We start from the raw sequence: 52,317 nt of genomic DNA, 5'->3' as shown, positions 1-52,317 counted from the left end.
TATATAAATCTTCTAGGACAAAACATTTTACACTCGTGCCTCTTTACTTTACCTTTCAATCACTCACACTGATGGAGCAAAAACACATCAATGGCAATGTGAGGTTCTTGCTCAAGGACACTTAGACACAGACGTCAGGAGGCGAGGATCAAACCATCAACCCTGAAATAAACACTCAACTTCCCTGACTGTTTAAAATGCATGATGTTAGTGCAAATTAAATCTGCACTCAATCGGGGGTCTGAAATCTGTGAAATTTTAACAGCTTAAATCTACACCATCTGCCGACACCAAACAGTCTCTAAAATGAAAATTACCAGCACAAATATCATCTGCTGATGAGGGATAAAATCCACCAGAGCTGTCTCAGGAACACACACAGCAGGCAGTGAATGAAAGGGAGGCTGAAGCTGGTAGTGTTGATTGAACACTGCCATCTAGTGTCCACAGTCTTCTTTTATCTTGATTTCAGCAACATACAGGGGAAACCCTGGGGCTTCCCCTAAAGTATGTATTTACATATGGAGGAAGTGGACAGATGATTGTAGCTCGATGTTACTTTACAACACACAAAGTACTGTTTTTATATGAAGCACATCGGCAACAGTGTCTTACTGTGAAGAGCTAAAGATTCAGCTCGTGTCTGAAGGGTTAAAGAAAGACTCCCTCGACATCAAACTAATTATTTGGAGACACAAAGACAGTTATGATAAGTTCATTTGTTTGACCGAGCTGTGCAATTATTCTGCTGTACATCGCAGTTGCTTTTGGGAATTCAGCAAAGAAAAGCTTTTCTTAAATTGTTTTTTTTTTACAACCCTGTTTCCAAAAAAGTTGAGATGCTGTGTAAAATGTAAATGAAAACAGAATGTGATGATTTGCAAATCATGTAAGCCCATATTTAAGTAAAAATAGGCCAAAGACAATAAAGAAATTAAATTGTATAATAAATATAAATATAAAACAAAAACGGACATAAATCTGTCATGGAAATCACTGCATGGGCTCAGGAACACTTCAGGAAACCATTCTTTTGGGAATTCAGCAAAGAGAAGCTGCTCTTCAAGTTTATTTTTAGGAAAGTGTTGCTGACTTTTACACTGATTGTACGATCAAAGTAGAAAGACGATGAGGAAACGAAAGGTCATGAAACATTTTCTTTCTCTTTCTATACTTTTGGGACCTTTTAAAGAGGTTTAATATTCTTTACATAACTGTAAGATGCCTTATCAAAACCAGAAATACAGGCTGCAATATAAAAATGTTGGCCCTTCAAACTGTTATTGCTCTAATTGGATTAATGGACAACAGAATAGTTTTGTCATGCAGATACAGCAAACTGTTCATTTTGCAGCTCCACTTAACAGCGACCACAAACCAAAATCGCCTCAAAACAACAATACTGAACAAACCGGGGCCGATACGAGCACTTTTACTTTAATAATTTAACTACATTTTGCTGCTGATAATTCTGTATTTGTAATGCAGTATTTTTACATTACTGTATTTTATTTTTTTACTTAAGTAAAAGGTCAAAATACTTCAATACATAAATACAGACTGTGAAACGACATATTTAAGTAAATGTTGTGGATCATTGATCAGATTTCTGTTCTTTAAAAGGAAAATGTGAACTAACCTTTGCAGAATCACCTGGAGTACATGTACAGTATGTATGCAGCTACGGGTCATTAATGAGCCTCAATAAGAAGCCGTCGTCGCAGATTAAACCCGCTGGGGGGCGCTATAGCCGTCAGATATGACTGGATTTACCATCGACTCCATCTGCAGAGGAAAAGAAAGAATACAGCTCAGCTCCACCTCTTCCTCTCCAGTTAACTGGATCTTTACTTCCTCAATATCACAGCTGCAATCTGAGTTCCGCTGCAGGACCGAGGACACCTCGTCTGTCTGTCTGACTGTCTGAGTGTCCATCTGTCTGTCTGCTGCAGAAACAGCGCTCATTAAAAAGGTGAGTTTCCTAAATCCAGGTCGTGTCCGGGATAAACGCGGAAGGGTGGAGGCTGCAGCTGCCCTCCAAAACAACCAAACTCCTCAGGTGTTATTGAGGATCAGTGAAGCCCAGCGGGTTGTCACTCAGTAGTTCAGTTCATGTGTGTGTTTCACTGACACCAGCTGACCGGTGCAGGCATGTCTCAGCATGTCTCAGCTTGTCTCAGCTTGTCCAGGCATCAAACCAACGTGGGCAGTTTGTGTGCAGGGCTGTGCGTCAGGAACATGGCGCCAAAGAAACGAGCTGCTGCTGCGGGGAAGGCGGGAGGCAAGAAGGCGAAGAAGGAGAAGAAGGAGCCCGACACCCCGAAACCAAAGGACGCCTTCACCTCCGCTAAAGAGGCCCTTCTGGCTGCGGGGTCCCAGGAGAAGGGCCGGAGGAAGGTGGATGAACACTGCTCCCTGTCCTCCGGAGAGGTAGGACACCACACGTTACACTACATGGCATTTACAAAGGAATCAAACAGACTTAATAAATGTTGTGTTTGTCTCCTGCAGGTGCACGAGGACTACGACTGCATGCTCAATCAGACAAACATCGGACACAACAACAATAAGTTTTATGTCATCCAGATTATTAAAGAAAACAACAAATACTTTTCATGGAACAGATGGGGCAGAGTGGTAAGTTGGTCCTACAGTGGATTTCTATTATATAATCTTTGTTTTGATCATTTATCTTTTTAAAATCTTAAATATCAGCATCTCCAACATCTATTTAAGACATGTTTTCCTCCTTTTATTGTACGCACAGTATCAGTGGACTGCAACTCTGATGTTGAGCGGTGTTTCCAAAAGTTCAGCGTGCAGCCGTACAACCAGATAGTATTCAGTTTATTATCACGGAGGACTAAAACAGCCAGAAAATATTCATATTTAGAAAGCTGGAAATGTAGTTGAAGCATTTTTTTCATCAAAAAAAGACTCAAAAAATAGTTGCTGATTAATTTTCTGATCAACTAAGTTGCAGCTCTTATCTTTATCCTGTGCTTGATTCAAAGGGCTTAAAAAAACAACCTTAATTAATTCTTCAAATTCTTATTTGACCTCCAGACATTCGTCCCGCTCATGTTAGCAGGATCCTCTTTGATTGCCGCTGATTGCTTCATCTCTGATGTAAATTTAGGGCGAAGTGGGACAAAGCAAACTTAATCCGTTTGATAAACCCGAGAATGCCGTGAAGGACTTTGAGAAAAAGTTTAAGGACAAGACGAAGAACAACTGGAGCGACCGCACGGATTTTGTGTCTCATGCCGGGAAGTACACGTTGATCGAGGTGGACGGAGAGCAGGATGCGGAGGTCAAGGTGAATATGAAACCCTTCATCCCTTCATCCACGACACGCTACACATAGCTGAATGTGTTCCAGATGTTTTAGAGCGTTGATATTATGCGTGTTTGATTCTCTGCAGGTGGACAGTGTCGACGGGAGGACGGTCCAGATTACAAAGAACCTCCTGCCCTGCCACCTCGACGAAGCCACGCAGAAGCTCATCACGCTCATTTTCAGTAACGACATGTTCAAGGAGGCGATGGAATGCATGAACTTAGGTGGGTGTCTCTCAAGTCAACCACCACTTCAGACAAACAGGTTCATCTAGTTTCTAAAGGCTCAGTGAGCATAAAGCACCTGTTGTGTAACACGTCCAATGTGCTCGAGTCCCTGCTGAGACGAGGACAAAATTTGACTTATAAATGATTAACTTCTGCTGCTGCAAGCAAAGGGTGAAGTCTGCATTTGCTTATCTCAGACCTCTGGATCTATCTAATCAGTGTCATGGGCGTTGGTAAAACCCACTGTTTGCATCTTAAAATCTACAAAATACTCTGTTCAAGATGCCTTTTCTCAGCAAAAACGAAGAAAACATCCAATAATAGTCTGATTGTTTGTTGTTTTGTGTGTGTGGCTATTATACAGACATCAAAAAGATGCCTTTGGGCAAACTCAGTAAAGTGCAGATTGCAAAGGGCTTTGATGTTTTGGAGGAGATTGAAGCAGCTATGACCCAAAGAGGTGGAAGAAGACGCCTGGAAGAACTCTCCTCTAAGTTCTTCACCACCATCCCACACAACTTTGGCAGGACCAGACCGCCAACCATCGACGACACGGAGATAGTGATGAAGAAGAAAGAAATGCTCATGGTGAGGTGTTTTTTTTTTCTTTTACAACCCTGTTTGTAAAATAGCCGGGACGCTGTGTAAAATGTAAATAATAACAATGTGGCGATTTGTTCATCATCATAAACCCATATTTAATTTTAAATAGACCAAAGACAACATATCAAATGTTGAAACTGAGAAATTATATTGTTTTATTAACAATACGTGCTCATTTTGAATTTGATCGTCTCAAAAAATGGGCAACAAAAGACGGGAAAAGTTGTGCAACACTAACTGTGTAACTGCATTAAAAACAGACAGAACTCTGTAATGGAAATCACTGCATGGGCTCAGGAACACCTCAGAAATCCATTGTCTGTGAACACAGTTACATCCACAAATGCAGGCTAAAACTGTATATCAGACAAGAATGGGACCACATTTCACTTTCTAAACTCCAGAAACTGGTCTCTTCAGTTCCCAAACATTTACAGAGTGTTGTTAAAAGAAGAGGTGATGCAGCTCAGTGGTGAACATGTTGGAATGAGCTGCCTCTCTGTGACGTCGCCTCCCTTTCACATGCTTCATAAAGGTGCTGGCTGACATCGAGCTGGCTCAGACTCTGAAGTCAGAGACCGAGAAGGCTCAGGAAGAGATGATCGAGACGGTTCCTCACCCTCTGGACCAGGACTACACTTCTCTCAAGTGCATGCTCAATCTGATAGACAGGGACACGGACACATTCAAGGTGAATACGAAGGCCTCGTACCGTCAGGACTGTTCTGAGACTCTGTATGTCAATATTTGTTGTTCTGTTTGTTTATTTCTTGTTTGTTTTTTTGCTTTTGCAGATCATAGAAAAATACCTGAAAGAGACTTCAGGTGAATACAGTAAACCCAAAATTCTGAATGTTTGGGAGGTGGATCGAGAGTCAGAGGTAGGCAGTGCGCCCAGTTTTAATACAGAGGACCAAAGCTCTGTGATTTCACTCATAATGTATGTTCCATGTTTCAGGGGCCGCGCTTCAAGGAGAACGACAGCCTGGAGAACCGCCGCCTGCTGTGGCACGGCACAAACATCGCGGTGGTGGCGGCCATCCTGAAGAGCGGTCTGAGGATCATGCCTCACTCGGGAGGCCGCGTCGGTCGCGGTATCTATTTTGCATCTGAAAACAGCAAGTCTGCAGCTTACGGTGAGTCTGGAGGGACGAAAAAACATAATACTGACATTTATTTCAATCATAATTCTGTATTTGAATCACACGTTTCTGTCTTTCATTTTTAGTGCGCCCCTCTAAAACTACTGGCGTGATGTTTCTGACTGAGGTAGCTCTCGGTGAAGAGCATACGATCACCAAAGACAACCCGTCCTTGAGGAAGGCTCCTGCAGGTTATGATTGTGTGGTGGCGCGAGGCAACGTGGAACCAGGTACGACACTTCCTCCGTTTTATGCATCAGATCCTCCAGAGTTTTTCTGTGTTTGCTGTGATTAAAAATGTATGATTTTACAGCGGCTTTTCCTAAAAATTGTGATTTTATTTGCAGAGTTTTATGTGTTTTTTGCAGGAAAATTGCAGGAATTAGCAAAAATTGCAAGTCAAGGATAAAAAATTGCAGTTCTTTTAAGAAACCCGTGCACTTGCAAAGTGTTTGTAAACTGTTGTGTTTTCAGATCCCTCCCAGGACGTCTCCATCACCCTGGAGGGGAAGCAGGTTGCCGTGCCGCAGGGTCCGCCCATCGACCAGCCCCAGTTTAAGAACAGCCACTTCAGCAACAGTGAATATCTCATCTACAAGGAGAACCAGTGTCGCATCCGCTACCTGCTGGAGCTGAAGATGCGTTGATAAATCAAATCAAAGAATGAAGCATACAAAAAGCTCGTCATTGTTTCTATGTCATGGGCTTCCGTCAACACTCGGTATGCTGTTTTCTTATTTGTTGTGACGATCACGCTGACTGTCGGTGTTCCTACCAACAAATCCTTCTTTTCTGTGCCTTAAACCTGCGTTTTTCAATAGATTGCATTCCTGTTAATGCACATACTAACAAACTATAATCACTATTTCCTTAACCATGAAAAAGATGGTGACCTCTCACTATTATCCTCCGACTGGCATATTTTACTTTGAATGTTTAATGACCCAGATTCAGTCATCCAGAGCAGAAAAGCAACTAAAACATGTTGAAAAAATAATCATGAGGTAAAATTTGTACAAGATAAAAAATAGTTAAGTCAAACTATGCACCTGCATTTATTTAAAGCAATGGATATCAGAGTGTATGAATGTATGATAAGCTTGTTTGCAGCCCTTCTTCCACATTTCTTGCTCCTGCTGCTGCTGACTATAATGTTCAAAAGACTTGATGTTTGCACACTTTTCTTTTTGAACTACTTACTGCACTTTGTGTTGTATTTACTGTTTCAGTTCTAGTTTGACTTTACTTTTTAGATATTGCATTTTTTTTTTTTATTGAAGTGGTAATGAAAGGATTGCCCTGTCCTTCAGGAAGAAGATATGTTGGATATTTAGCAGGATTTGCCGCATGCCTTTACAGTTATCCTTAATGACAATAACACTAGAGTAGAGCAGGCACATTAATGGCACCTTATGCACATACATCTTTACAGAGATATAAAGTTGAATTTGTGGCTAAAACTGTTACAAATCTCGTGTTTTCTTGAGCTATTTACAAAAAGTCTTGACTTGCTTTTCCTTGCAGTGGTCCTCTAGCTGTGTCTACAGCCACCACTTGGTGTCAGTAATGAGCAACTCTGTTTCAGATGAAATTGCCTCAGCCTCTTTGCACTATGCCACTAGTTGAACCTGTGAGAAGGTAATAAACTGAAGTGCCCCTCCGACTGTTTGCAGCGTCTTTCCTTTTGCTCTTGAAGGCTTTTCATTTTTATGGTTGCTTTTAAGGTGTTTTCGAATAATACCGATCTTATTAAACCTTTTTCTAAAAGGTGGATACTTCACGCACACGTTGAACCCGACACACAGAAGATCGAAACAATCAGCACAGTTTCAAGGTGGACACACAAACTTAGTGTCACACATTCACACCGTTTACCAAGTATGACACCAGTTTAAAGACCAAATCAAACACCATCTGAAACCAGTTTATAACAAGTCCAAAATCTGTTCTAAACCAAGTCCAAAACCAGTTAGAAAACTAAAGTCCAAACAAAATCTAAAACCTGTTTAAAAAACGCATCTAAGACCAATTTATAACAAGTCCAAAACCAATTCTAAAATCAGACCAAAACCAGTTTAAAAACTAAAGAGAGCCGCCTGCATGAGGCTGATGTACATTTCTTCTTCAATCTGGAGGTCATTAGGACCCAGGGGAGACGTGCTGTGGAGGGGGACAGTGGACTGTCTATTTGAAAAGACAAAAAAAAAAAAGAAGCCTCCATCACTCACACAATCACACAATACAATGAGTGACAGTCACTGCCATACACAGGAGTGAGGCTGCTGCTGGAGGGATGAGGGCACAGCAGAACAATTTACCAGCTGAAAGCAACATGGAACCAGTGAGCAGCGCTTTTTTAATAAGGAATAAACATGTAAGATAACTTTGGAGCATCTTTCCAGAAGAACCAAACCTCAGACGTAGAGTTAACTCTTCTTAATAACTTAGATTTTTAAGTGAAGGAGTGAACAATTTACTTTCTGCGCGGGAATAAAAAGTATGCGTCACTTGAGGAGGAGCTGTGTGATGTCAGACTTCTGGTTGACCTGTTTGTTTTGAACTATACATCACAAACAGAGTGCATCATGGGTGAGTCAATTTTATGCATAATCTTCTTTTTTTATTAAATGCTGCATGTGTTTTTAATGAAAATTCAGATGAAATATTTACTTTTAATCAGCAGTCAATCAATATGTTTTGGCACGCAGATATGAAAGCAGATGCTTTCTAAAGTGCTCCACAGCATCCTGATCAATCAGTGGCAAGTATGCACATTTTTCAACAGAACTTTTTAATCTATCTTAGTTTTTCAAAATAAAATGATAAAATCTTTGTCTTGAAAATGCATAATTCGTGCAACAGGTGAATTCCTTCCTTCTAATAAAAAGGAAAGACTTACAGTTCCTCCATATTAATGGATTTATAATGTCAGTTTATTTTGAAAATAGGTTGAGAAAAAAACTCATATGCACATTAGCTTTTGTTTATTAATAAAAACTGTCTTTTGTTTGGATGTAATACGTCTATTTTCATGACAGTCTGTGTCACTCCTTTATCTGATTCTCAAATGAAGCAGAAGAGTCAGTAATGCATTCAGAGATGTTATGTAAAACAAATATTTTTCAAATGACTGCTTGTAAAATAAAAAAAATACAAAATCAAATATCGCTGGTAGCCGAGGGCTTCGACTACTGAAGGAGAAGATTGGTTATGACTCTCACAGCTCTTATCTTTACCAGCAGTGTAAAGTGGCTCTGAATGGAGGCCGGCACGGATTTCACACCAGGACTGTAACTTTACTGTGAACAGGAAATCTGCCCATAAATCATTCTGTTCACGCTTCAAAAAATGTGCTACGAGCAATATATTAATCAGTTCATTGACATAATGTTAGATCATGTTTCATAGGTAGATGAAGGCAGTTGAAATGTTTATGGCTGATTTATAATTATTTCTCCGTCCTCTCACCACAGGACGTCCACACACGAAGACCTTTGAGACACAAACGGAGGACTGTGTGAGCGAATAATGGCCGACAAGACGGGCCCCATGAGAGCCTCCGCGTCTCATGCTTCAGCGCCGAATCTCACCACGGCGCTGTGGGAGCCCGACCCCACGGTGCCCGCCGACGTGGGCGTGGTCACCAGCTCCCAGTCGCAGATCAAAGACCTCTTCGGGCTGTTCTGCATGGTGACCCTCAACCTCATCGCTCTGCTGGCCAACACCGGCGTGATGGTGGCCATCGCTCGGGCTCCCCACCTGAAGCGGTTCGCCTTCGTGTGCCACCTGTGCGCGGTGGACCTGCTGTGTGCCATCCTCCTCATGCCGCTGGGCATCATCTCCAGCTCGCCCTTCTTTGGCACCGTGGTGTTCACCGTGCTGGAGTGTCAGGTCTACATCTTTCTCAATGTTTTCCTCATCTGCCTGTCCATCCTCACCATCACCGCCATCAGCGTGGAGCGCTACTTCTACATCGTCCACCCGATGCGTTACGAGGTGAAGATGACCATCAACCTTGCGATCGGAGTCATGTTCCTGATCTGGGTCAAGTCTCTCCTCCTAGCCTTGGTCACGCTGTTCGGGTGGCCGGCTTACGGACACCACAGCTCCATCGCAGCCGCTCACTGCTCCCTCCACGCGAGCCACAGTCGCCTCCGAGGAGTGTTCGCCGTGCTCTTCAGCGTGGTTTGTTTTCTGGCTCCCGCAGTGGTTATATTCGCCGTTTACTGCGGCGTGTACAAGGTGGCTCGCTCTGCCGCCCTGCAGCAGGTCCCTGCCGTGCCAACGTGGGCGAACGCGAGCCCTGCCAAGGACCGCTCGGACTCCATCAACAGCCAGACCACCATGATCACCACCACCCGCTCCCTGCCCCTGAGGCTGTCTCCGGAGAGGGCCTTCAGCGGAGGCAAAGCGGCGCTCACGCTGGTGTTCATCGTGGGCCAGTTCCTGGTTTGTTGGTTGCCGTACTTCATCTTCCACCTGCAGATGTCTCTGACCGGCTCCATGCAGAGCCCGGGGGACCTGGAGGAGGCCGTCACCTGGCTGGCCTACTCCTCCTTCGCAGTGAACCCGTTCTTCTACGGGCTGCTGAACAGACAGATCCGTGAGGAGCTGGTGAAGTTCCGGCGCTGCTGCCTGACCCAGCCGGTGGAGTTCGGGGCTTCCAGCCAGGAGGGCTCGTTTCAGGAGAACTTCCTCCAGTTCATCCAGAGAACCACGAGCACGGCGGAAACTCGCTCCAGCGGCGCCAACTCCAGTCCCAGAAACACCACGGACCAGCGGACCAAGATCCCGGGACAGATACCGGCGGCACATGCTTAGACAGAGATGAGCTGTGGACTACAGGGTGAATATGCAGGTCACGCATACCGGCATCACAGCGAAGCATGTAAAACACCTGCTAGTCCACTGCAGGACACCGAGGCATCAAAAACCACACGGTTAAGTTTAGGAAATTAAGGTGGGGTTAAACGTGACAGGGTCATAATTTAGGCACCAAAACTACTCGGTTAAGATTGGAAAAACATCAAGCTTTGGGTTCAAATAAGTAATTTTACACAACCAAAGCCACATGAGTTAAATATGTTGAATAAGTAAAGTGAAAGTCCTCCACCAACCTCCGTTCTTCATGGACTTCATCACTCTTTGTACCCTGGAAATGAGAACATCCTGGTCTAACACGCGTGTTCACGTCAAGCGAGAGGAAGAACACACCCGTGACCCGGATCCCTCTAGTGGACTGAAGGGTGTACTACATACTTTAACCAGTCTTGTTATTTTTTTCTATTTTAATTTTTCTATTTATTTCTATTTTCGTGAAGCAGTAGGCCCAGATTTGGAGTATTTTCGACACTGGACATTACAATAATTCTTTGAATATAAATATGGACATTTTAATATCGTTTTAAGATAGACTTGAAAAGATGTCGTTCAAATACATTTTATTGTTTAATTATTTTTGGTCAAGGTGCTCTGATTGTACTGTAATATTGAAACAGTGACACGTTTTTTCTTGGGTATATTTTCCATTTATATTACAATTAGCATAATTTTAACGATGTTTTTTATATGTGTATATGAATATGTAAAAACTGCAATAACAAGGTCATGATGTGATGGATATTGTTAACTGTTGTTTACTGTATTTAATTATTCTTTATTTTATATATGAGTTGGTTCCACTGTCATTTTTATGTCAATAATAATACACTGTATATTTAAATGTTTTTGTGTTAACTTTTGTAAACTGATGAATATAAATGTTGCGATGCTCCGTTATATTTGACAAACAGCAGCGCGGTGCGATCACCTCGTATCAGCATCCATCATCCCTTCAAACAGCCTTCGGGCGAGACGCAGAGCGACATAAAACCCCAAAGTTCCTGCGTGCCACAGATATGCTGATAGATGGTGAATGTCATCTGCCCCCGTCGTCATGGAAATTGAGTGAGGCGATGACTCACATAGCAACGAGGCCCTTTTGGCTGGATGTACGCTGCGGCGTTGGACCCTGAGTGGAGTCTGCAGACAGATTACACAAGTTGAGCCTCATCAACATGTGGACAGAGGCTGAGAGGAAGTAACACAAGTTCCCGCCGAATATGGACCACGGTGATCCGACACGAATGGAGGTGGAGAAGGAGAATATTCAAAGGAAATCATTAGAGTGGTTTGATAAAGCTCAGAGCGGTGACAAAGTGCTGTTTTATGGTCGCTGCTGTTTGTATTAGTCGTTCACAAACAGCGGAAAAAGAGCGAGTAGAGTGGTTTCAGCAAATTACAGCAAACACCATTTTTCTGTATCACTCACTAGAGTATACATCACTCTTACATAACTCAGGTTGTGTGTTTAATACCTGAGTAAACGCTGCGTCAGCTGGATATTGATGCAAAAACACACCGAGGGACAGGTGAAACGTTTTCAACAGATATCAACAAATAATGAGATTATTTCTCTGCTATAAGGGATTTTTTTTTTTAGATTATTAATACAGATTTAAAGACATGACAGCCACTCAAATCTAATGTTTACAAATTTAAAAGATTTAAAGAAAGTAAATCGTTATGTCCATCCCATGATAAAACTGCAATAAAACATCTATTAGATCTACAGTAAAATTAATCAGTGAAGACTTCAGACTATGTTATCAATGCGAACATCTTCGAAAAGATGAATTTGTCTTTTACAGAAACATCTGGAAGACAAAGTGAAACAGCAAATCTGTAGGTGGCAAAAAACCCACCGTTATGTCTTTGGTGTTATTGTGTTTTTTGTGCATCATCAGACCTGTTTGAATGTCACTGGTTGTGATTCCAGATGTTTCCGACCTGACAGCAGTTTATGTGTGGAGGAAGACAGCAGCAGGGACGCTCGCTTACCGAGACAGAAGTTTCTTCTGGAGCGTCTCGTTAGTGTCCGACATCATCAGGCAAGTTGATGAAAGACAGACTTCTGCACACGTTGATGTCTTTTGCAGCTGGCTGGAAAATTAAAATCCAATAAGTAAGACAAGAGGATTCAGGAACAAAACATGAAAATGAGCAGAGGAGACTTTAACAGACAAAATGAATGCTCAGCTTGTTGATAATTTAATGAAAGTCCGCTTCATCTGGACTTCATCTGACCTACAGACTCTCAGGAAAAAACAACACTTTCTTCATGGATGTTTGAAATACTGCCAGCCACAAATCCTCCTCTTTGTTGTTGTGTTTTGGTTTTACTTTATACAGTATTGACAGTTTTATTTACCTATTTAAAACTTAACGAAAAAAATATGCAGGGGGACCAGTGCTTATAGATTCATGCACTCAGAGTTCACACACACACACACACACACACACACACACACACACACACACACACACACACACACACACACACACACACACACACACACACACACACACACACACACACACCATTAATCATCAACTAATCAGACCCGGCCGCCTCCACTGCAGAACCGCTGCATCTCCAGTATAACAGAAAATCAACCACATGTGAGAGGGAAAATGCAGTTGATTGAGCTGCTGGTTCCAGTAATGAGGATAGAAAAAGAGAAAAAGATGACAGTCGAATCGTGGCCAACAGAGAGCGCTGTGAACCAGTGGATTCACCTCCTCCTCTTAGATATACATCTCTGAAGGCTTCCAGGAATTTTCAGCCAACAGTCAGATGTGTGTTGTCAGTGATGATGATGAAGTCGGGTTGAAGTCTGTCTGAGGAATGTCTGATGGTCAGACGTGTGCCGGTTGTTGGTGTAAAGAGAGGTTCAGTAGATGACTTGGAAAGGAAGGATTGAAATCAGACGTAAATGACAGGTGAGTGTGTGACTGAATGGATTTGTGGTGGATTTGCAAGCAGTGTTTTTAGAGAAACACTCCCAGTAATAAAGAACAACTGCAGAAATTTGATGACATCATTTTTTTAGGTTAAAAACAAACCAGATATTCACAATATACAAGACAAAAGCTTGAAAAAAAAGAAAGAAAGTAATGCTTGATAAGAGATATTTACTTTGTACTGAGGAAATAAATGCATAAAGTAGCTTGATACTCTGTGGATCATTTGGTTCCTGAGGGATTTCACGGGTTTGAGCTTTTGCTGTAAATTCATACAAGTTTAAGGTCAAGTCTCTCTATAGTAAAAGTAGAGATGTACATTCAAATGAAGTGAAAATCAGCCCCCAAAACAGCAAGTATAAATGTGCATGTAAAGCAAGCCAGCAGGTAATAAACAATAAATAAATAATCAATCATCATTCAACAATGGTATTACTTAGGGCGTCTTTAATGTAAGACGATAACAGTAAAGTCTCCAGATAAAATATGTTCAAATATTTCAAGGTGTGGTGCAACTGTGGATCTAAAATTGTTGAGGAAGCTCGGTCTCGTACGGACAGTCAGGACGACAGCTCTAAATATAAAGCTGCTTTAGGGTTGAGCGGTCTGAATTTAATGGAGCCACACTGCCAAACACTCACCGTCCCAGTGATGAAAGGACTTTATAATGAGGACAGAGCCAAAGTGCTCCTACTCGTCATCATCATCATCATCATCACTCCTACAATATTAGAGAAGGAAATGAGGAGTGGCTTCATGCCATCAGGGATGGACATTTCTCACGCAGGTATAAATGAGACATGGAAACTGTCACTGAGGACCAAAAGCCCCTAAAAGCCAATAAAGGCATTCCTCAACAAATCTGTGCAGTCAGCGGTGCACTATGTACCACCTGGGTGTCAGCCACAAGCCGGCCGTCCTCCAGCTACAGCCTCCTCTTCCTCCATGTTTCACAGAGCAGACACGCGACTCAGCTTCGAGGAAATGGAGGACGAGAGATTAAAGGACATGAGACCGGCAGCAGGGGAGCTGGTGGAGGTGAAGGTGGATGTACGCTCTGAAGATCTGGACTCCACCAGCAGGAACACGAGGCCTCTGATTCACGACAGGGATCCCAGAAGAGTCAACAGCAGCCTGAAGGTAACTGATGTGCACGGTCGGGACACGAAACACTAACAGAGAACACGCAGTACAGGAGACGAGCCGGGAACAGTTTGTCTCCGCGGTCCGGAGGAACTGAGATCAGAGACACAAACCTGCTGCAGACGCTGCACAAACTAAACCTGTCTGCCTCTGTGGAACCAGGTTCATACAAACTGAGCACAGAAGTGTGGTTTTAGATTATTGACGATTGTGAATAGGAAGACCAGCAGCATTTTTATCTCGTGTCCCACATACAGAGACGATGTCCCACATTTTGATGGGCTCTATAATTTCTAAATGTCAGAACTGCAGGACAGATGTTTGTCTAAAATCTGGACATGCAGCTGCATCCATCAGTGATGTCATCAACCATCAGTGATGTCATCGTTGGTTTGTGAACATTATGAATCCTCCAGTTCAGATTCTGTCCGTCACCATCTTGTTAGTTCGGAGCGGTTTGGAGCAGGAAGTGACCATATTTGGACGAGCTGGGGGAGGAGCCAGCGGTGGATCTGACCGATCTGATTGGAAACCTGACGATACTACGTCCCGCCCACCGATAGCTGTAACCTGACTGCACCACAGGCCTGTCAATCAAACAGACACGCCCCCAAAAACAGGTCTTCTTGAATCTTCTTTTCTAATGAATGAGGGATTATTTTCAGATGGACCTCCAGAAAACTAATAAGAAGGAGTGACTTTAGCTAACAACACCGAGATAACTGATGGACACATTTTATTCACTTTGGATTTGATGAGAGAAGTTGAATGGGAGTCTATGGAGCCGGAGGCTTTTTGGAGCCGACCTCTAGTGGCACTCGCTGGTATTGCAGCTGAAGACACTTCTGGATCAGAACCATTTTACAGACCTGAAGCTACGAACACTTTTATATCCAGTCTGTGTTTTATATCCAGTCTGTGTTTTATATCCAGTCTGTGGCTGCAACAGAGACGTTCTCTGAAACCTAAAGATGATTCTCAGTCACACAGCTCAGCAGATGGTTGTGGTAATAACCTCATTTACTGTGAAACTGCAGCTACCTTTTATGTTTACTGCCTTTTCTAAGTGTGAGGGTTCAGAGAGTTGCATTCAAATAGAAGGTATTTGTTTAGTTTTTATGTTCTATGTTCATCTCCCCATTAATAATATGTCCCACAAAGTCCAACACAAACAAACTCGCTGCCCCACGTTTAGAATCCGTGAAGCAGTCGGCATTAAAGTTGATTTACTCTCCTGGTGATCGTTTTTCAGTTCATACAACATCATGTGGAATCACATGTTAAATAAGAATCTGCTGCACAATACTGACATCAAGTGGGCATCATCACACACACACACACACACACACACACACACACACACAACTCATACATCATTCTCCAGCTGCATGTCAACTGTTTGTAATTCATATCATCCCTGACAACGTTCATACTCACAGTGTTTCTGTGTGTGTGTGTGTGTGTGTGTGTGTGTGTGTGTGTGTGTGTGTGTGTGTGTGTGTGTGTGTGTGTGTGTGTGTGTGTGTGTGTGTGTGTGTGTGTATCTGCAGGTCCAGTTTGAGGATGTGATTGCGGAGCCTCCCTCGGTGCGGAGCTTTGATGGAGTGTGGCTGTGGAGCTCCACCCTGTTCGAGGTGTCCAGACTGTGGTGCTACCGCTTCATCTCCCTCCTGCTGGCGCTGCCTCTCTCTCTGGCAGCAGGGCTGCTGTTTGCTGTTCTCAGCTGCCTCCACATCTGGTAGGACTGTTACACAGGAAAAGTGGTACACTCACAGCCAAGAATAAACATAAATAATGGTAAATAGGGATCATTTGGTAGAAGTGGTGATATACCTGCCTTCATTTCAGGAGTGAAGAAGAAGCTTTACTTCACTAAACAAGCCTAACGTTGTGTCCTGGTCCTCGTGTCCCTGCAGGCTGATCGTGCCCTCTGTGCAGCTCCTTCTCATCCAGATGCACTGGGTCCAGACGGTGTGGGCCGGCATACTGGACATCTTTATCAGCCCCTTCTTTTTCAGTGTTGGAAAGTGCTGCGGTCAAATCACCATCCATCTGGCAAAAGATGAAAACAGATAGAAAGAAAAACTGTGAGTAAATAACTGTAAGTAAATGTTAGTTTACAAATGAAGCTACAGAGAAAAATCAAGTGGGAACAGATTTCATACCAATTTCTGAGAAGAAAATGATGATCTGTAATTATTTTGTAGTTTTGCTCAACTGTTATTATATTTTGCATACTGACATGTTCATAAAACAAGACACTATAGAAAGAAAAATATTTATGAAAAAATGTCCCTGCTCTGAATGTAGAGACGGATTTTTGGGCCTTTCGAGGAGACACTGAAAAGTTCTCTGGATCTATTGAAAAAGGCTAAATTAGTGCTGTAATGAATGTTGCTATTGAATAAACAACATTTCAAATATGTTAAATAAAACTATTAACCACTTTCAACACTTGTTTTTAATTGAGTGTGCAGAGGGGGCTTTTTAAAACTGAGACAACAATCTGTGATGACATTATAAGACTTTTATCAACTTGGACTTAAAAATGTATAACAGAAAGACGCCTACATTAACAGGGAGGCTCTGACATTTAGCTTCATACTGGCTGATTCAGGAAAGGACTCAGGAGCAGGAGAGGTGTTGGTGGACTCAGGAGAGACTCGGAGACATCAAACAACTCTGGTGTCCAGCGGACTCCATGCTCGGCTCAGTTTGGGAATTATAGGATGAATCAAGACTGAAAGCTCCTCCAGTGATTAACGGTGTCAGATATGAATCAAGCCATGGCTGGAACCGCCACAATAATCAGATGCCACGGCGCCGCTAAATTAAATAAGGAGCATATCGAGACTGTAAATCACCGTCCAAAGCTCTGGATCCATGTGGAGTTTCCTGTGTGCTTAGTCTATATGATGAAGACTCGTGGACCCAAACTCACACAACAGAGAGCAGGTTGAAGAACAAAAGGTGATCTTTACTTACGAAGATGATCCAACACAAATCAACAAGGTTACAAAACTGAAAGAGACTCCAAGAAAACAGGAAAATTAAAAGCAACTGACAGCAAAACAGAAACAACAAACTGACAAGAAGAGGAGCAGAACAGGAAGTGTACTCTTGAGTGGCAGTAAGAAGGAAGGAGGAGGCATTGAGGCTTTAGTGGGAGCTGGTGAGGTGGGTGTGGCAGGGAGAAGAAGAGGTGATGGAGGAGTGGGTGGAGAGGACAGTGAGAGACACGGGCGGAGAATGAGGACAGGAACTCAAACAAGACCTGATAGCTTCAAAATAAAACACAAAAACAACAAAAAGATGATTGAAGGGCAGAAAACCAGCCCCGTGACAGTCACACAAAGGCAGCAGCAGCCTGAGTTATTGATACCTGCTCTCCTCATATTATGCTCTATGACTCTAACTATAGCTCTGAGAGGACAGCAGATAGGAGACCCTGGAGACGGACGTATGCCCACAGCGACTCCAGCTATTCCTGTCCGTCATGCCTATCTGGCCTCTGCTCTCCCCACCACCACGCCAAGAATACTCCTCTAATTGGCTTGGCACCGGAGCACATGTGCTCTGATCTCGTTCCACCTCGCTGCTCGTCTCTGTTTCGGCCACCGACGAACCGGGAGGAGGAATTCCAGTCGGTGCTCCGCAGTCACGCTTCCCGTGCTAATCTTACAACCAACTGATTGAGATAAACAGCAACAGAGAGCGGAGGGTGTGATGAGCATGTGTGCCCCTCTTCATAGGGACTACCCCCCCTCCATTTTCCTCTCTGCTTTTCCACAGCAGCAGTGAGTGAGTTTGTTTATATAACCCGCTGATAAAGAAAGCTGTGATTGATAGCAACAACTGCACAGCATGAGGAAGACTGAAGCCGTGTTTTATTTTGGGGGACTATTGAGTTTTATGTATTCACTCGAGCTAAAATCAGAGTGGCTTTGTGAGAGCTCGCTCTGTTTTACAACACAGTGTGAAACATTTAAATGACTGAGTCACTTTATTGTTATGATTGACAATATAAAAGTCAACATAATGATCAGAACATGAAAACAAAATGACATGTTTTTATTTTTCTCTCTGAGTTCCAATGATAGAGCAGCAGGTTCCTCAGTGTCCCCACAGATATGCTATCTGTTCTGGGGTATTGCATTTGTAATGAAACATTGGCAGCTGCAATATTGGCAGAACTTTACCAACAAATTCTCGAAATGAGTCTAGGAAATGAAGGAGACTCAATTTTACAATAAATATGTTGTTAAATAAAACCCAGCCATCAGAAAACCAGAACTACTGCCTCGCGGTTGTTCGACTCCGGTCACCACTCAAGTTGTAGTTTACATGCAAATTTGTTCAAACTCATTCAGATGGTTCGTACCAGTAAATGTTTTTGCCAAGTTTAAAGAAATTCCCTCAAGGCGTTCTTGAGAAATGGTGTTTACAGGAGCGGGAGGGATGGATGAGAGGTAGGTGAGGTCTCAGTGACCTTCACCTTTGACCTTTGATTTCCAAAATCTTATCAGTTAATTGTTGGTACCAAGTGAATATTTTTGCCAAACTGAAGAATTACCCTCGAGACGTTCTTGAGATATCGCGTTCATGACAATGGGACGGACGGATGATAAGACGTGAGGTCACAGAGACCTTGAACTTTGACCTTTGGCCACCAAACTGTAATCAGTTCACAAATAAGGTCAAGTGAACGATTTTGTCACATTTTAAAAAAAAAATTCAAAGGCGTTTCTGAGATATAATGTTCACTTGTTTGTGTTGAATTAGGGTCAAAGCGACCTTGAGCTTTGATCTTTGATCCCCAAAATCCAAACAGTTCTTTCTTTGTCTCATACGAATGGTTTTGCCAATTCTGAAGAAATTTCCTGACTGGGTTCTTGAGATATCGCGTTCACAACACGGAGATGTACGGATGTAAAACCTGAAAACAGGATTCCTCTTGATACGACGATCGCCGGCGTTTTCTGTGTAACAGCAGAGTGAATGAACATCATACTGTCATCTGCGTATATTTGATTGTCTGTCTTGTTGTACACTTTACATGTAATCATATAAAAACATTCTTCTCAAATTAAGTTCAGTCTTCAGACGCCACCCAGAGTCGCAGTGTGTTTGTTCCCCTCCTCACTGAGGTGGAAGTTAGTGCCGCCGTGTAAACCCGGCCCAGTCAGCCCGACAGCCCGGTGTGAAATGTGACACAGCCCTGGGTTCTCCTTTAAGGCATTCCTGTTCCGTGTGTGTGCATCACATTGTGAGCATGTGTGTACACTCTCCCCTGTGTGTGTGTGTGTGTGTGTGTGTGTGGGGGGGGGGGGGGGGGGGGGGGCCTCCGTTTTTACCAGGACGTCTGCGGCAGCTGTCCTCTGGCATGTCAGTGGGAGCGTCACAGCTGTGATTCGGGTCAGAGGCGGACCGAGGCGGCTGCAGTCTGATCCAGGAAGGTTCTGTCCTCACTGTGTCCTGCCCGTCCAGGACCGTCGGCCCCACCATGGCGGATCAGTACCAGTACAACGCCAACGAGGAGAAGATCGTGAAGGACAGCCACACCAAGGAGATCGATCTCATTAACAGAGACCCCAAACAGATCAATGAGGACATAGTGAAGGTTTGTGCAGCATGAATACAACTTATAAAGTTGAAGAACGTAACACTCGTCTCTGCATGAGTGGAAACAAGAAGAAAATGCATCAAGTGGTTTCTGGGAACAAAGACAGGAAAACAGGTTGTTGTACGGTCCGAAAAATCCCTAAATAGACTGCGAGTTATTCCTGCTGCTGCTGCAGAGCACTGAGGTTATTTTGGGAAAGGGTGGAGGAGCTGGAAACTGATACTCTGTCTGTGTCTCATTTATGTTACTGTGATTGTTGCCATGTTATCATCAGAAAATATCTTGAATTTATAGGTTGTATTATTTGGGATTGAAAGGGGTCAATGTAAACATGGTCAAAGGTGGTAAATTATGGGTTATGAGTAAATCATACTGTATGTTGAGTGTGTGCATGGTTCACTTTGGAATAATTTATACATACTCTGAAAAGTATGCACTGATAACGATAAATAATTACACATGTTTAAACTGCAAGGTTAGTTAAACTTTCTCCTGAAAGTCTCGTCAATCTTTTTTGTCGACATGCCAATTTTATGTCTTTGCCTTTTCATATGTTTCAAAACACATCGCTAAAAGTCAGGGAATCTCATCTTTTGAGGAATCCAGTGGACATGAGTCTATTTATTCTGAAGATTACTGATTTATTTTGCAGAATTTGACTTTAACAATCTAAAAGAGGCCCAGTCAGTGCAGACAAACTATAAAACATGAGTACATGTTCATTTTTCACTCAGAGGACAATCCCTGCTGTGTCTACAGAAACCCACTTGCTATTTCTCACACCGATCCAGCAGTCTGGCAGCCAAGAAAAGGTTTTTTTTAGGTGTGCAGGGCGTCTGCCTGCTGTAATTACTGACAAGTTAATTGACATTTTATAGATGAGAATGCAACAACTGGGACCAGGTGGCACGCCCTGAAAACGAACAACAGATTGGACTGCCGTGAATTTAACATCAACCTCCTCCGGCCAGGACAAAATGTGCAGGAATAAAGCTCTTAGAAGGATTCAGATGCAGCTTTAAAAGCCTACAACTGTACAAGTTTCTCAGCATAGATTTGACCCGAACACTGCAGCTTCAAAAAACATTAAGTCTATATTTAACATTGTAAAGTGCACATTACTCTGAGCCCACTGAGGTCTGCTGCTGGGAGACAGAGAAAAGCACTGTGGCCTCAGGGATCTGTATTAATGAAAGGCTTCTTCAATCTCTTATCAGGTGGAGTTTGAGGATGTCATTGCAGAGCCGGATGGCACACACAGCCTGGACGGGGTGTGGAAGCTCAGCTACACCACCTTCACCGTGTCCAAATACTGGTGCTACCGCGTCCTGTCCGCGGTGTTCGGCATCCCCGTCGCTCTGCTCTGGGGCTTCCTGTTCGCCTGCATCTCCTTCTGCCACATCTGGGCTGTGGTGCCCTGCATCAAGAGCTGCCTGATCGAGTCGCAGTGCGTCAGCCGCATCTACTCCCTCTGCATCCAGACCTTCTGCGATCCCTTCTTCGAGGCCCTGGGCAAGATCTTCAGCAGCGTGCGCGTGGCGCTGCGCAAAGAGGTCTAAAAAAACCCTCAGACAGTTGTGTTTACAGTATGATTGGATGAAGTGTGCAATCTTTTTATACACCAGAAGATCAGTCCTGGCATCCTGCTCACTCCCTGATCCTCCTCCTCCTCCTCCTTCAGTAACACTCTGCTCCCCACCCTCCCGTTCCCGACATGCCCGGTGTGTCTTTTGCAAGCAGAAGTTGTGTGACAGCTGCAGCAGGCATCGTTGGTTCTGTGACAGCTCAGGTTCTCCCGGAGAGCTCGGTGCTCCTCGCTGACGGAGGAGAGGACCGCATGCCACGAGGAGGCTCCGCCCTCATTCATGAAACCACAGAAGGCTCAGACAGTGACTACCTGCTCACACTAAATGAACTCCCTCCACTGCTGCAGCTGTGGATGATGCTGCCTGTATGCATTACATTTGGCCTTTCTTTAAAGTTATATCGAAGCTGTGTCTGGTATTGTTTTACTCATCTTTAAATTTAATTTAATCATATTTTTAAACCCCGTACAGAATGAAAGAATTGAATTTATCACAGTTGTACAGCATCGTCTGATTTAGCTCCTCTAAAATATATTCTGATATATTTTCCCTCCTTCTTAATTATTTAATGACTTTACAGAAACTAACAGACTTTTTGGAAGACTTGCACATGTAGAAGTTTGGAACCAGTCATGCAAATAATCTTCTGTGTCCTTCTACCAACGTGTGATGAGTGGAATATTAAACATACTTGCTTGCATATTTCCATCAAGGTTGTGTAAACAAGTGTGGACCAAACTGCTGATGAGAAAAGTAAAAACTCTCCAGAAGACCTGTGTGTGTGCTACTTGGATAAAAACGTACTATATCTTTATTACTATTGAGTTCCTGCGCAGTAGAAATGATCTACGAGATGAGACAGTTTAAAACAGAAGTGCGTTTGGAGTGTGTGTTCTTTGTGAAAGCGCCAGTCATCCTGAAGCAGCGATCTGTGAACTGTGACCCACTAGAGGCTGCTGTTGTGTATCTTTTATGTCCTTTTCTTTTTGTGTCCAAGAGCTCTGATGGTTTCAGTCACCGCACCCTTCGTTGTTTACAACCTGCCCGTATCTCTTTCTTTTCCTCAACAAGAAAACACACAGTAGGAGTTTATAAGGTTAGGTCATAGAATTATTGTGATTAATGAACCGTAAACTGCAAAATTAGTGAGCAACAGTGATTCATTATTCATAAGAGCATATTGTGCACATTCAGCTGAATTTGAAGCTAAATTCTCGTCATATAATGAATATTGAAATAAATGAGACCTACAGTATGTGGTAAATTCACACAGTTCAACTCTGTAACTCCAAAGATATTTATGAATCTTAAATTCCAGGTTGAATCAGCTGAGGCAGTTTAAAAATCAGACATCAGCAGTAAACTAATTATGGTGTTATTGAATGAGCTGAGAGAAAAAACTAGAAATGATATATGAAAATGTTTAACTTAAGCAAAAATGAATCAAATTCTCCACAAATTAAAATCTCAAAATTTCTACCGTTTTCTTTTTAGCCTCCTGCAAATTATTAATAAAACAGATGTGTGCACATAAGCTGCCATACATATTCATCTTGTAAGAAGTGAAAATTACTTCTAAATGACCTGTTCTAATCACAAAATGTATGTTTAATGTAATCCCAGAAGGTTGGGCCTTTTAAAGATTTATATTTTAATGTATTCATCCAGATATGATACTTTTCATATGATTAAATAGATTCTCGTAAAAATACCAAATAAAGTACCAAATAAAAAATATAGCTGTTAACAGTATGACCCAGTTAAATATTCGCACAATAACTAACCTGTGTGGCGCTTATATGATCACTCATTACAGATTCAAGGCCATGTTTTGTGTACTTTGTTGCGGTATAATAATTTAAGCTGATAGAGATACTAAAGAAACTAAAGAGTTAAAAAAAATAACGTTTGAAAGTTGAGTCAACATCAGTCTCAGCGTCTTAACTACAAGAGAACAATCAGAGAGCAGAGAGAGAAAAGAGCAGCATGGAGAGACAACAGACCATAAACACTGGGCAGGTCGGAGGGACGACTGACAGCCAATCAGAAATACGGCCGTCCAGAGAAACCTGCAGGAAGGTGAAGGGAGAGGGAACAGAGAGGAAGAACAAACTACAGGAGATGTTAATGAAACATAAACACATGAAGAATGAAACAAACTGAAGTGAACAGTCTGAACGTCATAAATTTACTGCAGGGACATTGTGTTGGAGAGTTTTCTTCAGGTCCCTCCTCATTACTGACAATGATAATAAATGTGCTTTTATTAATATAACAAATGGTTCAGAGCCTAATATTCTTTCTTTAAAAGCAACTGAATAAACAACAACCTCATACTTCATATTAGCTTTGCAACAAACAATGCTGCGTCGTCAAAGTTTGAACGTTCTTGTTAAACCTCCAGATCCACTGCAGGTCACTGCTGCTGTCTGCATGATGCAGCTGCCAAAAGTCATCCACACCCGAGCGTTGGTTGGGTCTGTTCGGGAGGCACACGCAGCTCTACAGTTACAGAACAAACAACATGAATTTTACATGTGCAAAACCTTCACGTGACCAAACAAACACACACACACACACACACACACACACACACACACACACACACACACACACACACACACACACACATGCGTATGTGTTCCCAGGTAAAACGTGGTTTCCAATTTACATCCAACTGGCATATTGTTCCCACGTTGCCATCTGTTACTACATGTGGAAAACATGAATCATGCATGTGGTAAACATGCGTCATACATGTGGTAAACATGTATCATACAAGTGGTAAACATACGTCATACATGTGGTAAACATGCGTCATACATGTGGTAAACATACATCATACAAGTGGCAAACATGCATCATGCATGTGGTAAACATGCGTCATACAAGTGGCAAATATACGTCATACATGTGGTAAACATGCGTCATACATGTGGTAAACATGCATCATGCATGTGGTAAACATGCGTCATACATGTGGTAAACATGCATCATGCATGTGGTAAACATGCATCATACATGTGGTAAACATGCATCATACATGTGGTAAACATGCATCGTGCATGTGGTAAACATACATCGTACATGTGGTAAACATGCATCGTGCATGTGGTAAACATGCATCGTGCATGTGGTAAACATACATCGTACATGTGGTAAACATGCATCGTGCATGTGGTAAACATGCATCGTGCATGTGGTAAACATACATCGTACATGTGGTAAACATGCATCGTGCATGTGGTAAACATACATCATACATGTGGTAAACATGCATCATACAAGTGGTAAACATGCGTCATACAAGTGGTAAATATACATCATACATGTGGTAAACATGGGAAACTCGTGTTTTTTTTGTGGAAGGATAATTAGTGTAAATAAAAAGGTCATCAGTCCACTTTTTTTGTTGCTTTCCTTTTTTATTTGTTTTTGAATCTTTCGTTAAATCTCTACAGTGACAGTGGTGACGTCTCACATTGAACATGATCTCAAGTAACACGTTACACGTATGCAAACCGCTGCAGATGGAACAAAGTGAACAACATGGAACACGATATTTAGAACAGAAGAACAGTTTTTATCATAACACGGACCGATACGAGCCACGAGCGCCGATGGTGCAGGAGCTGAATCCACCGGGTGTTCGGCCGAATGCTTCCAAATCCTTCTCTGCTCCTTCTACACCGTGAACACATACTGTAAATACAGAATATTCTGCACATGTAACACAGGAGAGGTGTAAAAATAAAGCTACAAAAACATTGATCTCATTATCCAGCCTCGTCCATGATTATCTCTTCAGTCTGAATGATAAACATGTCGCCTCTTTAATAATAATCTGTCGAGCATTTCTCTCTTCCTGCTTCACGCTGAGATAAAAGAATGAAGACTTTTGCTGTTTTCTGCTTCTGGACTGGAGCAGCGAGCCGTGCAGGTATCCGGAGGAGCGGCGGGATATTTCACGGGCGACTGAAGGCTGAGAGGGCAGCAGCTCATGTGGTGGAAGTCTGTGTGATGCTCCTCTGACTGCTGGTGCTCTTCATGGCGAAGGTGGACGAGTTGCTCTTGTGACTGGAGTCAAAGTCTCGCTCGCAGCGGCACTGATGGGACGACTTGAGGTAGCTGGTGGAGCAGCACAGAAAGTTCTGCCTGAGGTCCTGGAAAAGATGTCCGGCGAAGCACATGTAGATCCAGGGGTTGCAGCAGCTGTTGAGGCTGGCCAGCAGCATGGAGATGATGAAGGGCATGGCTGCAGGGGAGGAGACAGAGACAGGAGTCACTATGGGGCGATGGAGGAAGGACAGATTTACACTTTAAACACCAGATTTAATTTTATAATTCAACAAATAATAGTGTTTGTGCCATTTTAGTCATTTTTAGTGAGAAAAAGTATCACAAACATTCTTGGTTCACGCACTCGCATCTTATTTTACTTGTTTGGACTCACATCTTCATCTCAAAAGACCTTTTTGGTGGCAGACATTTTGACTTTTCACAGTGGAGACAGCCCAGGAGGAATTAATGAGGCTCCATTGTGCCAGTGAGTCATGACTCAGCACGAACAAACGCAGAGCCTCCACTAAAGAAAAGTCGAAAATGCTTTTTTGAACAAAGTGTAGTGATGGCAGCAGAATAACTGAATAACTTTCACCTGACTTTTCATGCAGCACCACCATGAGGCTGATGTTTGGGGTTTTGAACATTTAAATAAATGTACGCCCATCAAAAGGATGAATTTGAACAACTTCAGTCGTGTCCAGATTTTCACCCAGAGAAATGTCCAGGTTTTTTAGACTTTTCAAAAGTTTGACTAGATATTTACAAAACCAAAGACAGTTGTAATAAGAGTTTAGAGCTATTTCCCAGTGATTGCACGCTACTATATGCTAACATGGTGATCAGGGTGAACATACAGCGTATTTTCTGTATCTACAATTACACAGATGTTCCTGACTGCCAACTGCAGTGCACACAACTCTTGTGAGAACAAACTGGTTTGAAAAGTGTAAAAAAAAAAAACGTTTTCAATGAGCAGCCATTTGTTTCCAGCTCAGTGAGAGTCTCTGCTGTGTTACTGTCCTCTGATCTCTGTGTGTCTCACTGTGGGCGGAGCTCCAGCTCTGCTGTGTTTGTGTCCTCTGATCTCTGTGTGTCTCACTGTGGGCGGAGCTCCAGCTCTGCTGTGTTTGTGTCCTCTGATCTCTGTGTGTCTCACTGTGGGCGGAGCTCCACCTCTGCTGTGTTTGTGTCCTCTGATCTCTGTGTCTCACTGTGGGCGGAGCTCCACCTCTGCTGTGTTTGTGTCCTCTGATCTCTGTGTGTCTCACTGTGGGCGGAGCTCCACCTCTGCTGCAGTGACACAGTGCAGAGCAGACAGAAGTGAAAATATAGCAAATATACCGCCCAAGTAAGTCTACGTGTAGAAAACCCTGCATGTTGATCTGCAGGTTGGAGACCTGATTCAGAAAGTTTCGATCGGGAGAAGTGGAAACGCAGCGGTGATTTATTACGCTGAGGAACCTGCAGTCGCATGCTGGATGACATTTACACAACGCCAACTCCACCATCCAACTGCCATTTGGCAAATCTGTAATTGCTTCGTATCCTGTAGTTAACCTCTTCTTACTGATTGTTAATCTTTCTCCTGCTTCTCTAAGGTTTCTCTAATGACGCTTCCCCAGCGGGAACCAGAACTGTTCGATGGAAATGATCTCTGGAAGAGCATCAAAGTCGCACCCGTGATTGATAAGAACTGACGGGGGTCACATTCATGAGTTCAGATGGACTTCTTTTACACTGTCGTAAGTTTTATAATCTACTTTGTGCGACTGCTGGAATACAGAGAAAGATGGACGAACAGTGCAAAAGACCAACTAAAAGTAATCGAGCATTTATAAGAGAGGAGCAGAGCACCGCCGGGACCTAATTCCAGTGATAGGAGGAACTGTCATGGAAAAGTCTTCAGTGAATTAGTTCTCAGCGTCTTTCGCAACCGAGTGATGAATCACAGAGCAAATGAAAAGACAGAATAATCGTCCCCTGGGTGGTAAATAGGTCGGTCGATCACGGCTAATGCTGGCTAGCTCAAAGGACTCGTCGGCGATTCATTAACAAGAGCACTTCGTGCTGGTTGTGGATCCCCAAAGGTAAATAAGCATTAACGCTTATCTCATTTGGAAGTGAAACTTTGTAGGTGAAATCTCTGCAGAGCTTTTTTCTTTTCTTGTGGGGAAACGTGAAGTGACCTTTAAAAATGTACCACTGGTTGAACTCCATCGAGCACTTAATGCAGATCGATAGAGTCGCTGAGTCAGCGGCTCAGCGGGGACATGTTTGTGTTCACACTTTTCTTTTGGGAAGTTGTGTGAGTGTCTTCGTCCGCCAGGTTTAACCTTCCGCTGGTTTTGTCCTCCACATAATGAAATCTGTCTGGCGGTTAAATGTGAAGTCACAGGCGCCGCCGATGTCCGTCTCCGAGACTGTAGAGGAACGGGGCATTTCACCGTCCTCTGACATTTCCCAGAAACCGTCATGATGAGGCTAATCGGGTGCTAGAGACGGTAAACGTCCTGTCTGTGAAAGGTCCTGGCTGCTTCATGTCATCTCAGGCTGGTAGAGAGGATTTATCAAAGCGCTTCGGAGGAAGTTGGAATATTAAAAATTAGACTGATCGGCTTGATGCAGATATTTTATTGAAGTTTCAAATGTTTTGGTTGAAGGAAAGGTTGGATTTCTTGACGAGAGTTATAAGAAAGTTGATGCCTGTGATGTCACTCTGGTATCAGTCTTCTCATCCAACTCGGTGCAAGAAAACAAACATTTCACAAAGGATCGATCTGTTTTCTTTAAATTTGGAGAAATTGTTCATCCAGTTGCAGACGGTCTGTTTGCCATAAGTCTCGTAAACATTGATTCCACCTGAATTATCTATTTTATTCTCACTGATTGCTACTCTTCCACTAGAATACAAACAGTTTTAAAGGTCCAGTTTCCACGCCACCAATACTTAAACGATTAAAACCATGACCTTTAACCTGACATTAAAAACTGCTCCTATAACTCCTGAACCTGATGTGAAGCTGAGACTCTTCATCGTTAGCTGAATGTCTTTTCGAGCCGGTCTCTTCCCGGACTCCCGTCTCTGACTCTAATGGACACTTTAATGTGAACACACACAGGTGACCCTGCAGTCGGCCTTCTGTACACAAACACTGGCACGTGTCCCGACCGACTGCTCCCCTCAGAGAGCTGCTCCGGTGCAGACAGCAGCCTCCTCCCTTCACCGAGTCAATAACTTTCTGTTTCATTCACAGGCTGAAGCACTTTCTTTTTTTTGTGGCTCCTGTTGCTCTGAATATTACAGAGAAATGTTGTGTCAGCGCCGGTTTCCGTTTCATCCAGACATCCAGCAATATGCCTCCTGCTGCAATCCACCAGTTTACTGTCAGCTGAGTGGGAAGAGTTGGTGTGAACAATGCAGGAGGGTGAAAGTGGCATGTTTACTCTGTGCTCTTCAAGGAACATCCTGACATTATTGTCTCACTCTAGTTTCTAACTGTTGGAGAAAGGTTCCTTTTTTAGATTTGTTGTCTGAGCAAAAATGAAGTGATGGAAACTTGGAGAGCAACAACATTTTCTGCAAATCCCTTTCAATAAATTGCTGAAATATTATTTACTTTTTCCAGTAAAACAACAAACAGAGAAATTAAAGCCTCTCCTGAATAAACACATCCTCACTTTTCACATGAATAATATTTGTGCATTCATATTTATTGAGGAACGCTTTCAGATGTGCAGACACACCGTGGTACAAACCTGTTGTGATGTGGGTGTGGCACCACAGATCGATCCAGCCCGCATACAGTAGATGGCTCTTTAGTCGCCTCTTGTGGTTAAATGTCAACGTACCCCACAGGCACCAGGAGAAGCTGCTCAGCGCGCCGAGGCGCACACTAATTTAATTAATGATTAACCGTCAGTCTCTGCAGCGGGAGGAGGGTCGGAGGGAACCCGACAAACCCTCCTGCAGATTCTGCTCTAAAAGCTCCAAACAATCATGTTTCCAACTGCACAACATTAGAATAGAGAGTTTACATTTGTCCAAATAGTTTTCCGGACCTGCCTCTCCAGTCAGACACGTGCGCAGGTGATGTTGTACTATATTTGTCCTTAAAATCGAAAAACATAAACTCAAAATTTGGCCACGTGTGTGTTTGCAATTCCAAACATTTTTGTTTAACCAGCTGGATGAAACAGTCGCACCGCGCTCTGACGTCATCACCCTGACAGTAAAACAGCACAGTCCGGTTCTCCTTTTGTCAACTAGAACTCTCCAGTGTCCAAACCACCTCAATAAGAAGAAGAATATGTAAATATACGCATCTAAAAATGTGTTTTTGCTGTGTCAGTCCAACCGGCTAAACTCGCGCTCCTCTGATATGCAAATCAAGAAGATGAGCAGTTACAAATTTCAATTCATTTCCACTGAACTCTTCTGTAAAATGTGCATCAGGATTAAGAGCTGTTTCAGGATGTTCCACGTGCGTAATGACTGCAGCACATCAGCACGCACGCTCGAGGCTGTAAATATTAAAGTTTCAAACTCAACTCACCCTCACGAGGAGCTGCCGGATCCCACGCGGACCACATCTGGACGGAGAAGAAGGGGGTCCAGCAGACGATGTAGGCCACGACGATGACAAACGTCATCTTCACGGTGGTGATCTTGGCCTTGGAGATGAGCCGGACGCTGCTCACGCGGGCCAGAGTGTTTACTTTGGACGTTTTGGGAGTCAGGTTTATACACTGCTCCCGTCTGGTCTTCAGTTTAAAGTTTTGCCATATTTTGAAGCTTATCAGCCCGTAACACAGGCTGAGTATCGCCACCGGGATGATGTAGATGGTCAAGCTGATCCAGGTGATGTAAGCTTTGGCTCCCCAAGGCTTCACGAAGTCGCCCCAGCAGTCGTACACTCCCGACCCGGCCGAGCCCACCTCTGTGAGGGAGAAGATGAACATCTGCGGGACGCTGAAGAGCAGACTCAGGGTCCAGGAGAATATGACATAGAACCGGTCCTTTCTCCGGTGCAGAGACCGGAGAGGCTGACAGATGGCCAGACACCTGTCCACGGACATCAGAACCAACATGTACGTGGAGGCAAACATCCCGACGACCTGCAGGTACTTCACCAACCTGCACAAGAAGTCCGGTCCGTAGAAGCGAAACGTGATGTCCCAGATAAGTTGAGGGAGAACTTGAAAGATCGCCACGACGAGATCCGCGATGCTCAGGTGCTTCATGAAGTAATACATGCGCGACTGGCTGTGCTTGGTGGTGTGGATGGCCAGCAGGACGCACAGGTTCCCCGCCAGCGCCAGGAACAGCACCAGGGCGAGCACCGTCACCTCCACCTTCGCCACCTCCTCGTTCCGCTTCAGAGGGTTCGTCTGATTCGCACCGCCGGTCCCGTTGAACAGACTCGAGTTCCTCCCGGACTCGGGGAACTGCCAAATGTCACTTTGGTTAGAAATACTCTCCATTGCCGCAGTCTGGTCCTCTGCAGATGCGTCAGGTTGTGCAGTCATGAACGGCTCAAACTGCCACCTGGTTGGAGCCAAAGTCTTCCCCGCGTCCTCACAGGTGACAAGACGAAGGGTGAGTTATGATCAGGCTCAAAACATATTTCTGAAATATTAAAAGAAGGAATAAACTTTCTCCTGCATCTCAATCACACATGCTTTTTTTTTTTTTTTTTTTAAACTGAGGATGTGTGAGAGAGAGGAGCAAATGTTCCCACTTATCTAAATATCAAAAACATTAGAGAAAATGTCAGAGTCAAAGGAAAAATAAACCTACAATGTAGAACCGGGAAAGAAGAAATCTGGTATGAAATATGTGAGATAAATCTAATTCTCCAAAATCAAAATCATAGTATCTGCAAAAAAAGAAGAGAAAAAAAAAATGAAAATTAAAATGTTAAAATGAAAGAAGCCGCAGGGATGTGAAGCTCCATCACCCTCTGAGAGGAATGACCAGCACCACAGCACGTAAGCCCTTATTATAAGCAGGAACATTGTTGTCCTTCTCATCCTCACCGCTAGGTGGCCAACTACTCAAGAGTGACACCGCAGCTCGGAGCACCGACCATCCTCATCCTCATAAATCCGGAGATCGGCTCTCTATCACGGATCTCATTTCATAACCAACTACAATCAGTTGTTACATGAGACGTGAAGTGGAATTACAAAGTTGTTCACACTGAAGCTGAAAACATGGTGATAAAGAAGATGAAGATATCGTCACATCGTGCAGTCTTTATTCTGTTCTTGGAAGAGTCACAGAGCTCCGTTTGGAAAACACGTTTTTATTCAATAATTCGATAAATGCATAAACTGAGGGGCCGATGGGAGTTAAGATAATTAAACTAGAGGTAATTGGCATTATTGAAATTAATTTGTAGTGCTTGGAAATGAAAACATGATTAATTGCAGTGTTAATATTATGACTAAAAAAACAAACAAACAAAAATAATTCAGATTATATTCATAAAAAAGACAGCTAAAAAAAACGTGCACTTTTTTTATGTCATGCTTCAAATGTTAATGAGTTCAACAGTGTGACGTCATCAAGGCGCCTCCCTCTCAAACTGATCTGATGATGAAATCGAGGATGATTTCGCTGGCACATAAAATATTTCAGCCTTGAGTTGTTGTTTGATTTTTTTCAGGAGGGGCAGTGAGACCGGAGGGAGGTCTGCACACATGTTCCTGGAAAACCTCCCTGTGTGCTGTCAACATGTGCTTTTCATTGTCCGTATCAGAAGACATCTCAGACCTGATGCTTTCAGCTTCAGGGGAAAAATCCTCACTGATCTTTTGAGGATTCAAACAAACTGTTCGACATGAAGAGAAGGATATAAATCTTTCTGCAGTCGATTTTGCTTGAGTGACAAAGAAAACGCTTCTACTGTTTGAATTCCATCTTGTACTGATGATAATCACATTATCATAAAAGACAGTAATGATTTTTTTTTTTACCATCACGAGGGGAAGAAAACTATTAAATGTTGTATAATTCCCTCGTTAATGTCTCACATTCCTCTGAACACATATTTCTTCCTTCTTCCCTATTATGCTGCCAAATGAAATGCAGCTGCCAAAGGTGATTATTATCACTGAAGGTGAAGGATTTTAACAATCAACCGTGAAACATGAATTTAGAATAAAGCAGAATTTAAGGAAGTATGGGTGTAAAGGATTTGAAAAATTAATCTACATGTTAAAATACAAATTTTAATCCTGTTTTATTGCCCTGTGGTACAGAAATAGAAATAAATAGGAGCAAGATTTATATACTGAATAATTTTTAGCAGCCCTGTGGTCTAAAAACACTGGAAACGCTCCTTTATATGATTTATCAGCTACAGCTACACCGATGCTAAGATCATTAGAAGTTCTGGAAAGTGGGATTTGTGTGCTACCGTGCTGCTCTTTAAATTTCCAACAACACAGTTGAAGGGAACCTTGTGGTAAAGTTTTCTGTGCCAGAGACCCCCCCCCCCCCCCCCACACACACACACACCTTGCATCCCCCCCCCCCCCGCCCCTTCTCTGTGGCTTCAGGCCTGGAAAATGGCAGCCACCCCAGAATCTCAGAGCTGTATAACATCAAGACCGACGATGATTTAGCAGAGACGAGAAATGAAGGAGACAAGGACAAAAAAAAAAAAAAAAAAGAATAATGAGACATTGACATCTCATGACTCCCAAAGAGTGAAGATATCTAATGACCTCGCGAAATGAATTTCTGGTGAGCCACAAAGAAATGAGTCAACATGCAAGTGATAAACAGTCTGAAAAATAATAACAATGAAATGACAAGTGGAACCGTCCCAGTGTCACAGAGACGGTTCAGAGTCAGAGCATCGATGGAGTTCTGCAGGAAGTGATGAGAGCTCATTGTGCGGTGGGAGTCGTAGATGAGGAGTTAAACGACGTGAGGAGATGACTGAGAGTCAGAGGGAGGAGGAAAAACTAAAAGCAGGTTCATCACAGTTTATTGACACCGTCAAGCTGAAGTGGCCTCAGAGTTTCTAAGTTACTCTGAATGTGACAGAGGATTTAGACAATGCGTTATGAAGTCTGGGTGAAACTCCTACTACATAAAGACGTCTGCAGATATTACAGTAATAATACATTTACGGTTGGAGTTGTGCAGAATAATCTGTGTCCTGTTTCAGTGCCTGAAATCCTCCGAAGCATCTCCAGGCTAAATATGTCAGAGCGGGTTTGGAAGGTCGGCCTGTTGGAAGGATTCCTGCCTGGCGTTTCCTCTGCAGCCCTCAGCTCCTCCAGCCGATCCTCAGCTGCTCAACAGAGTTCTGTGTTGAGGTCAGAAATATCAGAAGACCGTGTCAGATTCATCAGGTGTTCAGAGACGACGCGTCATCAGTCACCGCTGCTCCCAGGACGAATGAACTCAGGTCTTCGTCGTGACACCGGCCTCGAATGATCAAAGTAATTATGACGGGAGTGAAAAGAGGAAGCGAGGTGATGATGTAATAACTGATCCACGAGGTCATAGTGCAAAGAGGAGGTCAGGTCGGACGGATGGGTCGACAAATCACCGGGAGACGGCTGCTCGCTTCCTGTTTCAACCCGATAGCGTGTGTTTATTACTGTAACCGTGACAACAGAGGTCCAGTGTTTACCCTAACGACATTGTTTTTAAACCAAAAAGAACCAAACCGAGGCACGAAATCTCGGTGCCATGTTTCTTGCTGCGGATAGTAATTCAAATTATTGTATACTTTTCAAATTTTGTTTGTGTTTTCAGTGAAACGTCCTCGTTATAAACTTGGACGATATTTATCTTCAGCAGCTGATGAGAAGCACCTGAACTCACCGGAAGTTCTGCTCCATGTGAGTATGATATTAAATGTTTCCATGATGTGGAGGTGCAGATTAAATCCTCTGAAGGATGCAGCTTCATGTTCTGCAGCAGCGTCTGGACTTCGGATCAGGGTGCGGTTTATTCATTCTTTTAGTCTACTTTTGTTCGGGAACGTGCTGGATCATCCAAACGTGCTGCTCATGGATGCTTCATGTGGATCATCGTGACTTCAGGTGACCTGCAGAGCAACATGAGGTCTGGTGTGAACTTTCTGCTGACAGATTAAAAGGATGCAAAGCCGCAGCAGTCGAAGAGCTGAATGCTAAAGTGGAGCGCAGTGTGGAAGAAAAATTGTTCTTGTCATGAAGACAGGAAATTCAAATGAGGAGGCTCAGACAAGTCTAGCTTCTTTCTGGTGAGCACAAACTATCATGGAAAGAAAGTAAGAAAGATTAAAGATGGAAAAAATGATGCTGTGGGATGTCCAGATATTATTACTGTTGAAAGGAGAAATCTTTAGAAAATACTCACAGGGATTTGTATGATGTCAGCTGCAGCTGTGGCTGATGAAGAAGAAGAAGAAGAAGAAGAAGAAGAAGAAGAAGAAGAAGAAAAAGAAGAAGAAGAAGAAGAAGAAGAAGAAGAAGAAAAAGAAGAAGAAGAAGAAGAAGAAGAAGAAGAAGAAAAAGAAGAAGAAGAAGAAGAAGAAGAAGAAGAAGAAGAAGAAGAAGAAGGTAAATTCAGTCTGCAGACGTGTGATGTCATAATTTAAAATGACTGCAAGGAAAAACTGAGCTGCAACAATTTGGGGGCAAACTGTTGACCTGGTGGTCCAAAAATCACAACACGGATCTCTACTGCAAGCTGTCCTCTCCGTCCACACGTCCTCTCTGTCTCTACTGTCTCTACTGTCTCCACTGTCTCTACTGTCCAATAAATGCAAAAATGCTCTGAAAATACACCAACAAACCACCATCACCCTGGAGAACCAGCACCATCGGTGTCATCATACCGAAATCAATTTAAATTCACTGTACAATCAATCATGCACAAACATCATGTGACGATAAAATAATACAATAACACCAACATATTATCATTATTGTGATTCTATATTTTGATATCAAATAGTATGGCATAATATTAAAAATACTTCTAAAATAATGTTGCCTATATAGTCTCATTAAAACACATATAAATTAATTTACACATTTCTTAAAATGTAACCAAGATCAAACCATGATAAGCCCTAAAAGGTCAAATTCAATTTCAACTAAATTTCATTGATTTAGCACCGCATCACAACATAAGTCATCTCAGGGCACTTAACACAGTAAAATCCATACAAAGCTTTCAACGTCAGAGAGGAACCCAGAAATTCAACAATTTTCACGAGTGGCTGGGAGGAGAAACCTGTTAACAGGAAGAAACAACAGAACCCGACCAACTGCTCAGGGTGAGAGGAGACAGAAAAGACCAGCATAGAGACACAACAAGCAATAAACAAACTGCAGTTTTTTTGTATAAACATTAGTGTAAGGTACTGAAATAGCATACATATATTGTATGAAGTTAAAAAAAATGTTTAATGTCACCTCTTGAACATCTTTAATGTTGTTTTATTTTTTTATTAAATTAAAAGAATATGTTTTGTGGCCTCTGTCTCAGCTTAGTTTTATTATTATTTTTACTATTGTATTATATTTTTATTATGAATTTGTACTATTTGACTTCAAATGTTAACCTACGGAAGACATGATGGGAGAACTCATGGTTCTACATGGTGCAACCTCAACAGATTTGTGTTTCTTATCTGGAAGGTGACAGAGAGTTGACAGATGTTTGTTGTTTGTCCATCTGATGTCAGCTGCTCTTCAAACAACATCAGTTTCCTGATGCTGGTGGACATTGGACGTCAGTAAACAGCAGCGGAGCGGCCGTCCTGCGCTCTCACACATCCACTGCAGGTAGCTGGTGACCTCTGGTGACCTCTGGTGACCTGTGGTGACCTGTGGTGACCTCTGGTGACCTCACGCAGCATCGTTGCAGCAGCTCGGCTCGGTGTTCACTTCTTCCACTGAACCCTATGCGGTGTTTACATCCCAGCTGATTCCAGCTGCTCAGCACTTCTCTGAGCGTTCCCACACACATCGACTTTGAGATGACAGATCTCATTAGACACCAGGGTCAGGCCAGCCCCTAATGAAGTGAAAGACCCGGGATCTGCACGCTAATACCTTCGGCTCCCGCTGCTTATATAATGACTCGGTACACGAGGTTCTCGGCTCTCTGTTTTCTTCTGAGGATCTGGTGTCATGAGGTGCGTGTAGAGCAGATCGCAGCACCCTGCGGTGCAGCGGGATGCTGCTGCTCCCAGCTCATACAGCATATCTCAGATATATTCAGTGCTAATATCAAGCCGTGAGTTTCACAGAGGAGAAGGTGGTGATTTCTGAGATTACGGCCACACGTTTCAGAGGCGTGAAAGATGGTCTAAACAAGACACACTCAGTCATCCATCACACGGAGTCGACACATATCTCACTCCCACACGCAGCTGCAGCGGTTGTACGTTGCAGATGTGTTAGATATTATGAGTTCTTCAGATGGGCCTCACTTCTCGGAGAACGCCCTGCTTCATTACAGGAGCTTCCTGAGTTTATGTGTGGGCTTTTTCTTAAAGTCAGGATCTAAGACATCCAAGGATCCAAAACAATAACAGGAAGAGACCTCCTGCAGAGCGTCTGGAGGAGTTAGGTTTGTGTGGGTTTGGCCACTCTGGAGGGCATTCTCAGGAAGTGGCAGAGTCCTGAATATCAAGTAAACAAATCCAAAATAACTCTTACCCAAGGTCTGTTTAAAGTTAGAGGGACAAACACACATTGTTTTATTGTACCAAAAAAAAAATATACATACACAATGTAAAAAAAGAAAAGTTGAGAAAACTTAAAGTAAATGGCTGAAAAGCTTTTTTGAGTTTACTCAACTGAACTTGGTGAATTTTAAGTCACAAAACATTTCATGTCAAAATAAAACGTTCTCTCATTAAAAAAGATTCAATGCTGTATTTTTCTCAGTCTATTTAAAACACAAAGTTTCCAATATATAACTTTTATTAATTTGAAGTATTCTTAATTTAAGTACGAGTATTCATAATAGTAACTTTAAGTTGGACAAACTTGATGCAGCACCCCAAGTTGACATAACACATTATTAGTTAGCTGATTAAACTCAAAAAGCTGCCGTATTTTTTAAAACGTTTTCTCATCTTTTTTTTTTTACAGTGCAGAAGTTTGAGACGTGGTTCAACGTGTTATTGAGAATCACTTAATCTCCAGCTGCTGTGATGATGTCAGATTAACGTAACTGGGTTTTCCCCTCGTTTATAAAAGCAGAGTTTATCACACTTTATACTAAGTAAACTGTATTTCTCTTCCTGTAGCTTTAATTGTTGAGATAAATCAACTGTATGAACAGTATAAAGTCAGTTTTACATCTCATACTGGTAAACAAACAAAGCTGTGAGGATACAGGTCAAACTTCGATTTTATGGGAGCAAGCAGCAGATTCAGATTTATGCTTCTAAAAAACCACAGTGACCGTCGCACACGTGCACCTGAACGCACCACCAGGAAACGTACAGGACTCACAAAGTGTTTCCTTTCACATATTTCATCATAGCAGAGAAAAAATAAATGGTTTGAGTTCTGAAATAAAAATGAGACAGATTTGAGCTTGTTGTATTGAACAGCTTTAGAAAAGGAGCTCAGACTGACAGACGATTTGAGTCCGCTGCTCTTCTAACTTTACAGCCAACAAAACAAAACAAGGATAATCACAGCTCTGAAACACCCGTAGCTCCTGACTATTACCTCCAAACACTCCACAGGTAGCAGCCGGCCATCCGACTGTGTGTTATCTGCGGTGGGTGGTGGTGGGTGGGTGGGGGGGTGGGGGGGGGTTCAGGTACGATTACATTCCCCTCCAAATTCCAATATCAGTCCAGCCTGCGGCTCCTTTCAAATGTAATCCGCGTCATATTAATTCTGCCAGCGGCCACGAAGTCACAGTGATTTCAGGAAGCACTCAGAGAGCTGCCACCAGAGCAGCTTGTGTCTGAGAACGTGCTCGTGCATCTCACAGCTTCCACTTGATTGGGTTTGTGCTAATTTACTTACTGCGTTAAGGGTAAAGGTCAAAGGTTCGAAGCTCACCTGAACAGCAATTTATAGCCTCTTCACATTTCTATTACAACTCAAAAACAAAAAGAAGGGAGAAGTGTGATAAATTCTCAAAGCAAACAAATCGATATTCTAATGCAAAGATATAAATACGAAGACACAGACTCACTCACTCAATCCACTCAGCCTCATGGGAAATCTCCAACCGTATATCTGGGTTATAATTTAACAGCCTTCAGTTTAGAGCCTCTGTTTTCTGATCCGGTCAGGATGACCCTCTTAGATGATATATCAGGTGGCACAAGTCTGAAAATAGATTCTGAATTTGAACTATATGTGCTTTTGTGTATTCCTACAGAACTGGGTTTTATTCTGAACATTATATTTTTGAAGGTAATCAGCTGAAATATAGTTTTAAAAAACAGGTTGTGAAAAATAAAATCAATCTGACGGCTCAAGTACCAAACAAACAGGGGATGTCACCCCATAAACACACGCACACGCACACACACACACACACACGCACACACACACACGCACGCATGCACGCACGCACACGCACACGCACACGCACACACACACACACACGCACGCATGCACGCACGCACACGCACACGCACGCGCACACATACACGCACACACACACACACACACACGCACACACACGCACACGCACACATACACACACACACATACACACATACACACACACACATACACGCACACACACGCACACGCACACATACACACACACACATACACACACACACATACACACACACACATACACATACCTGTCAGTAGGAAGATCTGACAGCCTCAAACAGCCACATGAATAAAACCAGAGACTCTTCAGAATGAGATTCATGTTTCACTGTTTGACACAAAACAACTTCATCCTAAAACCTTTTCCTGTTCTGACCACAAATAAATAAATGTGAAATTAATAACAGCTATTAAAATTACTAAACTAATTAATCTTTTCTGACCACTTGGGGGCAGCAGAAGAAACAATGAACACAACACTGACATACAAACCTTTAAAGGTGCAATATGTAAGATTTTTAGTTTGAAGTGAGCATGCTTACCAGCCAGACCCCCCCCCCCCCCCCCCCCCCCACACACACACACACACACTTCCCCATCCTGTCTTCACAGGTGATAACGAGGCACTGAAGCAACCAGTCTGCCATCAGTCCAACCTGAGAGGAGGAAGAAGAAGAATATGATCACCTCTGATTATGATGACTGGAACAATTAAACACAACGATGGCTGAGACTTTTTGCAAAACAGAAACAAAAAACAAATTAATATTGATGTTTTTATCTCCTGGTGGAGAACTAGAATGCTAATGTTAGCTATGTAGCCATATTATTATAAAGGTAACTATTGTGTAAAATTACAGACAGCTTTTTGTGGATACACAGTTCAGATCACTAACTAACTCGGTTCGGTAGCTATCTGGTTATCTACCACAGACTGGATATAAAAGAGTTCGTAGCTTCAGGTCTGTAAAATGGTTCTGATCCAGAAATGTCTTCAGCTGCAATACCAGCGAGTGCCACTAGAGGCCGGCTCCAAAAAGCCTCCAGCTCCATAGACTCCCATTCAACTTCTCTCATCAAATCCAAAGTGAATAAAATGTGTCCATCAGTTATCTCGGTGTTGTTAGCTAAAGTCACTCCTTCTTATTAGTTTTCTGGAGGTCCATCTGAAAATAATCCCTCATTCATTAGAAAAGAAGATTCAAGAAGACCTGTTTTTGGGGGCGTGTCTGGAACCAAGAGGAAAGAGACCGAGCCAGTCTAAGATGGTGATTGTCAACCTGACGCAGCCAATCAGAAAGCAGAGATGAGGGACGAGTACAACAAAAGAAACACACTGCAGAACTTTAGGCCTCCTGTTTAGCACGCAACAAAACGTAGATAGTCTTTCTTAAACTGTATTTTTTGATTCAATCTGACAGCAGTCTTTGTGTGCAGGTGAAGAACAAACATCAGACTGTTTCAATACATCAGATAAGAGACCAGGTGGTCACAGATCACTATTAAATTAAATGTTTTCACTCCTTTAATCCTGCAGACTTGTCTTGAGACTCAGTAAATGAGGGCCTTTTACATTTCTGCTGATGGTTACATAACCGTCCCACAGAGAGTTTCTTCTGCAGCCAGTGTTCATCCAGCTTCATACTTCAGCAGCCATACGAGACCGATGCTGTTATTGTTAGACAGAAGGCAACAATTACTAAAGTGAAGTTGAGCTCATGATCCTGCAAAAGAAGCAGAGAGGACAGAATCAGCTGAGAATAATCCCATTTAGTTGAAACAAAATATAATCCTCTTATTGCTTCATTAGTCAGTGCGCTGTCACCCCATTAAGAGCAGGACGGAGGATTATAGTCACCCTGCATTACCGTCAACTTCTGTCTTTATACTCTGAAACTGTGAAACTCATTTCTCCTTCATTATCTCAGGTTGACAATGAGAAAACACAGAACTGAACGGCCTCAAGCAGAAAACAAATGAAATGTCAGAGCAGCTAGAAGACCGATATTTTCAGGGAACGTCGTTCAATTTTCTCTTTAGGAATAATATTGACAAAAAAATAGAAACACAATTAGTTTTTAATAACTGGGAGGCTAAACTTCAGTTATTTTAGATCTTAATGAAATGATTTCAAATGAGAGAAGAGTGAACAATTTATTAATAGACACCAGTTTTATTACTCAACCAGGAGTTTCTCATCTGCCTCTGTGCTGCGCTGCGTCCACCTCAGCTTCCTTTTGCCCTTTCAAATAGAGATGTTTCACTCTTTCATTTTCCACTCAGAAGCAGATGACATTTTCTTAAAGTCCTCCCTCAGAAGTCTGTTGTCTGTTCGAGCACCGGACTCACGCTGCTGAGAGCAGAAGGGCAATCAAATTATTTGTAATTTTTAAAACAATACATCTTTAATTTCAGACAGTTGACAGTAAATCCACAAAATAATGTCGACTAAAATATTCCTCTGAAAGTAGCTTTCAGTTCCTGCTGAAGCTCGTTAGCTGGTTAGTCAGACATGCTAAAGTTTGCATGTTAAAGCTGACAAAATCCATAAAGTACAGATTTTCTCTTTTGTATTTGTGTTTTTAAAGAGGACAATAAAAGAAACCACCATCTGAACTACTGCACAGTCCTTTAGTAACGGTTGCTACGCTGTAACTGGACAATCATTATCTCTCTTAAAGTCTTACTTAGTCTAAAAGCTTTTCATGTGGAAACCAAGGACAGTTTTCAAAATAAATCTATTGAGAACAACACGAGCAGGTTCACTGTACTTTTATTGGTATTTCTACTTCCATCGTGTCTTTTTATTCTCCCACAGAACTTGTTATTGAAAACATGCTAAACTGCTGAACTACACTTTGAGAGCGTAAACAGACGGGTTCTGGTCACGAGGTGAGAATCAGAGGAACAACATTAGGAGTGAACTCAGTGCCAAACCTCTCCCTGAATGAACAGCCACTGTTGACAGAAGGATTTATTTGTGTGTTTTCCTCTTGTAAATTGCAGCGCTACGACCCCATGAACAAAAGCTGACTCTGTCACTTCCCCCGGTGCCATCGGGTCAGCTGCAGGGTCGTCAGGTAAAGATGTCTACCTGCAGCTCCCTGCAGCTGATCCGAACATCCTTCCTTCCTCCACGCTGCATCACAAACCTACATGCGGTACACAGTACGAGTTCTTGAATGTCTCTTAAATCCAGAGTACCTGAGTTTGGTTTCCTCTCCTGCAGACTGACATCCACTGACTCACACAGAGCAGTTTTTGATTGCATTTGTCTGATAATTTCCCGTCTTAAGTTTAATTACAGACGATGCAGCGAACATGCATCACTGTGCTGATTTAAATTATGGACAGCAAAACAAGTCCAACTCATTTAGAACCAGCAGCAGCTAAAATGAGGAAATCACAGATGACAAAGAACATTCACCACAACAGTGACTGTAATCACTCCAGTTTATAATAACAGTGTTTAATGGTCACTGGAGGGAAACTCGGGGCTGTGTTTTCCATCCGAACCCGACTGCACTTTGGGCCTGGCTTCGTTCAGAGGTGTCTCGCCTGCTATGATCGGACCGTCCCCATATTTCCCCACTAACCACATCAGGGAAGATGCCCTTTGGGAAACCACAAAGTAGATTTCTTGCTAATGATTTCATAAAACATCTTGATCTCAAATCTGATTTGTGGTTCGTAAGTTAAATTAAGTCACTGCAAAACAATGAACGGCCTCAAATGAGATTACTCGTTATTAAATTGTGTGATAATTAATGTTCCTGAAACACAACATTCAGATAGGTTACGTTGAGACTGAATGATCTTGGCGAGACATGAAATATAAATGATGCACATTATGAAGCCAGGTGCAGTTAAAGTAGAGAGAAACTTAGAAAAACAGGAGAATAATCACAGATTTTCTTCTTTATAAAAAGAAGGAAAATATCTCCCCATCTGTTTGTTATTTATCACAGATTAAAGTTTAAATGGTTAAAAAAAAACTGTAGAAAATGCAGAAAACTCCATATTACACGTTGTAAACACGAACACTATTAAACCTAAACTATAATGTAATGTTAAATGACCTATTTATTTAGATATATGTGCACCTGCCAAAACACAAACAGTGAGAAGAATTTGAAGTTTAATAAGTGAAATTCTGATGTTTGTTCATTATTAAATAATTGTAAATAAACATAAAAAGGTGTTCTGTGTTGCCCAGCACACACTCAGACACACAGACCCAGCAGATATATTGCCTCCTCATATGTATGACAAGGACCTTTAAGCCATAAGCGGTCATTAATTTGGTCGAGGATGGGAAGGCCGAGACATCTCACCCGAGCCCGTGAGATGGATGAGGAGGGGTCGTTCCTGAGCTGCTCCCCTCCAGCGCCGGGCCCGACGGAGCGGTGACATCATCCATACTCAGAGCCAGGAGTACTTCAGCGTGCACGCCCCTGCACACAGAGCTGGACCCCAGCAGCAGGACAGCATCCTCACGGTTCAACAAAAGGATCAGAGGAAACTCATGATGGTCACACAGACGGAAATCAAAACAGCTGCGCCACAGAAACATGGACGGCATCTCCATAACAATTGACTCACAACCCTGATGTTACTACAGAACCATCCCCCTCCTGAATGTGTGTGCAGCTCGGTGACCGGTCGTCTCATCAGACCGTCTGACCGCCATGTTTGTGTGTTTGACCTGCAGACTTGGTTCGGAGGTGCCACCTGGGACTGGAAATACTTTCAGGCAAGTGTAATGTGAGGTCCTAATTAGTTCCACCGATGTTAAGATGCTGCGAGAGCTGTTGGCCTGATCTGAAAACATTTTATCAGTGTCCTAAATGGAGACTCATTATTTTAGCTCTTTAATGTCCAACCTGTTTTTACTCCAAAAAAGTTTGGAAGCTTTTTGTTTGTTCAACTCTGTGAAGAAAATTTGTGGAGCTCATATGATTCAAAAAGTGTGTGCTCCTATAGAGGAAATAAAAGTATTCTGGGTCTGTAAAATGGTTCCGATGCAGAAGTGTCTTCAGCTGCAATACCAGCGAGTGCCACTAGAGGTCGTCTCCAAAAAGCCTCCGGCTCCATAGACTCCCATTCAACTTCTCTCATCAAATCCAAAGTGAATAAAATGTGTCCATCAGTTATCTCGGTGTTGTTAGCTAAAGTCACTCCTTCTTATTAGTTTTCTGGAGGTCCATCTGAAAATAATCCCTCATTCATTAGAAAAGAAGATTCAAGAAGACCTGTTTTTGGGGGCGTGTCTGTTTGATTGACAGGCCTGTGGTGCAGTCAGGTTACAGCTATCGGTGGGCGGGACGTAGTATCGTCAGGTTTCCGATCAGATCGGTCAGATCCACCGCTGGCTCCTCCCCCAGCTCGTCCAAATATGGTCACTTCCTGCTCCAAACCGCTCCGAACTAGCAAGATGGTGACGGACAGAATCTGAACTGGAGGATTCATAACGTTCACAAACCAACTATGACGTCACTGCTGGTTGATGACATCACTGCTGGTTGATGACATCACTGATGGTTGATGACATCACTGCTGGTTGATGACATCACTGATGGTTGATGATGAAAGGTAAGAGACTGTGTCATTATGGAAACACTCTTCTTTCAAAGTGAAGAACTGTTGCTGCTGCTACTTTGGTTGTTGTTGTTTTATAATATCTAAAGAAGATTTACACAGTTTAAACTGCAGAGTTTAAACTCGGCTCGTGAGTGTTGAGGGGTTAAAACTTTCCTTTTTTACATTCTGCATTCATTAAAATTTCCCAGAAGTGCTTTAAAATATGTCCAATTTATCAGAAACGAACTCTATTTTCCAAAATATTACTCTAACGACACGAGATGAGGGCAGCTGACGGTCTCTCAAACAGCCCCGAAGGACTTCGCTTTGTTCTCTGGCAAAGTTTGAACTCACACAGATGGATAAATTGAATTGTAACTGCTGTTAATAAAACTGAGTTTCCTCTGAGAGGTCGCAGACCTCCATGTCACAGGGAGGAGTTTACTGAGGAGAGGACTGAGTGACAGGATGGGCCCCGGGCTCCGAGACTTATATAAGAAAAGGTTAACACGAACACAAACCTGCACACAAACAAACACAAACAAACACAAACCTGCACAAATTTGGGAAATACTTTTCAAGATTTTGCTCCTCTGCAATCTGATTTTGCAGCTTTAGCAAACAACTATCTTTCTGTATTTATTGCAGCTGATTGTTTCAGACGCTGCCTGACATTTAGCTTCTATTCTCTAACTCGGTGGACAAACAACAGAGACCTGCCGGCTCTCTTTCTATTCACAAAGAGCCTCCAAGTTCAGAGGCTGTGTGGACCAGAGGGAGACGTGGAGTCGTATTACAGAACAGAAGTCAGACATTAAATTGCCCACAGTGTTCATCCACAAATCCCCCAGCATGGCATCCCACTGAAATGTTGCAGATAGGCTGAAGGCGGCCGGTTTAAACCTTCTTTGTAGGAATTACAGTTCATTTAAAAAGAGCAATAAAAGCGAAGTGAGAATGGAAACGTTCAGTGCTGCGCTAAACTTATTAAAAGCGACTTTTCATTTCCACATTTTAAAGTAAAAGGATAAAAAGAACTCCTCGGCTTCGAGGTCTTTATAAAGAAGAAGAAGAAATGATTTTTCAATGAGCTGCAGAAGGAAAAACAACCAGGACTCATCACGATGCATTATGCGTCCGCCGAGTCTGACGTAGCAGAGGATAAAATATTCTTCTGCTGGTGTGAAGTGAAGAGACGACTCAGAGTGCATCCACCTCAGCAAGTGCAGGATGCTGCAGACAGTTTGAGGCGGCAGGCCGGGCAGCGTGGGGGACTTCATGGATATAAAAGACACCGTCAGGTGAAGCGTCGATCAGCTCGGACAGCAGAGAGTATTCCACCGTGTCCTCGTGATGTCTCAGCACGGTGAAGCTCTGTGGACAGAACATGGAGGACAGTCAGTAACACACGAGGTGACTGCAGTCCAGCATTACATCACCGGTCCCCTGTGACAACCCTCCTGCAGATAATAGGTCTGACAACACCAACACTCTGCACTGTCTCCAAGGAACCATTTCATTTACAAGCCTTTGCAATTATTACATGTGTGATGTTCTGAGCGTATTGAGGCAGAATCGATGTGTTCTCTCCGCTCGTATTATCCTGTTTACAATCCCCCTGACGACTGAGAGTGCAGCAATCTGGCTCCATTAAAACACCTTTTCATTCTTCATCCAGCTCAGGCTCTGACAAAGAGCATTCAGGGTCGCAGCAAACGCACATTTACGGAGAGTTAATAACATCAATTTTGTCAAAATCTCAACACGAGAAAAAACAAAAGCTGTGATTCAGTTAGACTGTTCACAAACCTCCTCTGAGTCTGAACACTGGCAATCATCACACGCTCTGACACTTCGGTTACACACCGATCAGCCACAACATTAAAACCACCGACAGCTGAAGCACCAAGTCAAATACAACAGTCCCTTCATCAGGATTATCATGTTTAGATCATAAATCTCCAGCCTTTTTTGCCTCTGAAAGCTGCTTTGACAAAATGAAAGTGTTTGAGAGTTCCTCATGTTGAGTAACATTTATTCACATAGCTGAGCTCCACCCAAACCAGCTGAATCAGCTTCTTTTATGTCAACAATAACTAATTGGTACTAATTGTGGCTGTGTTTGTGTCCTCTGATCTCTGTGTGTCTCACTGTGGGCGGAGCTCCACCTCTGCTGTGTTTGTGTCCTCTGATCTCTGTGTGTCTCACTGTGGGCGGAGCTCCACCACTGCTGCACTGACAGGTGGAGGGAGCGAGGGGAGATCGTCTTCCTTGAACAGTTGGTATTCTTGTTTGTTTGAGACATGTTGAATTATTCAAACAGTCGTTTTGGAGGCTGTAATTTGTGGTTCTGTTGAACTGCACTCGGTTGTACTGAGAGGAGCTCCATCATATTTTGTCTTCTTCCATTTAGATGAATCGGGTTGACAAAATATTAGGAACACCACTGAGTTTAACCCGAGTATAACCACAAACTACGGTCTCTGTCCTCCTTCATGAACCTCAGAACGTCCCTCGGAGTCCCCGCAGATCCTCAAACGACCTGCGACAATAACAGAGTCGATTGTTTGTGGCGTTGCAGCAGACAGGAGGAAAGCAAATGAAATGCTGCCTTCTGGAAGGACAGCTGTGGTTTAAATGCGGCACGCTGCTTTGTTGTGGACACATCAGCAGGCACGGCATGCCTCCCCTCGGCTCTTTAGACCTCCAGTAATGTGACGGACGAAGATTACGCTGCTGGAGGGAGTCAGGAAAACCAACAGAGTTAGATCTGAGATCTTTAACAAGATAGGCTGCAACAAAACAGAGAGTGAGGAACGTTGAAGCTTATTCAAATATTACTGCACATGTAAACAAGATGCTCAGAGTTTGAAGTGAAACACAGTCAGGACACATTACATCATCCCGACTGCTCTTATCTCTCCAAACCGCTGAGCTGCAGAACTTCACAATAAATGTAGAGTTGTTAGGAGCTACGATTCATGCTGGGCTGGAAAAGACTGAGAAAAACACCTGGAGAAAAACACCTGGAGAAAAACACCTGGAGAAGAGCATCGCCAGAACACCTGAGCAGAGACTCGTCCCACTGTGTGTCTGTCACATCCATGTTGTACATGTTCGTCATTCCACGCTTCCTTCCCTCCTTTAACCTTCATCCTGCTCTCTCCTCTCCTCATCGTACATGCTGTTGTTTTATTGTTGCTTTAATGTCTCATGTAACATCTGGCCAGCAGTTGAAAACGAGCCATTTGGCTGAAGCGAGCACATTTGCGCTGATGTTGAATAATGTGAATCGTCCCTGAAAAAATAAACAAATAATACAAAAACACCGGCAAAATATTAAATAAAAAAGAATCTCACGTATTCTTCCTGCTGCCAAACGCTCGTTAGCAATAATACTTTTTCCACAATAAACGCCAACCGATATTCAATCAGTGCAGTTTGTGTTCACAATGATGTAAGCAGGTGGCTTTTTATCCAGAGAGCTTTTGTGTTAATGTAATATTCTTTGTGTGTCTGTAATCGTACACCAACATACACACGTTCTTAAACATAAAGAAATGCCGTCATGAGAGAAAGCGGATTAGTTGGTAAGTGGAGCTGAGGGACAGAAATAATCCCGTGACCTTTCACCCCAAAGAGGCTTCAGCCGTGGAGAGCACACACGGGTCGTCCGCTCTTTTCAATTTCCTGCTGGCTTTCTCAATGTTTACTTTTATTTAACCTCCATTTCTACATCACCTTTGTATAACACCAGACAAACCATTCAGATACAACTTCTGACAGCCAGCAGGGAGCCGCAGCCGGCTGAAGGGAAAGCTTGAAAGGAACCAATCTGCAGCCAAGAGGCGCTGGCAAACACATTGCTTGCTGAGAAACAGCATATCTGCCAGGAAACGTCTCTGAAATGGAGATCTGGGCGGTGAGACACAAACGAAACGGTCCAATCCCAGAGTCCTCCAGTCCCTGTGAGCAAAAACCTGAAGCAGGGAGACGCTACAGCCGTCTGATGTGATTTGTAATGATGTGGCGGGTTCCACAGGGAGCGGTGGGGGGGGGGGGGAGCATTAGTGATCAACCTGATAAACATCCAGCCAATCAGAGACAGCCTTAAAGAGGAAACCATAGAAGGAAGCAGGTTAAAACACAAGTTCATGTTGTTTTTAATATGTAAAAATATTAAATCAAAGCATTTCAAATAGCTTTAAAACAGAAACCTGCAATGATTCCCAGAGTTCCTTCTCTTAAATATCAAACGTCACTGACTTTTAATCTGAAACTCATGAATTATATATGAATGAAATATATATGCTGCTGTTGTGAGCAGACAAGAAACAAGAACACCTGCTGCACAGTTACGATCACAGTCCACTCGGCCTGGGAACCTTATCAACACACTGACTTGTGCAAAAAACTTACTGCAAACATTTTTCAAACGGGAGCAATAAGAAACCAGCATGTTTCTCTCCCAGATTTAATAGATCTATATAGTTTCACAAATTTTTCATTTTTAGCTTTTCTGTTGTCTGTTTTTATCACCCAGTCTTTGACGTCTTGAAATCTGCATTTTCCTGAACTGAAGTGCTCCTAGTAAAGAATTCCCCGCTCTGTCTCCTGATTGGATGGAACTGGACCAGAACCAGAACATGTATTTTGTGTTCGCTGCCGAGCGGAGACCCAAAGCAAACACCACTGATGGCTCTCAGAGCTCACAGCTACTTCACACTCATTTCAACACGTCACCTTTTAACTCCAATCTCACTAAGAATACATTCACAGAGCGGCTGTGTGGTGGAAACCTGCTTCTCCCTCCAGTCAACCTACTTTATGGGCTTTTATCTGAATCCTGGTGAGATAAGAGGACAGGAATTTAACAGAAGATGCTGCAGAGCGGCTTCGCTGCCTTCTATGGCTTCGTACTGTGTTCAGATTTATCTCCTCAACAACTTAAATAAACTTCTCCAGTGACCAAAATGTGTTTTGGCCAGAGGCAATAAAAAGATAATCATATTTCACTCCAAACAACAAAAAAGTTATGTTAGACAATTAAATAGTTGATAAATTGATGATGAAGATGCTGCAATCAACACTGCAGCATCTGCAGCATCCGTGTGTGTAATGTGAGGAACGCAGTGTTGTAGACGAGTATAATGGAGCACAATCTTATCAAACAAATAGATTTACAGTGTTGTAATAGCTCACAGAAATAAAGATGATTCAGAGAAAACTGTGATAATCAACACAATCACATCAGGCAGCTAACGGAGAGGCTAACGGAGAAGCTAAGGGGAGTATAATGTACAATGTGTAATGTTTCATTTCATTTCCAACTCTCTTCTTAAATAGTGTTATTAGACCTGAAGTCATGATGTGAATCATAAAGAATTATTTCCAGTCGTTGCATCGTTTAATTTTGAAACTACCGGAGCAGCTTTAGCCAATCAGCATTGACCACCGTACGCTCCGAAACTCTACCACAACCTTTAGAGAAAAAAAATCAAGCTTGACTTCCACATCTTCACACTGATTCACCGACACTGGTCACTGATCGGTCACTGATCCTAAATGGTAGAATGAGCTCCACCGACATCAGGACAGCAGAAACTCTGAACATCTTCCACCACAAACTAAAAACACACCTCCTCCTCCTCCTCCTCCTCCTCCACCTCCTTCACCTTGAACAGTAGAACTTTAGTATCTTAACATGGAACTTACTGATAGAACTTTGTAGTTTGGCTTTCTGGAAGAAATTGTATTTTCTTGATTCTTGTTGTTCTGGGTTTGTACCCTCATGGTTGAAATGAACTTATTGTAAGTCGCTTTGGATAAAAGAGTCAGATAAATGTAATGTAATGTAATGTAATGTAATGTAATGTGATGTGATGTAATGTAATGACTGTCGAGTGTCTCCGAGGTTCTTATCAGTCAGGGTCGAGATAACAGAGTTGTTGAAGGTAGTAGTCAGGTCGAGGGTGGGAGAGTCTTTCTCTGGAAGGAAGAGCAGTTCGGTCTTGTGGAGGTTGATTTCCAGGTGGTGTGAGGACATCCACTGAGAGACGTCAGTCAGACAGGCAGAGATTCATGCTGCTACCTGTGTTTCAGATCTGGAAAAGAGAGGATCAGTTGGGTGTCATCAGCATAGCTGTGGTAGGAAAAGACAGGCGAGTGAAGGACAGAGCCGAGAGAGTCGGTGTAGAGAGAAGAGGAGGGGACCCGGGACGGAGCCTTGAGGGACACCAGTAGTGAGAGGACAAGGCTCAGACACAGATCCTCTCCAAGTTACCCGGTAGGTGAGGTCGTTGAGGTAGGACGAGAACAGGGAGAGAGCAGAGCCTGAGACACCGAGGTCCTGAAGGAGGAAAGAAGGATCTGGTGGTTCACTGTGTCCAATGCAGCAGAAGGTCTAGAAGGATCAGGACAGAGGAGGCTGGAGAGGAGGGAGAGAGGAGGCCAGAGAGGAGGGAGAGAGGAGGAGGGAGAGAGAGGAGGGATAGAGGAGGAGGACAGAGAGGAGGAAGAGAGGAGGGAGAGAGGAGGGAGAGAGGAGGCCAGGAAGGACAGAGAGGAGGGAGAGGAGGGAGAGAGGGAGTGAATGTTGTGACTGACAGGTCCAGAGTCTGTTGATGTGGTCAGGTTGTCAGTTAGAGAGAGTCAGAGATAAAGAAGTGGTCGGAGACATGAAGTGGAGTTACAGTGAGGTTAGATGTGGAGCAGTTTCTGGTGAAATATAGTCCAGGTGGTTCCAACCTTTGTGAGGAGGAGGAGAAGGACTGAGGGAGACAGCAAAGGAAGACAGGAAGAGCACAAGGTCAGATGACTTCTCAGTCTGGATGTTAAAGTCACCCAGAAGGACAAGTGGAGGACCATGTTCTGGGACGTTTGACAGGAGGACGTCTAATTCGTCCAAGAAATCTCCCAAAGGACCTGGAGGACGGTAGAGGACAACAATGTTTAATTGTACCGGATGAGAAACTGTCACAGCATGAAACTCAAGAGACAGTGAGGTAGGAAGTGGAAGTGGGTAAAGAGAAAACCTCCATTTGGGGAGATGAGTAGAATTGGAAATAAAAGACCAGCAGTTTAACTCTAAACTCGTTCTCAAAGACTCACAGTTTCTTGAGAAAGCATTTGTTCAGATGTCAGCAAATCAAATCCAGGCTGAAATTACCTAAAAGCTACAGAAGCAAATAAAAGACAGAGAAGTACAACTAAAATTTCAGTGTAGAAACAGTATCTCACTCGATGACACTCGAGTTCTGCAAGAAGTTTGTTTTTAATTTTGCAGCCAGAGAAAAAGTCTCTGAACTCATCACACAGCCGCCTGTTGAGAGACCCATGAAAAACAAATCAATACATTTTTATATATAAAGACGTGAATATATTTATCAGTGTGTTAAGTGGATGAAGTGTTGGTTCTAATGGAAATTGAATTGACAGTTATTTGCCTCCAAAAGTATAACAGCAGGTTTTTGGAGAAAAACAAGACTTCTCAAATTAACAAGAAAAAAACTTCAATGAAATCAACCTCATAATTTTACATAACTAGGGTTTATTATTCTAATATCTCTGTGAGCTCTTACTGCTTGATTTAAAGGAACTTTTCTTA

The 52,317-nt window shown here is 42.9% G+C and overlaps 5 protein-coding genes across 8 annotated transcripts; 4 read left to right on the top strand and 1 right to left on the bottom strand.

Annotated features, from left to right (window-relative positions):
- The first annotated feature begins 1,826 nt into the window (after nucleotides 1-1,826).
- On the top strand, nucleotides 1,827-6,972 carry parp3 (poly (ADP-ribose) polymerase family, member 3). Its single transcript, XM_069153977.1, has 11 exons — nucleotides 1,827-1,972; nucleotides 2,222-2,430; nucleotides 2,512-2,637; nucleotides 3,140-3,319; nucleotides 3,426-3,564; nucleotides 3,932-4,155; nucleotides 4,706-4,861; nucleotides 4,965-5,051; nucleotides 5,129-5,306; nucleotides 5,399-5,542; nucleotides 5,787-6,972. Exons 2-11 carry the CDS (start codon nucleotides 2,239-2,241, stop codon nucleotides 5,957-5,959), a joined length of 1,599 nt encoding a protein of 532 aa, XP_069010078.1. The 5' UTR covers nucleotides 1,827-1,972; nucleotides 2,222-2,238; the 3' UTR covers nucleotides 5,960-6,972.
- A 612-nt stretch (nucleotides 6,973-7,584) lies between these two features.
- Nucleotides 7,585-11,918, top strand: gpr61l (G protein-coupled receptor 61-like). 3 transcript variants are annotated; one of them, XM_069153965.1, is made up of 3 exons: nucleotides 7,585-7,901; nucleotides 8,021-8,073; nucleotides 8,786-11,918. In XM_069153965.1, exon 3 carries the CDS (start codon nucleotides 8,841-8,843, stop codon nucleotides 10,131-10,133), a length of 1,293 nt encoding a protein of 430 aa, XP_069010066.1. In that variant the 5' UTR covers nucleotides 7,585-7,901; nucleotides 8,021-8,073; nucleotides 8,786-8,840; the 3' UTR covers nucleotides 10,134-11,918. The 3 variants fall into 3 exon arrangements, with proteins under 3 accessions (XP_069010066.1, XP_069010057.1, XP_069010048.1); XM_069153956.1 differs by having other exon boundaries at nucleotides 8,021-8,077; XM_069153947.1 differs by lacking the exon at nucleotides 8,021-8,073.
- A 2,220-nt stretch (nucleotides 11,919-14,138) lies between these two features.
- LOC138199106 (caveolin-2-like) lies at nucleotides 14,139-16,373 on the top strand. Its single transcript, XM_069151055.1, has 3 exons — nucleotides 14,139-14,294; nucleotides 15,848-16,035; nucleotides 16,214-16,373. The coding sequence occupies exons 1-3, from the start codon at nucleotides 14,139-14,141 to the stop codon at nucleotides 16,371-16,373; spliced, it is 504 nt and encodes a 167-aa protein (XP_069007156.1).
- Nucleotides 16,374-19,675: 3,302 nt separating this feature from the next.
- Nucleotides 19,676-22,278, top strand: cav3 (caveolin 3). Of its 2 annotated transcripts, XM_069153935.1 has the most exons (3): nucleotides 19,676-19,917; nucleotides 21,138-21,473; nucleotides 21,602-22,278. In XM_069153935.1, exons 1-3 carry the CDS (start codon nucleotides 19,801-19,803, stop codon nucleotides 21,602-21,604), a joined length of 456 nt encoding a protein of 151 aa, XP_069010036.1. In that variant the 5' UTR covers nucleotides 19,676-19,800; the 3' UTR covers nucleotides 21,605-22,278. The 2 variants fall into 2 exon arrangements, with proteins under 2 accessions (XP_069010036.1, XP_069010025.1); XM_069153924.1 differs by having other exon boundaries at nucleotides 19,677-19,917; nucleotides 21,138-22,278.
- A 2,650-nt stretch (nucleotides 22,279-24,928) lies between these two features.
- oxtra (oxytocin receptor a) lies at nucleotides 24,929-31,520 on the bottom strand. The gene is made up of 2 exons (XM_069153911.1): nucleotides 30,125-31,520; nucleotides 24,929-25,761 (listed from the first exon to the last, which is right to left on the bottom strand). Exons 1-2 carry the CDS (start codon nucleotides 31,095-31,097, stop codon nucleotides 25,505-25,507), a joined length of 1,230 nt encoding a protein of 409 aa, XP_069010012.1. The 5' UTR covers nucleotides 31,098-31,520; the 3' UTR covers nucleotides 24,929-25,504.
- Nucleotides 31,521-52,317: the final 20,797 nt, after the last annotated feature.

Source organism: Embiotoca jacksoni, unplaced genomic scaffold, assembly GCF_022577435.1.
Source record: "Embiotoca jacksoni isolate LCO1_2020_lvr unplaced genomic scaffold, fEmbJac1.0.p SCAF_1, whole genome shotgun sequence".
Lineage (NCBI taxonomy): Eukaryota > Metazoa > Chordata > Actinopteri > Embiotocidae > Embiotoca > Embiotoca jacksoni.
The sequence above is the reverse complement of the archived record's forward strand: the minus strand, read 5'-3'. Positions and strand labels throughout refer to the sequence as shown.

Coding starts and splice junctions, on each gene's coding strand:
- gpr61l (XM_069153947.1), top strand. CDS start 8,841: ATGGCCGACAAGACGGGCCCCATGAGAGCCTCCGCGTCTCATGCTTCA.
- oxtra (XM_069153911.1), bottom strand. CDS start 31,097: ATGACTGCACAACCTGACGCATCTGCAGAGGACCAGACTGCGGCAATG. Junction 25,762..30,124: donor TCCGGCAGCTCCTCGTGAGG/GTGAGTTGAGTT, acceptor CCTCCCCTGCAG/CCATGCCCTTCATCATCTCC.
- LOC138199106 (XM_069151055.1), top strand. CDS start 14,139: ATGGAGGACGAGAGATTAAAGGACATGAGACCGGCAGCAGGGGAGCTG. Junction 14,295..15,847: donor GAGTCAACAGCAGCCTGAAG/GTAACTGATGTG, acceptor GTGTATCTGCAG/GTCCAGTTTGAGGATGTGAT. Junction 16,036..16,213: donor CTCAGCTGCCTCCACATCTG/GTAGGACTGTTA, acceptor GTGTCCCTGCAG/GCTGATCGTGCCCTCTGTGC.
- cav3 (XM_069153924.1), top strand. CDS start 19,801: ATGGCGGATCAGTACCAGTACAACGCCAACGAGGAGAAGATCGTGAAG. Junction 19,918..21,137: donor TCAATGAGGACATAGTGAAG/GTTTGTGCAGCA, acceptor ATCTCTTATCAG/GTGGAGTTTGAGGATGTCAT.
- parp3 (XM_069153977.1), top strand. CDS start 2,239: ATGGCGCCAAAGAAACGAGCTGCTGCTGCGGGGAAGGCGGGAGGCAAG. Junction 2,638..3,139: donor GGAACAGATGGGGCAGAGTG/GTAAGTTGGTCC, acceptor ATGTAAATTTAG/GGCGAAGTGGGACAAAGCAA. Junction 4,156..4,705: donor AGAAGAAAGAAATGCTCATG/GTGAGGTGTTTT, acceptor TGCTTCATAAAG/GTGCTGGCTGACATCGAGCT.